The following is a 67,023-nucleotide window of genomic DNA, read 5'->3' as shown; positions in this document are numbered from 1 at the left end:
ATGCGGTTCGTGGAGCTGGCGGCTCGTCTTTATCCGAAAACGTTTTTAAGCTATCTGAAGATGTCGCCATCTGTGTTCGGCTTGCTGTGCAATCTTTGCGCGCCTTATATTCCACGAAAAACATCAGGTGGAATACAATTGTCCACACATGAACAATTAGCAGCTACTTTGCGTTATCTAATAACCGGGCGAACGGTACCGGACTTGGAGACGTCCACATTCATTGAAGGACGCATGCTGCACCAAGTTATCGCCAGCTGCTGCAAAGCAATCCAAACGGCCCTAATGGACAAATTTCTGCGCGTAAGTGCTCATTTCGAGTCTGTTGTATTGCATGCCAAATTTATTAATGCACACATTTTTCAGTTCCCAAAAACTCAACAAGAATGGGACACAATTGCAGCGAAGTTTGAAGAAAAGTGGGACTTTCCATGCTGCGTGGGAGTCATCGATGGAATACACGTAGCAGTGGCTGGCCGGAAAGGAGAAGAGAAGATGCTGGAGAACTATAAAAAATTTCGTAGTATTGTTTGGCTGGCATTAGTGAATGCAGACTGTGAAGTTCTGTTTTCAAATGTCGGTGCTCCAGGTCGGATGGCGGACGGTCGGGTCTATCGATCCAGTAGTTTGGAAACTGCTGTGAAACGAATGCCACCCGTTAACGTGCCAGGACCAGAGGGAATTTCTAAGTATGTTCTTGTTGGAGACAAAGCATTCCAAGGATCAGAACAAATGCTGGTCCCATTTCAAGTTGAGGACACACCAGAACGGCGTATGTTTAACAAGAGGCTTTCTCGGGCGCGGCAAGTGGTGGAGCGTACGTTCGGCCAAATCACCAACCGATTCCGAATTATAAAAATGAGCGACAAAAATTTAACAGCAGAAAAAAAAATTCCCATTGTAACAACTTGTGTTGTTTTACATAACTTTTAAATTGCGGCCAGTAAATGAAATTTCCGCGCAGACCGATTAACAGAATTTATCCATAATATTTCAACTCTAGAAGACGTTAATTTTCTCGATGATGAGCGCCCCATTATCACCGAAGATGAGCGCCTACAACGAGGCGAAAGAGTTAGAGAATTATTCGTTAAACATTTTCAATCCAACGTAGTTTCTTTTCAATAAGTTCAGTATAAAGTAACAGTAACTTCAAGCTCTAATTCCTATAACTAATACTCCATTGCCATTTTATGATTTGCAATCTGCGGTATCTGGTGTCTTGACTTCCATCACTTGTCGAAGGCTTGTTGATGAACATTCGCTGCTCTGGTGTCTTTCTTCCTTTAATCAGAGTACCATGTATTTCGTTAGGGTTAGGTTAGTTAGGACTCGTTTCAATCAAATTACTGATAGGGCATAGTTAGTCAGGGATGCGACACAAGATGAAGTGTAGGAGATGCTTGATTATGGCTACTTAGGCAGGGATAGTGTACCATGCATTTCGTTAGGGATAGGTTAGTTAGGAGATTCGAGCTGTTTTTGTTTTTTAAGAGTTTCACATACTATGTGATACTATTTGGGTATACCACCATTTTTTCCTTGGTAAGGTGGATAAAACATACGGAGATAGGCATAGTAAAAATGTACCACCACCGTGGTCAGGGGCAGGCGACTCAACATTATGATGAGGGTATATTTCGCCAGGGTTAGTATCAGGATCTATTAAGACAACTATCTTCAACAGAATCACCAGTAGCTGTTGCGTGGCTAACCGAGGAGCCACACGTGAAGCTTTTTACACCGAACGAACGTTTTTTCGAGCGGCTGGAGCTTACCGTGTGTCAGCAATGCCTCTCGCTCTAATGATAGATTTCTCTTTCCTTCCTTCGGTTCACGTTCGGTGCTCAGAATTCGAGCGAACGTTCGCTAGCGCACAGAAAAAGTCGAGCGAATTTTTTGGGCATTCTTCCCCTTCCATGTACGGGTAAAAAAAACAGACCAACTGTTATAAATATGGTATACAGCGATTGCCGCAAAAAGCTCGGGCCAAAAAATTCGTTATACGCGTTCGTTCGCTTACGTGTGGCTCCTCGGTAATAGCTTAGTTAGGACAGGATACATGCGAGGTTGGTGGTGTAAGGGACAGCTTTTTGCCGAGTTTTTTAGGGAGTAGTGAAGGATGCTCTTTTGGCCCCTTCGAGTCTGTTCTTAGGAACCGCCCGCCTTTTTGGGCGCCCACGGAGTGCGTCAAATGCATTTTTCTTGGCTTTAACAAAAAAAAATCATACTAGCTGTCGTAGAATACATACTACAATCGTGTTTGCTAACTAGTTCGGGTACCGGGGAAAAAAAACAAGCTATCCTAACTGTTGAACTTTGAACGAAATACACCAGCGTGTTATCCTTTATGGCTGATACACAAACGACTGACACTGAGCCGAGCGTTCGCCGTGCTTTTATTCAGATGGTCAAAGTTCATACATATAGAGGTGCACCCTTGTCACCATCGCGGTTTGACATTTCTCCTGTCATTTGACGCTTCTATGAACAGTACATTCATGCCAACATACATATGTCAACACTCCTCCTCATGAATCTAATGTTCATTCCGTTACTAACTTGCTAATACCGAGTCCTATCGAGAGTTCTTTAATCTTTTGTGCCCCTAGTGGTTTGGTTAATATGTCGGCTAGCATTGCTTCAGAAGCACAATACTTTAATTCGATAACTTTCGTGTTACAAAGATCTCTAGTATAATGATATTTCATATCTATGTGCTTTGACTTTCTCTTTTCATGACCTGACAAAGTAAATTCAATGCACGCACGATTATCTTCGTTAATAATGGTTGCTTCTCTTTGTTTTACATCCATTTCCTCCAATAGCCTACGCAACCAAACCGCTTGCTGTCCTGCCTCAGATAGAGCTACGTATTCGGCTTCCATTGTGGACATCGAAACGCAAGTCTGTTTTCTACTCGACCAACTGACTGTGCCTCCTCCTAAGCGGTATAGGTATCCGCTACAAGATTTTCTGTCACTGGTATCTCCAGCCCAGTCAGCGTCGCTATATCCTACAAGCACAAGTTTTTCATTCTGGCTTCCTAATTTCAACGCATTGTCGATTGTAAATAGTAAATAACGCACTACTCTTTTCGCTTCCAACCAATCGGATTCTGTAGGGTTGCTTACATATCTGCTTAATATGTTCGTAGCTACTGCTATATCCGGGCGTGTATGTGTTGCTAAATAAAGTAGACTTCCTACAAGCCTTTGGTAATCATCATTGTTTTTCATACCCTCACTCTTCAGCCTATTATTGAAATGATCTGGATCCATAGGGTACTTGGAAACCTTTGCTTGATCCAAACCGAAACGTTTTGCAACTGTTCGTATGAAACTATCTTGTATCAAGCTATAAAATCCGTCCTTATTTTTGATCACTCGCATCCCCAGAAACCAATTTATGTCTCCTAAGGATGAGACTTGTAGTGTTTTACTGATAATTTTAACCACGCTCTCGATTAATTCTTCACTACTTCCTGCGATGATCATGTCGTCTACATATATTAACAAATAGAGTATATCATGCTTACGTTCCATCTTGAAGAGACATGTGTCCGCTTTACATTGTTTGAATCCGTTCTGTTCAAGTATTCCCAATATTGTTTGGTACCAGACCCTTGCGGCCTGTTTTAGTCCATACATGCTCTTGTTCAGGCGACACACTAAACCTTCCTTGCCTTTCTTTGAGTATCCCTGTGGTTGTCGCATATAAATGGTTTCATCTAACACACCGTACAAATACGCAGTCTTGACGTCTAGATGTTTAACGTAAAACTTCTTGTGCCCTGCTATTGTCAACAAGAGTCTTAATGTGCACTGATTTGCTACAGGTGCAGTAACTTCTTCGTAATCAAATCCTTTCCTTTGCCCGAAACCTTGCGCTACAAGTCTTGCCTTATATCGATCAACATTTCCATTCGCGTCCAACTTTTTCTTAAAAACCCATTTACATCCGATAATGTTGCTGTTCTCGGGTGGATACGTTAGCTCCCACGTGTTGTTGGCTTCCAGGGATCGGAACTCATCTTCGATAGCCTCCATCCACCTGTCCTTTTCCACGGATGTTATGGCTTCGTTGTACGACGCTGGCTCATCCACACTTGTTCTTACCAAACCTAAAAAATAGTCGGTAAATTTAGCTGGTGGTTTACCTCTTGTCGATCGCTGTGTTAATGGATCGGCAACCGGCTGGTCTAGGTCTTCTGAGCCCGATGAGTAATGCTCGTTTTCTTCCGCTGTATCAAAATTCTCCTCCTGCACGTTGATCGGGTTGCTTTCTTCATCGACATCATCATGTTTGTATCGATCAGGATCAACGTCGAGTATAATTTCATCAACAGGAACACTTTCACCTTGCTCGCACGATGCTTCGTTGAATACGACGTCACGACTAATCACAATGCGGTCCGTGCTAGTATCTACAAGCCTGTATGCCTTTTCTTGGATGGAATATCCGACGAATCTTAGTTGCTTTGCCTTGGGTTCCATTTTTCCACGCTTTTCTTTAGGTATTTGAACCCATGCTTCGCATCCAAACACTTTGAAATGGTTGTAGGATGGCTTTCTACCGAACCATTTTTCAAAAGGTGACATTCCGATTATTTTCGATGGTAGTCGATTCTGGGTATATGCTGCAGTAAGTACTGCTTCTCCCCAATATTTACTTTCTAAACGTGCATCTTGTAACATACACAATGCCATTTCTTGAAGTGATCTGTTTTTCCTCTCAGCGACGCCATTTTGCTGAGGCGAGTATGGCACTGTTAGTTGACTCATAATACCTTGCTCTTTGAAGAACTTTTGCAGCGCCTTTCCGGTGTACTCACCACCATTGTCTGATCGTATGGCCTTGGGTGTTTTCCCGAATTGTGTCTTGCAGAAGGCCACGAAATTCTGAATAATTTCACTAGCATCTGACTTCTGTCGCATAAGGTAAACGAACGCCATTCTCGAATGATCATCTATAAATGTGATGAAGTAACGGTGACCACTCGGTGTGTGAGGAAACGGACCACACACGTCCGTGTGAACAATGTCCAGCTTGTTTTCACTTCTTTTGTTTGTTCTTCTGTATGGGGATCGGGCCATCTTCCCTTCTATACAACTCGTGCAGACATTTGTCATGTTCAGTTCTTCCAACTTCGCCCTATCGCCGAATAATGTCTTTATTACTTGTGGGTCTCGATGACCAAGCCGTCTATGCCATAAATGTAGACAATGATTTGGTGATGTTCTACTCACCAACGCATTTTCGCCGATGATACACAGGTGATAAAGACTTCCGAGTTTATTTGCCACAGCTATAACTCGCCTTCCTTGTTCGATAAGACAATGATTTTCTTCGAAAATTACTCGCATGCCCTTCTTCACTAGGCAGCTCACCGATATTAAGCCACTTTCCAGTGTGGGCACATAAAGTACATCGCTAACTTTTATGGCCAATTGTTCGCCATCTTTTGTCACGCATACTAGGGTTCCTGACCCAACACCTTCAATTTTCGCCTTGCTTCCATCGGCCAGTGTGACACTACTTTCCGCACAATTCACTTTAATTTCAAAGAATGTTGGATCATTCGTCATATGCCGCGACGCACCACTGTCTATATACCAGTTTCCTGGTAGGCCTTTGCTTGCAGTCCAAGCCACCGGTCCTTCGTCACTCACCGTCACTTTCGCGGAATTGTGTTTTGCTTCCTGCATTGTTCTGTTAAGCAAACGACAGTTTCTTTTCATGTGGCCGGCTTTGCCACAATGAAAGCACACTACACTTGGTTTGTTCCTGTTCACTTTGTTCTTCGTCGTCACTTGAAACACTTTGCCTTCTGCCGAACTTGTTCCCGAACGTTCACGTCGTTTTTCTCCTTCGGCTAGAAGTTTGCTCTTCACCAACTCTAGGGATAAATTATTGGTGGAAATCTGTTCCAATGCGGTAGTTAACGGATCGTATGATTCCGGTAACGAACATAGCAACATCGCTATTTGCCATTTTCTGGGTATTGGCTCTCCTAAATCAGCGATTTGTTGGACCAAGTTAGAGAACGTTTGTAAATGATTCTCTATGTCCCCGCCTTCTGCTAATTCTAAGCGCGTCAGCCGCTTTAGCAGGTACACTTCTGATCCCGCTTCATGGTACCCTTTTATGGCATCCCACGCGTCTTTTGCAGACGTTGCGTCACGCACTAGCCCAACTTGGCTATCGTCGACACACAGCCCAATCGTTGCACGTGCTCTCGAATCTTTCTGCTTCCATACCGGCGTCTCTGGTTCCGGCTTTGCTTCGCCAATTGTGCACCAATGCTCATCACGCTCGAGGAGCATTTGCATTTTAAACTTCCACGTTTGGTAGTTTTGATTGGTCAACTTAGGCACCATAAACCGTTGCGTATCCGCCATTTCACCTGGGCCCATAACCTGTTGAACTTTGAACGAAATACACCAGCGTGTTATCCTTTATGGCTGATACACAAACGACTGACACTGAGCCGAGCGTTCGCCGTGCTTTTATTCAGATGGTCAAAGTTCATACATATAGAGGTGCACCCTTGTCACCATCGCGGTTTGACATTTCTCCTGTCATTTGACGCTTCTATGAACAGTACATTCATGCCAACATACATATGTCAACACTAACACCATGTTCATGATTGAATTGTACCCAAAATAGATGGATCCTCTTTTGCGTAAAAGTATACCAGTTACTGCCGCATGCTACCCGCAAAGTCCTTCCTACCTACACGCTCCTCATAGTCGTACTGTGTTTTTCAACTGCCATCGCTGCCATGCCGGTAAGTATGATACAGAAATAATTAAGGATTAGCTTACTGTTCTAATTGCACTGTTCTTCAATACATTGTTTTTACTTACATGGTCGCCTAGATGATCTTTCATATCATCTATTTGATGAATCTATGGGCCCGAAAATGCTCGCCGGAGGCTGCCGCATGTCATCGTTCTTTAGATGTTAACTGCCATTGCTGCCAGGCCTGTAAGTATAGAAAAAAATGCATATCAGCCTAATGTTCCGATTGTTCATCCTTTTCATTTATGGGGTTACATGTACAAATCGGTGGAAAGAATCAAAAACTTATTTACAAATGTGTTATTTCAGCAGAAAATACCTTGAAGGTATCTGTATCTAATTCCCATTCAAATGTTTATTTCTTTAAATAAGAATCGAGGTAAAATATTTGTTGTATCAAGTTGTTTGCCTTCAAAAGACCTTTCATTTGAGGTGTATGTTGCTGAAATTGACCTAGACACTAAAAAGTTATTAGCAATTTGGCTATTTCAGTTATTATTTCAAGCTGTGACCAAATTTTTGAAGCTTGTTTGCGCGCTGCAGCTTTATGCTAGTGGTGGGTAAACCAAATCCCCAAATCCGAATCCCAATCCAAGAAACAGTCGGTCCAAGCACTCGGATAATGGACATTCTACTGTATTTCTTCGTAAAAAATAGGTTCTAGGAATTTTTCTAGAGCTAAACTTGCAAATCGGGCAAAAAACTCAATCTATGTCCAATGGACATTCTACCCAGCGTTCGATTTGAGTAAATTTAAATCAATTACATTGTCTCTAGATCGACTAATTATGTGACTAATTCGACTCAAATAATTGTGAGTCGATTCAAACAGTTTAGGATCAAGTCAGAATCGAATCAAATCGAGTCCCAAACAAATCAAAACAGATTCGAGTCCTTAACAAATCAAATCAGATTCGAATCCCAAACAAATCAAAACAGATTCGAATCCCAAACAAATCAAATCTGATTCGAGTCCCAATCGAATCAAATCTTTAGAATCCGTCAAAAGGGATTCGAATCTTCGAATCTTCCGAGTCCCGATTCTGCCAACACTAGCTGTCACATTCATTTGGTTTCACATTTTCAACGAAACCGGGACGATTTCACTCTTTGTTTACCAAGTTTGTAAGTGCATTTATCTAATTTCTGGCTTCTATTCATGTTACGTATGATTAACACAACTATTCCGTTATAGAAGGTGAACAACATACACCGGTAGAACCAACTAAGCAGAAGTGCTCCAACGCCTGACGAGTTGGAAAAACATTTGCAGTTGACAGCGCTTGTTAAATTGCACAGTCATCTTGCGCTGGTGTTCGAAACTCGCACACCCTTGGAAGCAGCGTAGTCACCGTTTGTGTTTCGGATTGTGTACATCGGTAAACGAAAAGCTAATTCCATACGGCAGCCATGGTTGAAACACTGGAGGACAGTTCCATCTGGGACGAATCGGAGGCACCGCTGGGCGAGGAGGTACTGCGGATGCCCACGGAGGAGCTGATCAACCGTACCCGGCTGATGGACAATGAGATAAAAATTATGAAAAGTGAGGTCGTCCGCAACAATCATGAGCTGCAGACACAGAACGAGAAGATTAAGGATAACACGGCGAAGATAAAGGTGAACAAAACGCTGCCCTACCTGGTGTCGAACGTCATCGAGCTGCTGGACGTGGATCCGCAGGAGGAGGAAGACGATGGTGCGGTGATGGTGCTCGATACGCAGCGGAAGGGCAAATGTGCCGTCATTAAGACGTCCACCCGGCAGACGTACTTCCTGCCCGTGATTGGGCTCGTCGATTCCGAAACGCTGAAGCCCGGAGATCTCGTCGGAGTGAACAAAGACTCGTACCTAATCCTCGACACCCTGCCGGCCGAGTATGATGCGCGCGTGAAGGCAATGGAGGTGGACGAGCGACCGACGGAGCAGTATTCCGACATCGGTGGTTTGGACAAGCAGATCCAGGAGCTGATTGAAGCGGTCGTGCTGCCGATGACGCACAAGGACAAATTCAAGAACCTCGGTATCCATCCGCCCAAAGGTGTCCTGCTGTACGGACCTCCCGGAACGGGAAAAACACTGCTCGCTCGTGCCTGTGCGGCCCAAACTAAGTCCACCTTCCTGAAGCTGGCCGGACCGCAGCTCGTGCAGATGTTCATCGGCGATGGCGCTAAGCTGGTGCGGGATGCGTTTGCGCTGGCGAAGGAAAAATCGCCCGCCATTATCTTCATCGACGAGCTGGACGCTATCGGTACAAAGCGATTCGACTCGGAAAAGGCCGGTGATCGTGAGGTGCAGCGGACAATGTTGGAACTTCTCAACCAACTCGACGGATTCAGTTCCACTGCCGACATCAAAGTGATTGCGGCGACCAACCGAGTGGACATTCTCGATCCGGCACTGCTGCGCTCGGGTCGCCTGGATCGGAAGATCGAGTTCCCGCACCCGAACGAGGAGGCCCGTGCTCGTATCATGCAAATTCACTCCCGCCGGATGAACGTTAGCCCGGACGTAAACTTTGAGGAGCTGGCTCGCTCGACCGATGACTTCAACGGCGCACAGTGTAAGGCGGTCTGCGTCGAGGCGGGTATGATTGCCCTCCGCCGCTCGGCTGCCTCCGTCACGCACGAGGACTTTATGGATGCAATCATGGAGGTGCAATCGAAAAAGAAGGCCAATCTGAACTACTTCGCTTAGTCGGCGGTTCGCACCACAAGGGTCAGAGGGTATATTTTCGGCGTTTTTGAGCGGATGGGACTGATCAATACGTTAAAGATTCTAAGTAGCACAGGAGAACATGCCACCTGTTTCTATAAATAATAATAAAAAAAATGCAAACCGAATGGATTAATAAATAAAATAGCCTCTTTCTATTTATTTGTCTCGCATGTCATGGGGTTTTGAAAAGCATTCGTTCTAACAGCATTTGTCGGTCCTAACGTGGGGCATTCCGTTTTATCGCCGATAGTCACCGACGTCCACCGACGCTTCAGGGGATCTGTTTGCGTTCACCGCTCCATCCAGTAATGTTGAGTGTTCAGTGTTTGCTCGATCCGGAGACAGTATGTCCGGCATGCGAATGGCCGCACCCGGAGGAAGCGGAACCGGATGGTGTGGTTGATGATGATGATGATGATGATGGTGCGGTATGTGCGGTTGCTGCTGATTGTGCGGTTGCTGTTGTTGCGATGCTGTGGCCATATGCAACGCGGGAAACTGTGGGCTGAACGGTGTCAGTAGTCCGTTGACGGCAGCAAATGTTCTGTGAAGCGCAAGAGAAATCCATTCAAAATAACCATCCACAATTGAACCCGTTGCGTCCTTCAGTTCCCGTCTCACCTGTACTGTTGATCGATCTGAGCCTTCTCAATGCGTTTGTCCTTTGCGCGGCGATTCTGGAACCAGATTTTGATTTGTGTTTCGGACAGCTTCAAAACTTCCGCCAGCTCGAATCGTCTGCCGCGCGAGATGTACTCGTTCCGGTGGAACTCCACCTCCAGCCGCAACGTCTGTTCGCTGCTAAAAGTCGTACGTTGGCGCCTGGGTCGTCCTTCCTTTTTGCGGCGTCTTGCCACTTTTAGGAAAAAAAAAAACAGAAATTTTAATGGAACGTTAGTGTGATTAAATGAATAATGGACATGTGTTTTAAATAGATGCACAACCCAAAACTTAAATTCAAAATTCATGTGAGAATTTCCATCCCTTGTAGGACGAACCTTTACTGCGGTAAAATCTTTATTTCCGTAATGTTTATTACAACCCCCGTAAATGGTTCGCGGTATACAATCCGCTCGAAAACATCCTCGATGGTAATGATGATGAAGATGACCACGGTCGAGCTGAATGGTACAATCTTAAGAAACAACTTCCACCCCGTTGCACCAAATCTTAGCCAATCTATTCGACCCTTCACTTGCCGGCGCCTGTCCACACCGCCCCCGCCATGGAGATTATCGAAACGATCGTGGGAGAATCGTAATGATGGTGAAATATGAATTTTATTTGTATTGTGTTTTTCGGTCTGGAAAAGGGAACGGATGGCTCGACGGAGAGCAGGTTAAGTTGGGGAGTGTGTTGCCAGGATGATTTTCTTTTCACTCAAAACAGCCTGTTGATTAGCTTGCCAGCTACTATGGAAGGTTTCCAACGCCGGAGGAAGATTTCTTTAGAAAAGAGATATTTCTGATTACCAAAAAGGATGAGGAAAAGGAAATGGAAAATGGCTCCTTTCGTATGTTTGTTTTATCTTGAAGAAATGACCGACGAATAAAGACATTCAAGTGGAAATCGTTGGCCAAGCCATAATATAAATCCACATTTTCATTGTTATCACAAACATTTCTCACTCAGCTTATTTCTCAACTGATTTTCACTCAGTCGGTTAATTTGTTCGTTTAAAGACTCTAAATTTTTTCTTCTGCATCCATGGGCAGTAGTTTCAGCGACAATACACTAGTCTGGTTTTGTGACCTTATCAGATTTTTCTTTCCTTTTAAAGTTACCACATGATTGATCATCATTTCCACACGTTTCCATTGGATCTTAAGTAGTGTTTATTTGTTTGGTACACTTTGTGCAAACTGCTTAATTAAAAAAAAAAGTTGGCAAATAGTTTTCCTAAAAATTAAAACTTCTAAAATACAACCAATTAAGATAAATTTTTCCTTTACCGGTTAATTTGAACCGTTGGTTGATACTTTTGCGCAAGAAAATTGTATTTTCTTTTCGAGTTCCTTGTGTAGCAAAATATTATTTGAATAAACAAAGCTGAAAAGTACCAGAAAAATGGTTGTTAGTTAAATTTGGTATTTGTATAAATGAAATAAAATTAATGCCATGTTTAGTAACATGATAAAAAAACAGGACCAAAAAAAAATACCCAACCATATTTCAACATGTACTTTTTAAACCATCCTCTGAAAAAAAAACAACAAATATTCGTAATCCGTTGTTCAGTCCGCCTATTATTTGTCCATAAAGTCCCTTTCCCTTTCCGGTCCCAATATTCCCATCCGAAACGGTGCGTGACTGGATTGACTGGACAACACGTTAAAACTATCCGTTTGCGATGGGTGGAAAAAAAAACATCCCTAAACATCATTTTCCGTAACCACAGAGATTCCCCTTTCCACCGGTGGAAAGGGTCCCTCGCGCGGCGCAGTGAAAAACGGATCCCGGCCAATAACAATCATCGGTACGTTGCGATTCATGTTTAGGAAGGCGTAAAAATTATCATCTGTTGTTCGGGGACGATTTTTCACACTCAATCTCGGGGCCCGCACGGGCGGCACAACCATGCCGCCCCGGCGTACGATGATGATAATTCCCGCAATCACAAAACACCCACACCATCCGAACGCCGGCGGTTTGTCCGGCGTGGTGGAACAAGTGGAAAACAGACCGAAACCGTGCGCTGATATTCGAGTGGCGAAGGCTTAGGATTGCAGGAACGACTATTGTTCGCCGGAAACGATGCGGAAACGTACCTCCGGAAGCGTACAACAACCATCGCTGGGGGGAGGAAATTTCCCGATCGGTGACGGGGCCGACGTGTGCGGCATGTTTTTCCCAGCACCATCGCACGCGCGCGGTTCTGTAGATATAATATTTATTTGTGCCCGGGAAAGTCCACGGGCGAAGATAATCTGTCGCAGTTGTGACTCCGGTGTCTCACGGCTGAGTGGAAAAGCGGAGGGAGGAAAGCGGTTTGGAAAAGATACTCCTGCAGGTGGACGGCGATGCGGGAAATGAAAACTAACTTTTCCTTTCCCTAGGAAAAAAAACATCCCCGTGGTAGAATTCATCGTTTGTGGCTCCGAGACGGTTTCTTGTTTTTCACTTTGTTCTGTGTCTGCGGTTTGTCCCTTCACACGCCGAGGCGTTGGTGCGGAAAAAAGTATCCTAACTCTCATCACTCCCTGGCCATATGGTTGGCCCACGAGTTGATACTTTTGCGAGGGGAGAAAACGGTGGAGCGTCTGTTTGTCTGTCGCATCCGCGTTCCGGTATGGAAAACTCCCGTGTGGAAAACGGGACAATAGTACCGGGAAAACAGCAGCCAAATTGTAGGAGGAGTCTATGGGGACTCGTAGGACCTTCAGGAAGGGGAGGCCTGGAAATTTTCCCACTGCGCAAGCATGTATGTGAATTTACTTCCATTGTTGGCCATAGAACGGTTGTGGTAATTTGTTTACTGCCGACGACATATTTCACGGACCGATACGATTTTCTTTAGTGATAAAAGAAACAATAGAGCCGGTGGGAAAATCCATCCATGATATGTCGGGTAAGAGTGGTTTGGTTTGACGGATTTCTACTAGCTTATGAATTATCCTCTTTATTTTATTTTTTTTAGAAGAGACAGCAACAAACATATAAACAATAACCATTAAGTTTCTTAAATTCGGTTCAAAATAAGATCAAATACATCCTAAAATAATTTTGTAATTCAAGTTATGAAACAATAGAGCCGGTCGGAAAATCCATCCGAAATGGGTAAGAGTGGTTTGGTTTGGCGGATTTTTACTAGCCTATGAATTATTTTTTTTGAAATTTTTTAGAAGAGTTTTACAGCAACATACATAATTATAATCATTAAGTTTCTTAAATTCGGTTCAAAATAAGATCAGATATAGACTCAAACAAGTTTTTGATTCAAGTTATAACAAGTTTCGGTTCAAGTTATAACAAAATTAATAGAAATGATTTAACGAACAAAGAAAGGCCTTAAATTATAATGAAAATAAAATAGAACAGAGTAGTTTTAACACATACGAACACACACTTTTGATATTCCTTAAATTATTGCTTAGGTATTTTTAGTTATTTTTAATCTTTAATGAACATGAGCAAACATTAATTAACTGATTCAAATATTTATCCACATTCAAGTTCAAATGGTAAAAGGTCAAAACAGCTCCTGGTAGAGTGTTATTATGTTACCATAACATACAATAATTTGTTAAACAACTGTGTTTCAAAAGAAAATTTCAAAATTCAATTTCCCATTTCATTCAGCTCAGCTTTGCACAAATTTGTTTCGCTGGCCGCTCCAAAAAAAAAAAAAAACGAGCTTAACACGTGGATTTCTTAGCTACTCCTTTCCTATCAACTCCGTGACATATTACAAGGTGTCGGATGAACCGAAATAGCTATCCGTTTCCTGTCGCACGGATTTCCGATAGCCGTTGGATTTGTCCGGACAGACAATCCTTGAGGATTGCAAAATTCTCATACTGCACATGCTTCCCTGAGTGCTTCCGAAGGTGTGCGATTGAGGTAAAATCAGTTTTGTGTAACCTGAGATGGAATGGGATACCAGGAGCCTTTGATGATCCTCTTCCTCCGACCGATTGATCGTGAAGAGTGTCCAAGAATGATCGATGCGCCCACAAACGCATAAACGAAGCCTGTCCGAAGGGGAGGAGGTCAGCGGTTACTTTGTGGTAGCGAATTAGCTTCGTTTTTGCCATGTAAGGTTTCTGTCCACCGCTCCTTTGGTCGACCGCAGGCCAAGGCTCATTGACTTCTTAGACTCTAGGGAAGACAGTTCATCACCTTTTCGAAGCGGCGGGAAAGTGAGAAGCAGAAGGAACTCTACTCACAGGCAGAAAAAAGGGGTCGTTCGGTCCGTTTTGTGTAATCTTTTAATAAGCCATAAAAATTACGGTACCCCACACTGTTACGCCGTCTAAATGCACCGCTGGGTTTTGCACTTGTTTCCTTGTAACGGACACAGACGGTCCACAAACCATATGTTTCGGAAGCTCTCAATTTCTGTCGAGAAGGGGAGAAAAGAAAGGAAGTGATTCCTGTACGGCTTGCGATGCTTGCGTAGGCTGCGGTAGAAGCGATTAGTCCCGAGACCAGGATATGTCTGGAATTTGGTTACTTATCCTCCAGTGCCAGAAGGGAGATCTTTCGTGTAAAATGGAAGGTGATTGAAATGTGATCGCATCGTATCGATGTGAAATCTGTTTGCGCAAACAGATCCCTTGAATGGGAGTGCAATTTGTGCAGTTTAAGAAGGAAGTCCGATCAGTTGACGTTGCATTGGGGAGGTCAATATCGATCGGTCTCACGGCTTAAAAACGCTTTTAATATGGATTTGCAAAATCCGGAGCCGCTTGCATATGTCGTTATTGAAAAATGTGTACAAACTTTTAAATGGAATCTAAAAGAACTTGTTTTTCACATAAATCTGACGTCAAAGTTTCTTCCTGCAAATTTATTAATGCAATAGGATTGTTTTATAATCACAGAAAGTATGCCATAGAGCGGCTGTTTTGTTACTACGATGTTGGTATGGTTTAGCAAAAATTTAATAAAATAAAACAAAGTTGTGTAATTATTATTAGACATTTTTTCCATACATTAATTGCAATTGATAAGAATCCTCATGCATAGTTTTCTAATTTCCTCTGATTTGCGATTGAGCTTTCTCGTAAGGTACGAAGAATACTTAAAGGTACGTAAGGTACGAAAAATTCTTTAAAAAAACACATAGTTAAACATCAATATCATGTTTGGTGCTTTTTCCTGATTTTTGATTTTCACTAATCAAATAACATTTACAATCGAAATTACTAACGGCTTTAATACATTCAATTGTGTTTTAAATTGGATTTGACTATGTGTTGGACATTCTGTGCAACATACATTATTTATATTTACCACATAATTCTAAAGTTTAAAGATAAATAAATGAACAAAACTTAGAGGAAAATCTGAAATAAATTTTATACTAGATTCAAGTTGTATATCACAAACTTTTAAAATGCCGTTAGCCACACTATTTCGTGTAGAAACTCTATTATTGTTAAAAACGCAAAAAAGAAACTCAAATTTCAAATTTACGCATTCAGTTATGAATTAATCCTTGAAAGTAAATCGAATAAAAAAATCGTCTCTCAACGCTCAATATGCACTCTCAAATTGTTTTCCGTTTTACAACTGTTTCTATAAGCTACATAAACAATCGTAACGGGACTTACAAAATGCGGACAATCCCGCCGGTAGTTGTGTGCCCTCGTGAGGAACACCAAAAAACGGCCGAAACGATGCCGCCCCGTAGCTGCCGGTGGTGGAGAAGAAGGACGAAACGGCCATCCCCTGCTGTTGCAAGTTGGCCGTAGGCTGGTGTGGCTCCTGGTTTATCTGCGGAGCCCCACCAAGAAATCCATACTGTGTTCCACTAACCGAGGTCTCCTGATAGCGCGTGTCATAGCGAGGATCACGGCACTGAGGCGAAACACTAGCATCACGCGACGAATCCTCCTCGATGTCCAACGCCGGCGACGATCGTAGGCTGGAATTGATGGAACTGTTCACCGACACTGATCGCTGGGAATCACTGGAATGGATTTGGTCGGTTTGGACGGTGCACGCTTCATTTGGGATCAGATCGCCGGAAGGAGACACGAGGGTCTCCCCACTAACATCCTTCTTGGCCTCGAGGTGGCCGTAAAGGCGTTCAAAAAACTTCCTTGGCGAAAGTGGACGGCTCGCTATCGGTGGAGGCGGTTCGGTGGTCTCGGTAACGGCAATCGTCGAGGTACACGACACGGAATCACGAGAGTACGGTACCAGGCGCACGGTAGAAATGGGTCCGTTTTCCGACAACATACTAACGGGCGGTTCTGGCACGTCACGAAAACTACTGGACGAGATGAGTCCAACTGACACGCTTGTTCCGCGAACTAATGCATACTGGCGCCCGAGCAGACGAGACCGAAGGTTTTATGCTTCCAAGCCGCACTGAACCAGTTGGATCCTTGCGACGAGAAAGCCTGGAAAGTTTGAACCTTCAATATGTTTTACCAACGACTGTTAAAAAAAATCTTCTTGGCAAGGATAACATTGTTGCGAGAAGCGCTTTTCTATTAAGTTAAATTCTAAGAAAATAGTAATCAACAGTTTAGCGGCAACATCAAATTTATTAGTTTTAAAAATCCTAAGGATCTAAGGAGAGAGAGAGATAGAGAGAGCGAGAAAGACCGGTAGAGTTCCGTTGGTTCGCCATTTTATTACGCAAGGCGTGGTTTGTTACACAGGCGTTCTGCGCACATTCAAGATTATTGTTTGCATTGAGCTGAGTTTACGGAACGACAAATATAAAATTGTAAAAATGTAGTAAATGAAACGATTACAAATTCCGCTAAGAATTTTTTTGAAAATTGAACGTTCTACGTTTTAATCTGATTTCTGCAGATCTGATACCAGTAAAACTGGTGTAAGAGCCTAATTTGTTCTTGCATTAATGGCAATTGAGGCATTATTGAAAATTGTGTGAAAAGTAATTCGCGAATGAATAAGAAATACGCATTTTGCACTTTTTACAAAATGTTTCCCAGGTTTGTTGATTTGTCCTACAAAACACTGTAAAGGCATGACAGTTCGTTTTAGCCATCAGTTGAAAAGAGGTTGCTCCATTTAGACACTTAAAAGCCCAAGAGCTTTTATAAAACATAAAGATCGGACTGGAAAATTCAATAAAATTTTGTTACTATTATGGAGCATTATCTATTCAAATACTTTTCCTTTTCCATCTCAAATCACCAGACAAGATGTGAAACGACAACTTCCCACCTGTAAATGTGCGTCTCCTTGGGAGCTTTTTGCCTCTTCGCTCGAGTAAACAAACTTTCGAGAGCAATCGGAAAACAAACTGTTTTCGATGTCAGTTCACTGTCACCTCTCCAGCTGGTATGTGTTGTTGTTCGGTGTTCGGCTTTTCCGATACTTGCGCTTCTCTTCCTGGTGCTTGAAGAATGGTTTAGTTTGTATTCCCAATTCCCGTCCGAGGTTTCGATTCGTGCAAATCGTGTGTTTAATTCGTTCGTCCCCGCTTCCCCCCTTGGCACTGCAATAGATGGTGCACATTGCGTCGGATGCAAATCAAAGTAGGCCGCGCGCTACAATGTTTACTCGGTGGCATCTTCGACGGAACCGGATCGATTGAAGGGGGAAGAAAATAAAACGACAAGAACAAAACGTGGGAAGCGAGACGTGCATCGATTGCGTCGTCAAAACAGTCTCCGTCTTGGGGGAAAAACATTGCTGCCGCACGATGGCCGATGCGGACTGGAAGCGGCGGGTCGGTATCGATATTAACTTCAGCTCCGACGAAGACGACGACACCAGCGATGGGGCCGATACGGTTTGCGGGTAAGTGTATCTTCTACATGATAATGTTATTTTCAAGCTCTCGCGCCACCACAGTTTTCCCTTCGCAGCAACCTCTGCCCGTTCGCGTACTGTGCGCGTATGAAAACATACGGCAAGTCGTTTGCGAACGCCAAGGTGTCGCCTGGTGGGTCGAATTTACAGAGATAATTGTTGAACAAACAATTTCTGACGCGCCCACCGCACCACCGTGCGCGCAACGGTGGTAGAAAATCACGCCAGTGGAATGTGAATTGAATTAAAATGTAGCTTAAAGGGTAGAACAGAGCCGCGCTTCGTAGAATTTAGCGCTACAGTTAGCATAATTAACCAGTAATCGGATCCTATATCAGTAGCCCCAGCCCGACCACCCTCTGGGGGGCCAGCAACTTGCGTGCGGACAATGGTCTACTTTAAAAAAAATCCATGTTGGTCAGCAACCTTCATGGAATCGTACGGCCACGGTGTGTTAGTGTCGTGTGTTGCATCGTGTGGAAATTATTTACGCCGGCAATTAGCGGATTCTTGAACGGGGGAAAAATCGGATTCGAAAATTAGTGTCATCCTAGTCGCGACCGGGTGTGCTGTGCTATGGGCTCGGGAAGCTAATTGACCGTCAGGTGTGTGTATTTGTTATCAAACGAAGGGTCAGTGACAATATCCATCGAGTCGGCTGCCCCGTCCAGGTCTCGCTATCAGCCATTGGCCAATCCACCCTCAGGAAACCCTCACCGGGATGCACCCATCAACAACATGCCAATCGCAATCTGTTCCGCGATTCATTGTCAAAAAAAAAAAACGGATGTGGGGAGGAGGGGAAGTTACTAGTATAGTATCGTGTGTTGTATAACTAATGATAAGAGTCACCGGGATGGACTCGGGGCTGGTATTTATACTAAGTGTATTATGTACTCTTCCCTTTGGTGTGCGGTACAGATTAACTTGCGAACACGTGTCGATGGGTGGCGTTTAGTTGCGGAAAACCAGATGTAGAACTTTCTTTTTGCTCAGTTCTCCGGTAAATGGTGGGGAGTTATTCAAACGATATGTCTTATGTACGCTTCGCGAGAAGCGAACAAAAAATCAAGGCCGCTGCCAATAGTTTTTCCACTCCAGTTAGATAAGAGTGATTGACGCTTTGACCAAATGTCCAGACCAAACGAAGCCATATCATGCGTGCATCGCTAGTTATATACATAATTGAACACGAAAGCACTATCAGCGCTAAAAGAACCGTGCATTCCCGGTAGTGACGTCATAAGTTCTCATGCATCTGACGACGAAGTGCTGATGCCTCTCCGTTGATAAGAAAACCCGGTGTACAGGGGTTTTTTTTCCTCGGTGTGAGTTATTTATTTTACCACTCCGGCGGACCGGAAGATAAAATGGTACCGAAAATTGATACGAATTAGTCACAGTGTTTAGACAAGGTCAAGGTATTTCTGTTTTCCTTAAACCGGCAAAGTAATACAATTATTCATCATTCTGTTTGGCTGGAAGAAAGTAAACTCTTCCCCGAAACACTTTTGATTTTGCTGCGGGAAAATACGAATTTAGCATAGATAACATAGGGTCAGCCTTCTCCTCCCCTTGGCAGACGTAAAGGTTATCCTTTGCGCTTACAAGGAAGGAGGTAAAATACGGTTTTGCTCGGTCGAAGAGGTTGGCAAAAACGGCGGTTCCGTTTCCTCCTTCTCATCTTCCTCTCGATTAATTTTTGTTGTTGTTGCTCGTAAAATACAATGGAGAGCCGTGCGAGAGAAGCAGCTAACACCGCCGGGGAACCGGTGTTCCGGAGTGGGCAGCACTCCGCCGTGTTGTGCGATGATAAGATAAGAAACGTCTTCAATCGGTACGGATCGGGTCGGGTTTGAGAGCGTTTTAGTTCAATTCCGTACCCCGTTGCAATTGGGGTTGGTTGTCCAGCTTAGGAATACAGTTAGAAAAGGACAACAATTTATTTCAGTCGGTCAATTTAGTGACACTAAAATCCTCGTACACTCTTTATTGCAGCAGCAGTATCCATAACGACGGTATCCCACTGCAGTTCCGCGGCGACGATTGCACGGACTCGGCCGAATCGCAGGAGCTCGAGGAGGCGCTTCGCGCATCGTCCATCGACGAGGTGCTGAGTCAGTGGGACCAGTATGGGAGTACGCCGCCCCGGACACGAATAAAGATTAAAAATCGAAGCAGCAAGCAAAGGATGTAAGTACACGCGTCACAAAAGTATGGGAGCGCGGTATCGAAGTAGGCTTCCCTTCCACGTGTCCGCGTATGCAAAAAGGTTGAAGACCGTCGCGTGTCGCGTTTCAATGGGGAGAGGGTTTCTCGTAATTTTCCTCCCCATCTTCTCTAAGTAACCAGTGCTGCCAGTGCTACCGGAAACCGTTTTCCACTCGCGAAAAGACGCGACGTCGAAGATGAGTTTTTAAAGATGACTCTGTACAAGTAGAGCGAAAAAAGTCGTTGAATATGGATTCCTGTATAGGGCTGATTAGATAAAATCCGCTGGGTTATTGCCATTGCCATCTTTCCTGGCGATAACAAAGCAGTTTGTCAATTGATAAGGAGAGGTGTTGAGATTATTTAAGTTAAGAAGATTTGGCGTGTAGGCCGTAGTCAAAACATATGTCATGAGTAGCTTGTTTTGATTCTTTTACTTTTTGAAAGTTTAAAAATATGATCGAAGCAGCCGATAGAGATGTGTTTGTAGTAAGTCAGATTTTTGTTTGATCCCATTATAAAAAGAAGCTTGTGTAAGGAATGTTTTCAACTGCATCAAAATAAGATAAGTCATCTCACCTGGTTCCCGTTTGATTATTCCACCCCGTAGGGAAGGAGGCGTAAAGCTACGAACCGGTGGCCGGTTGCCACGGCCGCGTGCCGACCGTCGGAACACCGTGGACTGTGCACTGTTGAACCAGATGATAATGGAACCGGCCAACAGCGAGGAGAAGGTGCGCAGTGATAAACGCTCCACGCAGCTGCTCCGGGAATCGGAACGCGAGATTAAAATGGCCGCCGCCGCCACGATCGTTCCGATGCGTTCGTCCGCTAACTTCGGAACGCAACCGACGAGTGGGCAAATTCTAACCGGAGCGCAGCAGACAATGTCCGGTCACTTTGTGCTGGAAGAACGAGCGGACAGTATGCCCATCTCGTTGGTGAACACTACGGCTGGAGCTGGGGGTGGTGCACCACCGACCCTGATCGAATCGTGCAATCGTTTCATGAGCGTCACATCTCGGCCAGTCGGTTGTCGGATTTCCGCTCCACCATCGTCGTATCGTGATTGTATTTTCTCCAATCAACCGGTCATCGGAGGAGGGACCGCGGTTGGTGAAAGTTCGATACCGCAGAATCGGATCAAATTTCACGAAACGTTCTCCGATCTTATCAAGCTGGGCAGCTTGGATAAGGAGCGAGCTGCGCGTTCGGGCGTATTATCCACGGAGGAGCGTCTCTGGCAGACGCATGTGAACGATCTGATCTGGCTTGAGTTGCAGGCATGGCATGCGGATCGCTCGATCGAGCAACAGGATCGACTGTTGTGTCAAGCGCGTCAGGAAATCGGCGACCTGCTGGATGAGATCATGCACTTCCGCTTTCACCGGGCGTCGGTTTCGCGGGCCATGAGCGAGGTGAGCACAACGACCGCCGACAGTGGTCTCGGTACGTCCAGCGCGACCACGGCCGGTACCGGTGAAACGAACCGGTTCTGCTTCGGCTGCCTTTCGATGTACTGCAAAGACTGCCTCGAGGTGCAGTCGGCCGCACTGAAGCAGGTCGAGGACTTGCTGCTGCGTCTCGAGTCGAAAGAGTGCCTTTTCCCTTCCTCCAGGGCGATGGGTCTGGCGTTTCCCGTGTACCAGAGTGAATCGTTCGTGAACCGGGTCAAGGCCATGTGTTTGTGGTACAACATGACCCGTCAGCACCGGATGACGCTGGTGATACTTGGGAAGCTGCTAGTGCGCCTGCAGGGCCCATCGAAGAAAGAATCAACCATCCGGTGGCCCATCATGGAGCAGAATGCGGAAAGTTCGTCCTCATCGTCGGTACACGATGAGGCCAGTAGCACCGTGGAAGGAGCTCAGGACAGTAGCGTCAACGGTGCGGCTACCACTTCATCTATTGGTTCGACCGAATCGAACGCTGGAGGTGGCTGTTCGAAGCGAGTTCAATTCGCCGAGAATGGTTGTGGTAGTGCAACAGATGGTGGAAGTACCTCCGAGAGCGTGAACAGCGATGAGACGGATTTTTCGGATCTTTCGTACAAGCGGCAGCATACGTTCCCCGGCGATACGGAGTACGGACGTTATATGAACAATTTGAATTTTTACAACGTTCAGACATTGTCCGAGCTAACGCTACAAACGCCGCAAAGTATGGGCAATACGTTGTACAGGTAAGGAAGTCGTTTATGTTGTAAATACCATCTTTTGGAGTTGCATAATTCAGATCCAGATTCTTGAATCTGAATGGTTCTTTGCGTTTTAGAGATTCATGAATCTTTCGATCTCTAACTCATCGTAAACTTGCTTTTTTTTGTTCTTGTTTTAGAAAGTACATCGAAAACGTACTCAAAACCCGTGGTTTGGGCAAGTCGCTAACGTTTCTCCATCGGCTACACAATGTGGTCCTACGGAAGGCACAGCTGACACTGGAAAAGCCTGGACGGCGACAGGAAGAAGAAAGCCTGTTCGACGAAGAGGACGCACCGTGCATTGAGCCTCCGCTCGAGCGTGAACATGAGCTCGAACTACGAAGTTTTGGCGCCTGGAGCGTTGAGGCGAAAGAGCTGAACCTTCCCTCGTACGTGTCCGCCTTCCTGTTTCTCTCGCTTATTCCGCTGGAGGTGATACACGAGTTCTTGAAGATGCGGCTCGAAACGCGCCCCACACAACCGAATCCACTCAGCCTAGAGCAGCACATCAAGGAGCTGAAGGAAGGCCTTACGCTGGCCATGATACACCGGGAGCGCTTCCAGAAGCACGTCAACACGGCCTTGTTCGAGCGCGAGCTGGAGCTCGATAAGTACATGCACCAGATGGAACTGTTCGACGAGACGGTGCGTAAGATTTTCGAGCTTTACCTCGATCTGGGCGAACAGTGGATCCTCGACACGGTCCCGGAGAGCCACCAGAAGGCGGCGCTCGATGAGGAGTGGCGCTTCACGAAGCTCATCAGCCCGATGATCCCGCACCAGCATGGGCCGGCGGCGAAGCGATACTGTAGCATTGTCGAGCGGATTCTCGAGCGAACCGGCAGTGGGATGATGCACCAGCTGAAAGAGCTGCTTGAGAAGAGTCAGAGCATTGAGCAGACGAACGAGAAGAAGTGGCAGTTCTTTGCTCTCTGCCGGGAGACGCAGCGCATGTTTACGTCGTCGCGCGAGAAGGCACTGAAAACGATGGCGTTTGCGAAGACGCTGTTCCGGGATCTGGAGCATGCGGACTTTCACCGGGACCACTGTGAGGAGGACTCCGAGGGGGAAGGTGCGTACGAGGCGGACGATCTCGAGCTGGAGGAGGGTGTGGTGCTGCGTGGAGGAAGTAGCTACCGTCGGCGCTGTTCTCGGCCCGGCGCATCAAGCAGTCCCGTCTGTGCGGAAGTGGTGGAATGTTTGCAGATGCTAAAGCGGAATGCACTACTCCTGCGTAACAAGCTGGCGGCCGTTATCGAGGAGCTGCAATTGCTCTGTTCCGACGCAAATCTGGAGGAGTACGATGATGCGGATCGTATTCAGGCTCTAACGCGGGTGCGCGAAATTCTCCACCAGGGCTACAAGTTCGGCTTCGAGTATCACAAGGACGTGGCTCGACTGTACGAAACGAAGCTGGACAACTGTCGTGACTGCGAGTCGGAGCTGATGCTCGCGAAGGCGATCATACAGTTTGCGAAACTGTGGATGAACTTTGTCATGGAAAGGTGTGAACGGGGGCGTGGCTTGCGACCCCGATGGGCAAACCAGGGACTGGAGTTTCTTATTGCGGCCTGTGATCCGCTCTGCACGAGCCACCTAACCGATGGGGAGTTTGAGGATTTGAAGCTGAAGATGGACGCGTGCATTTCACATGTGATCGGAAACATCCGCGAGCCGGAGCGTATCCGGAAGTCACCGCGTTCCCGCAAATCGTCCCCATCGCCATCGGCAGCGGCGGTAGCGGCGGCCGTGGCAGCTACAGCAACGGCCAGTTCGGTGGCGGGTAATGCGGCCGCAATGACGGGACGCGCATCGATTCCGATGATACACCTGCCGGGAAAGATGTATCAAAATCAGCTCAGCTTGCGAGAGGACGGTGTAATGCTACGGGCGCACAGTCCCACCATCGACCCAAGTGATATGTTCCGCAAGCAGACGTCGTACGATAGCGTGAACGAAGTGAAACTGCGTGTTCCGGCGGCCGCCAGCTCGACCATGTCGGTGGATGGTTCCGTGCACGGTACTCGTCCACTACGACAGCTTCGTGTCCGGGATGCAGTGAACACGTTGGACTGCAAGCTTGACGATCGGCTGCGCGACAGAAACCTCATCGGTTACGTGAAGGAGATTAGTTACTGCAGTAAAACGTTCAACCGGGCACGAAGCGTCAACTTTAGCTGGCACCGGGGTATCAAGATTGGGCAGGGCCGGTTCGGGAAGGTGTACACGGCGGTCAACAACTCGACCGGGGAGCTGTTGGCTATGAAGGAAATCGCCATCCAGCCCGGAGAGACGGCCGCCATCCGCAAGGTGGCGGAAGAGTTGAAGATATTCGAGGGCATTAGCCATCGGCATCTGGTGAAGTATTATGGAGTCGAGGTGCATCGAGTAAGTATATAAATGTTCGAGCCGATACTTGAATATTATATTAATTGTTGACGAATATGTTTTGTTAATATTGTTTTTCAGGAAGAGTTGATAATCTTCATGGAACTTTGTCCGGAGGGTACCCTGGAGAGTTTGGTCGAGCTGAACGGAGGCCTGCCGGAGGCGCAAACTCGCCGTTACACACACCAGCTGCTTTCGGCAGTGGCCGAGCTGCACCGCAACGGTGTCGTGCACCGGGACATCAAGACGGCCAACATTTTCCTACATAAGGACGGTAACTGCCTGAAGCTGGGTGATTTTGGGTCCGCCGTAAAGATCCAGAAGCACACCACGATGGCCGGCGAACTGAGGGGTTACGTGGGAACGCAAGGTAGGTCGTTTTTACAGGGTTACTTCCACTGGCACAGTTGGATTGATTGAATTTATTTCCCTACCTCCTCCTCTAGCTTACATGGCACCGGAAGTGTTCACGAGAACCAACAGCGAAGGTCATGGGCGAGCGGCGGACATTTGGTCCGTTGGCTGCGTCGTGTTGGAAATGTGCTCGGGAAGGGTAAGAAAGCCACCTAGGGGAACTGCAGTAACCGATCGTCATAATTTCTGTTTCTTCTCTTTTTTCAGCGTCCATGGCACCAGTTTGATTCCAACTTCCAGATCATGTTCAAGGTGGGCATGGGTGAATCACCCGAGATACCGGAGAATCTCTCCGAAGAGGGCAAGGATTTCGCCGGCATTTGTCTGCAGCACGATCCGAAAGATCGCCAAAAAGCAGACGAACTGCTGCAGCACATCTTCTGCAAGGTGAGTTCTGCTAACGGGAGATTCTTTCATATTGAAACTCGTTTTCAACGCTCCCCTTTTTTCCTCCTTTCAGGTTACATTCTTTGACAGAGAAGCGATCGACGAAAAGTTACTTGGATCATTCCGTCGAAATCTTAAGTCGAGTTCATCGTAGGGGAAGTGAGAGCGAGAAAGAAATAGAACCAGTGAAATGGATGCAAAGAAAAATTCAGGCCAGTGCTTAAAGGTTCGCTGTGGACGAACGGGTGGTTTGTAAAGAGAGTTTATTTCTACATAGTTCTATACCGGTCGTGAGAAACGAAGACAGTATACGCTAAGCGTGATTAGAGCTAGAATACCAGACACATGGAGCATCTACTTCTACTACAACCACCACCAATCCACACACAAAGTACCTACTGCTAGTAGGGCTGTTATCTATCACAGCCCATTTGACGATGTTTTAAATGTTGTGTTTACAGTATACGGGTTATTTAATGCCAACTTAAGTGAGCCACTTATTATCGTGACAACGGGTCGGGTGCCTGTGTCTGTGACTGTTGTGTACCGTACTATTTTAGCATTCTCCGTACTCCTTCCAAGCGGCGTCGGTAGACACTGACCGTTTGTATGATGTACCTTAATACACGTATGTTCATGTGGATGGGTTTTGGTTCTAGATTAATGTATAAGTTATTAAGTAACTCCGAAAGTCCCATTAATTCCGTAACAAATGAGTGCAAAATCATTCTTTCGAAATGTTTAGAAAATATACAGCATTTTACATCTCAGTTAGCAAACCCGACAGTATACGTAGAACATCAAACAATGCTAGCCTACTGTAAAGTATTTGATGTTGAACCATCAAACCTCCAAATGGCAACACAAACGGGTCAAGCAGACAATCAATGATAGTTGTCGCATGGATGTGATGCGATGCAATCTTGCGTACATCGCATTTCGGCCACGGGTCAGTGTACGCGGGGAACCTGGTGTTAGCAACAGCGCAGCCCATCGATCACCGTTGATCGGTGTCGAGTTCCACGCACGCATTGCCCTGTGGCTTGTTAGAGTAAGACGGTTGGGCACGGGAGGGAATGAGCCCAACCGAACTAGCCTTAAGTTGGACGGTGTGATCCAAGGCCCCAATGGACCTTGGAGCGCACCGCCAAATCAGTTAGTTTAGCGCAGTTATATAAAGGAAGTTCTCGTAAAGACGCCCTCCACACGACTCCCTCCGAAACCCGGCCCGCTACAGATGTTTGTAGTAGACATAACCAGTCGAGGGGTGCAGGCCAAAGTAGGGAAAAATCGCTTTCCGGTTGAAAAAAATACTATTGCGAGGATTGTTGTGGTTCGCGCTCGTTTCCGAAAAATGCGAAAAAGCGATCATAGCCTACCTTATCCTGTATCCCTCGACTGGTCGTGTCTACTACAAACATTCAACCGCTAGCTATCATTGCGGTAGATCCTAAAAAGCGACGAATTGTCTACTTGACCCGTTTGTGTTGCCATTTGGAGGTTTGATGGTTCAACATCAAATACTTTACACTAGGCTAGCATTGTTTGATGTTCTACGTACACTGCCGGGTTTGCTAGCTGAGATGTAAAACGCTGTAAACGATTGTTCGTTTTTCAGTAAGGCTTTTGGAAGTATGAATTACTCATTATTTCCTTTTTGATAAAGCTTGGCGAACATAGTAGGCGCCGCAATTATAGCAATCATTGCTATCGCAATTACAGGCAACTTGTAAAGCAGAATACGTTTAGTTACCATACGGTACTCGTAATGCCATTTATCTTTCAATTTAAAACGTTCATATACTGCATGCTGGAAAGATCTTAAATATGAAAAAAAAATATCAACGAACAAATGATAAATTTCTTTCCAACTAATTCTGCGTTAAGTAAGGATACACAATCAGCTTTAGGTACGGGTAGTTGAAAACTTCTATTGGGTTATGCTTTTATTAACTCGGTTAGTCACGACCCTCTACACGCTATCTGTGCCACGTCGTCGACTGTTACATGCTCGAAGCGTGTGATAGCTCCGACAGTTATCGCAAGCAGTGACTGGCACAGTGGCTTGTGATGGCGTCAATGATTTGTTTGCTTGTGTAATTTTTCCGTTAAATAGTTCCGTTTGCTAAGCAAAGCGTTCACTAACGAATATTGGTTTTGTGTATGATGCTTTTCTGCCTCGATTGGCTCGAAACCCCGACCGATTGGTTTGGTTAATCCGTCCGTCCACCAAACTAGGCATGAGTAAGTAACGCGTAATACATCCTGATAAGTGGTTAGGGTTTGCCTGAACACTTTAAACATTTGCCTAGTGGCTAGAAGCGGCACTCGATTGTTGAGTCACAAGTGTAACGGAAACGCGTTAAACTAACAACCTCTAGTATGTAGGCCACGTCGGGCCGCCGTAAGATACATAACACATCATTGTACGATTTTCTTAAACATCCCACTCCACCGGAGTGTCTCGCCCTTCACGCCGTTTCGCCGTACGTCGCAAATACGTTCCTTAATCTCGGGTTGTGGATTCCGTTGAGATTAAACGAATCGATCGTTGCGCCGTCGACGGACGGTAGACTTCTTCGAAAATGTGACTTGTGTAGAGATACACCACTTCAGTGTATGAAGTGGTTCATATAAGGTGGTTTTTCGATATGTAAATGATTTTCTAGCTTTGATATGTACGTTGAGGATTGCCTGGAGTTTTGTTTGTCCTCCACATCAGGCATCGTTTTCCTTCCGGCCACGTTCCGGTTCCTCTTCACAACAAATATCCTCCGTTGAAGTTATGATTACACTACGATATATTATATTGTTTCATGCACACCTGCCTTTGGTTAAGTTTTACACAATTTTTCTTTTGTTTCTCCTTTTGTTGCTAATCCTTCAGTGATATGTCGTGGCAAGCACATCCTCTCTAACACAAATGATTAATCTTTTTCCCCGAGCTCCGGAACCGGATCGTTCAATACGTCCTCTAACGATGGCACACATCCAAAGTGCTACGTCTCTATGCTAGTAACTTTGCTTGTCGGCGATCGACGATTTAACTATTCGTCTACTCCCTTACTGATGAATGGACAAGATATACTGTGCGGGCATATAACTCCACGAGAGCGGCCAGCAAGAATCATCCGAACTCCTACTCACAGTTCTTTGTATCCTTTGCCTTGGCTCCCGAAAGTGGTGCACTATGCGTTTGAATGCTGGTTTAATGCTATGATAAATGCTGATTCTAAATTGCCTTTTTGTATATTACAACTTTATGTACTTTTCATGAATAGGTAGCTTAGCTTCGTTACAGTCCTTAAGTAGATATTGTTTAACAAATTTCTATAATGTATGTTTCATACGTTTTCATTAGCAACTTCAACTCATCGATAGTGTGTGAATTGTAATTATAGCTCAGAGGTATCCATTATACAGCATAACAGCACCAAGAACAATACTAAATGTGGTGGAAAAAGGCAAATTCAACCTAGTTATACTTTCTGTAGGTTGCAGAATAGAGGAGGCCTCTTGTGGAGGCAACAGGTTCTGGATGTAATTGTTTATATTTAACCACTTTGGTATTTCAAATGTCTGTCTATCACTGTTAAGTTATGCCAAATTCTTGTTTTCAACTTCAATACACAGTTATATGCTTTCAACAGAAACACAACAGCAAATACTAAATATTTGATAATTATTCTATAAATCAACTTGTCTTTGGTATAAGATTTTTCAAATCAATGCTTTGCATGCAAAAGCTAAATAGATATTCATTTTTAACAACAATAACACCATCAACAGAGAAATGGGGAGCCAACGTTACAGCTTTTTGTATTACATGAGCTATTACAAATTCGAACTAAATGGCAACCTCCAAAAGTCTACCCCCAAATATAACTTTCTTCCCTCCCTGTTGTAGAAAGATGATCGATAAAGATATTGCTGTTACACGATCAGTTTGAACTAATTGTTAATATTGGGCGAACAGTGGAAGGATCTTATAATACCGTGATGAACTCCCACTTTTCGCCGCCATAATGTTAACAAAAAAACGTAACAGAGGGTGTACAACAACCCAATTCCTGTTCTCGGTTCTACATTAGACTTAGCTTAGTATTAGTTCACTCTCCAGCGCTACTGGTTTAACATCTCTGATATGTATACGGTTGCATTTGGTTGCAGTTTTCCTTACCGACTAATGATATGTATCCGTTTCTTTGGTTGTCCCGATCGGACGCACGATCTTCGCAGGGGTTTGGTTTTGGGTTTTCCTCGGCGGGATCGGGAACGATACGCAGACTGTTCGATAAAACTGATATGTTTCGATACTTGATATGTTTAGTGTTTTTTTTTCTCCTTCCTTAACTGTCGTCTCTTCGATAGGTGCCTTTGTGCCTTCGACTCTATGCAAGACATGCTAAGAATTATTTTCTGATTTGTTGAACCATTTTTAAGCTTGTTGGTTTTGCGTACGCTTGTTCTCTTTCGTTTAAGGCCACCGGAGATAAAAAGAAAAAGATTATAGAGTGTGCCTCTTCTTGCCGTGCTGGATGTGCAGATTCTTTAATTTGTTGGTTCCTGTGAAAAAGAGGAGAAAGCATTTAGGACAGCAAGTCCCGCATGGCATCGAGTGAATCCTGCAGCGAGCGGGCAAACCGGGACGCGCTCGTCTTGTCCGACGTGAAGAAGGCCGATATGCAGAAGATGATCTCGTTCGGGTGCGGATTGTACGACGCTCCGTAGCCGTGCGGCGTCACCGGACCGTAGCCCATGAAGCTGTTCGTCGTGCAGGCCACCTTGAAAGGGAGAAATGCGTGTGGAAGAAAGTTAACTTGGTATCCACCAAAATGGAGGTCACGGTAAGTCGGAAGACATCAAAATAGCTGCATCTGAAATCGTTTTAAATTAGGGTGGAACTAATGGGTTGCATTCATCGGTGCATTCGTGTGCCGGTGCCGTTGAGGTGCGTCCTTTTCCCTTATGGTGCATTCGGTTGCTTCTTAACAAATGTGGTGCTGATGTTGTGCCAGAGAGTGCCAGGGTACAGAATAAGTGATAGAAACACATAGAACACAGACATGGCCGATGGGGCCACCTTGTGAGCCTCCGCAAACCCCCTATACCTGGCTGGTGGAAAGAAGGAAACAGTTAGCAATTTTATAGCACTCGTCGGTGAACAGCTCGTGCATGGTGCCTTCCCGTTCGCGGCACGCTTCCCGCAGCCCGAGCAGATGTATGTCGATCCCGTAGCCGAGAATGTTCTGTACCATCACCTCCGTCTGGCGGGCGGCGGCACACCGGAACAGCTCCCGCAGGTGGTCCCTCTGGTGACGATAAGAAATGGTTGAGATCGAAAGAGGTCGATCGAATTAGTCTCTCGTGTGATTTGGGTTTTCCGTAGACGAAGCATTTGTTCGGCTTTGAAACACTTTCGAAGGCGCGCTTCATCCTTGTTTTACTGGGATGAACTGGGGGTGGAGGGGAAGGTTTTGGGGACAAGGAGAAAGCAGAATAGTAGATAGTCCTCCGGGGTGTGCCGTGTGTGTGTTTGTCTAGCAGCGAAAAGGGAAGGTGGGACAGCGAATAGTTGCATTGGCCTTTTTACATACACTGTAAATACTGAAAGTTACTTTTTTAACGTCCACTCCGGCGGCCTCGGCGCTGTAGTCGTCCTCCTTGTCGCTCTCGAGCGTCACGTTGGGACCCTCGCCCTGGCACATCGCTTTGGCCCACTCGAGTGCCTCCATGCTGGCCGACCGGATGCAGTCGACGCGCCCGAGCAGGAAACGCCTCGTGGATGCACTTTCGTACGTGCTCACCAGGTGACCGTACAGCCTTTGGTAAGGGAGTAGGAAGAGTAGGTAGGAGTGTTAGAATGAAAATCCTGATCCCTAAAGTCGGAAGTATGTGGACCTACTTGTAGTACGCCAGCTGAAGGGCCAATTGGATGAACACATCCGGACTGACCTGGCAGGCCTTGATGAAGTTCTTTCCGTACGGTTTGTAGCGATACACGTAGAAATCGAGATCCTCGATGCGTCTAGAAAGTTTGAGGCAAAATTAAAGGCATGAAATGTTGTGGATAGTTCTAAGGATCTCCAGAGTAGAACTATCGGGAATGGCAAGATAGCTAAATCAACTAGAAGTTATTCATTACTTCGACAAGGGTTCAACGAATGAGAACTTTTGCCTTGGTTCTTGGTTATATTACCATCTATCCTTAACCAACTGGTATTCCTTAGTTTTGCAAATGCTTGCTGTTCTAATGTTACCTGTCGATGGATCGAGCCGCCTCCCGCAGACGCATCTCAATCTCTGGCCGCACAACCCACTCCAACCGCTCCGGTGGAGGCAGATGGGACGATTGCGGCATCGCCAGCTGCTCCTCAGCTCCGTCCCGTGCTGCCGGTCCTTCGTCGATCTTCTTCAGGATACCCTCGAGCAGCTGAACCACGGCGATACCCTCCGAGGGCGAGTGTTCGTAGCATAAGCCCCAGGTACCATCGCTGCAGATGATCAGCTGCATTGTCTTATCGAACCAGCGGTTGGCAGTGTTGCACCCGCTGCCCCCACCATGTACCATCTCGTGTGCCATGTTGCTTTCGTCGCGCCCGCCGGCGTAGTGTGCCCCGGCCGGCGATCCGTTGAAGCCGCGCGCGTTGTACGTCAGCGGGAGTGGCTCGTCGACGCAGACTACCACCAGGGCCGTCTCGATCAGCTCGATGTTACGTGCGTTGGACTCGTCCATCAGAAGCATCTCGCGGTCGGCAGCCCATTGGGGACGTGGTTCGGTCGTCAGGATGCCCACGGACGAATCTAACTCCGGCAAACAAGGCGCCTCGTTGAGCACGTGCAGCAACTGCGCCGTCAGCTCTTGTTCGTTCAGCCGTCCACGATCACCCGCCTTTACTGGTAGGCAGTACATCTATGTGGAAAGTTGAAAGTACGTTGTATATACCTTGTGTGGTAGTTAAGACCCAGAGGTGCTTACGTGCTTCCGGCAGCAAACGATCACATGTGCATCAGGCTGCTCACCGGACGGCGGCAGGTACTGGCTATCGCGGGGATCTCCCGGACGTCGACACGACCCAAGGAGCCGATAGTACTGCGCCATACACAGCGGTTGTCCCTTCTCGCGCGATGTCGCTCGCTCCTGCTTTAACGCACCGCTGGAAATTCGAGAAGGTTGTACGTTTACGCTACCATAGGAAGGACTTGTCATTCCCGTTACCTTTCCAGCATCTCCTTGTGGTCCATCAGCTGATCGATGAGCTGGGCTGCGAACTGGGCCAGATCGTGCACGGTGGTGAACCGGCGCGGTGGCATCACCATGCCCGGGTTGGAGTTGATCGGCAGTGGCAGCGGATTGTCCATGTACATGTCGTTCAGCCAGTAGTGGTACGCCCAGTTGTCCTCGGCGTCCCGCTTCTGCTGCAGATGGTCCTGCAGTGCCGGTCCGATGGTTGCGCTGAACTGTCTAATGATCGCCCGGGTGCGCTCGAGCTGCTGCGGAGTTACGATCGGCTGCAGGATCCGAAGATACTCCGTCGTCGTCTGCTCCAGCGTGGGCAAGGGTACCTTGGGCAGCATCTGGAACGGAAAGTGGCGCAAAGCGAGTGAGTACCGATTGTGGATGTGCATGGAAGGATTGTTTCTCAATAGAATAAATGGTTTTCCTGTCTGGAATAATACCAAATCCAGCTTCCAAGGATTCTGCGCTTACCTGGGGGAATCCAAACTCGTCCGTAGCCTCGGCGGTCGAGAGCCATTTCTTTGGCAACTGCAGAATGGAATCTTTCCATCCTGGAGTGAGGTGGATGTGGATGAGTAGGCGACGATGGCACACGACGAACGAACCGGATGAATTTCATGAGTTGATGGTAGTAGGCGCAGGCAATGGACGGATTTATGGAAATAGAGATTGGTCATTAAAGTTAGCGAGAAAGTTGACAAGGATTGAACATTCCAGACTGAAATATACTTAAAGTGACCATTGGAATCGCATATAACAAAGCTTTGATAAACGTTATCCTTGAATGCTATGTTCTTCTGTTCTAAACCTGCTGCAATCCCAGTAGGTTTCGTCAACAAGAAAAGTTTAATCACAAACTAAATTAAAGCCCGACGGAAGAAACATAAATGGGAAAAGTCATACAGATGCAATCAAAATGTCATCAAACTTTCCACTGCAATCGCCTCCTCCGCTTCAGTTCGGGCCCACACGGAATGATGCAGCTCGCAGCGGGACTGTTTCGATTGCAGCGGATATCCCGTCCATTGTGCGTGGAATCGAATCTCCCCTTCCGTGGGGGAGTGCGTCCCGCGGGCTCCGGTCGCAGCAGGACGAAACAGGTCCCGCTGGGAGCATCACGCTGACGGCCGAAACAACGTTGCAGGTGACATCAGCCTGAAATTGTTTGCTTTGTGAAGCACAACTGGGGTGGCGGGCATTTATTTTCCTGTTTTGTCCCCTTTGCTCGCCTTTCCGCACAGGGAATCGTTGTAAGCCGGGAAGGGGAGGATGCTGTAATAAGCGTTTTTGCCTGATTCTGTTTTTTTTCCTCCTGTCTGGTAACGCGCCTTACCAACGGCGGGGATTTAGCAGCCGCTTTGAAGGGGGTTTGGTCCCGCTGCGAAACGTCGCGCCATGGCGGTTGTGTCTATTGCCCGCCTGGTATAAAAGGAGGCCATATTCGTGGTTACCTGCAGGGATGCGACGGTGCATGAAGCATTGTGTGAAAAACCCGGAAAAATCACAACAATAACTGTATTTCACACCTTGATCTTTTTGTATTTTGGTGCTTTCTTTGATTATTCTCCTGAATTCTTTATAATAATTCTTTTGCTTTATTGTACTATGTTGCTTTTTGAAAATGGTTTATCTTCAGTGTCAATTGCCAGATTAATTTAATTCTGTATCGCAAACTTGTACAATTTTTTAATTTATTTGAAAATTTAAATTTCTTAAACTATTTCAATTTGACACACAAGCTGGTTTCCGTTTTTGAAAACTTCCCCACGACTAACTGCACCGGAACGATTAATGAAACAAAATCCGGTTGATCTAAAGTTAGTGTGAAGTGTTTCCGTTCAACAGCTTCAACTTTCTTGCTACCTCGTGCCATAACCCTGCTGTGGTAAGGGTTTTAGATATTTTATATCCGGTTTTTTCTCCATTTTGCCCTGCTTTCAAAAACTTTCTCTTCACCAGCAGCATCCTCTGCAACGGCCAGGATCGTTTGAAACTGCAGTCAGTGTCAGTCTTCCTCAGTTGTGGTGAGATTGAGGGTGATTGAATTTTTCCTCGTCACAGGACGGTATTTTTTCCACCGCTGGGGGGTGTATTTTCATCTCATGTTCATCTTTGGCCTCCCTCCCACCATGTGTGTGAGTGTGTCTTCCGAATGGATTTTGTGGAGAAAACACTGCAAAAGTTTCCACCAGCCGAACGAATGGACGTGTCGGAAGCCATTTAAACCCGGTTTCGTCGCACGTGAAAATTCTTTGTCCTTGGCGTGGCTTTCAGCGTAACGCGTGTACTATCAGCTTTAATCTAATCCTGCCCTCTGCGCCCCTAGCGAAATGGAGAGCCCCCTTGAAAGTGCTCGCGGCCAAAGCGGGTCGAGTTCTTTGTGTGAAGTAGGAAACCGGCTGCAGCTTCGGTTCGCCCTCGAGGAGAAAATCAATGGTGCTTGAGCAAGAATGGGCAAGCAAAACCTCAAAAGAATAGGCCGGAACTGAAGCCGGAAGGTATCAAGTTCTTTTTTCTTTTTTTCTGTATTTACAATTTCCTCGAATCGCATGCCATCCATCCCGGCAGGATTTATTGCAGGTCCGGTCGGTCTTTTGTCCGCTTCCACGAGCGGTTCGGAAAATTGCTTCTCACTGATCCACCCCGACGGACTGCTGGGTGCTCTGTTGTCCAATTGACCAATTTCTTCAAAATTGGGAAGGGCACAAGAAAAGGAGTTTGTTTGAGTTGGTATTTTTTCCTTCTCCTTTTGCCTGGATTGCGTTTCGATTTGTTCAACGAAGTAAAAGAATTGTTGTCATTTCAGACCAAGGCACGATCCGGGTGGGACAGGAAAGATGTGTAACGGAAAATTAGTACGATCGATTTACTTTCGCACGACAAAGAAAATAAAACTGCACCATTTGGTGCATTCTATTTTCCGAAAACCGTTCATGCGGATAAGTTAATTGGCCGATGGTTTCATTACATAATAAAAAGCGATCTGTTGTGTATCGCTGTTTACATATTTTTTATTTGTTGTATTATTCGGAAAAATTGTAAATTTTATTTGGGATTTATTTTTTTCTAGTAAACCACAGTTCTTCGCGTTGATGAATCACTTCAACATTCTTTTTGTTTAGCAAACTAGCGATGCATGTTATTTACTTACTTTCGGTAAATTTGAAATTCGATAACATTTTCGTAAGGTTGCCATGGCAAAGAAGTTTATGGCTCTATCGATACCATCTTCGTTCAAATGAATTCCCATCACGTCCGCCTCAACCAAGAACCGTAACGAATGATGTGGGACGTCATGTAGGTACATTCGCGCAAACTCGCGTCCTCCCGACGGTCCTTTTTTCCTCTCCACCTCCGGTACCCCCGACACGTGTCCCGGCAGGTACCGAATTAAACCATCCGAGTAACCCGAGACGGAACGATTTCTTCTTCGTTTTGCTTCCCTAAGCGCCCTTCTTTTAAATGGAGTACACCAAATTTGATTGAACACGGCCTCCTACGAGCCAGCTTCACCCGTAAATACAGGTGGATGCTATTTTTGGCAACACTTGGCAAAAGAATGATCTTAACGAATAAATTATTAAAACTACCATTAGTAGCTACCTTTTTTCGCAAAATATGGTACAAATTTAAATTATCTTTCGTTTTATTTTTTATTAATGGAAAACTCACGAAGATGAGCGAACCTTCCTAGAGGGGTAATCATGAAAAGATAACCTTTGTGCGTCACGCTTACCGGTGCGTCGTTAAAAGGAGCAGTTAAAAGGGCGCCGTCGTACGCCTTTAGATTTTCTCGGTTTTCATTTCGTCGGTGGGGTGAATACACTTTTCCATCCCTCGCGTTCAGCTCGTTTCAATGCGCTCCTCCTGAGACACTGCCCTTGATGTAGCTGCCTGTTCCGTGCCGTTGATAAAGCCAACGACGATGGCTGCCGGCAGAAACACGACGCTTTTCCAGCAAATTTCCTTCCCTCGACCTTGTTTTGCTTGTTTTCCCGTGTTGTGCGGTGTCGGTTTTGTTTTCGTGTCTTGTTGGCCATTATTTTCGTTAACTCGTTTCGCGAACCTCAGCCTGACGGGGAAAAACCGTGAGGTTTGTAGAAATCGATCGGTCGGTGTTGAAGAATTTGAAAACAAACCTCGAGGAAGAACTCGTTTGGGTCAATATGTATTTTGAAAAATACGACCAATGACGATGTTGTTCAATTATGTGTATGTTTTCTTGAAGTTGTTACCTCCTTACACAGGAAAGGGAAAGTTTGATTGAGGTTTTTGCTGATGTTTTATGTTCCCACGAATGTTGATTGTTTTAATGTGCACCGTTTGGAAGCACGCTCAACTTTTACGCGGTTTCGCTGAACACGAGAATACGTATGGAGGTTTGATAATGAAAAAGTTTTCTTGTAAACACTGAGGTCGCTTGAAGCAAACAAAAGTTAGTTCTCAGTTAAACATTCTCGTCCTCTTGAAAGATAATACTGAAGTAAAAAGTTTAAAACAGGACCTTCGGAAAAGTTGTAAAGTAACTTTTATCCTATATCCAACAAATAGGCTTCTTTTTTCTTACTTTGTGATTGTGAGGTATTCTTCCGCGGCACCATTTCGGGGAATTTCTCAGGAAAAGAATTTCCAGCAGCTTCATAATGGATAAACATCCCTAAAGGTTACTTAGCGGATGGCGCGGGATGGTTTCTTCTACCGAAAAGGCAGCTAGGAAAATGAAGCAATTGCTAGTTTCCCGTTTTCCGGCCGACGGTGTGAAACTGGGGAAACTTTTCCCTGCCGTGAAGTCACATTGAGTTGTACGTTGGAATGGCAAAGCAAGACGAAAGTTACCTTGCACCCGTTTGGCGTCTGTTGCCTCCGAAGTTGATCCCTATTTTTTTCCTGCAATGATTTTCCCGAGCGTAAATGAAAGACGTGCACGGAGCGAAGTAAGGATTCCATTAGAGTTAATTAAGATATTGTTGCCAGCATTTTGCCTTTCGTTGGCTACAAAAAGGGAAGATTTCGGGTTGCTTCCCCGCGCACACATTACGCCATTCAAGGCGTGCACATACTTTTACACGTACACGTGTTCATCAGCCAGCATCTTCATTTGATTCCATAGCCTCCTTGGCTGTGTCGATCGACTTTAGCTTCAGTTTCCGACCAATATTACCGCTGGGGTTTGGCTTAGGGAACGGCTTTTCCTGTGGCCGGAAGGCCGCCCAAACCGGACACATTTCCGTGCTGCAGTATTTTTCTTCTTCTTGCTCCCTGCCCGGTGGAAACGGGTAGATGTAAATTATTGATTTTTCGCGATGCTGGCGGGCTTTGATCAAGACGAACGAGACGCGCCCGGTTCCGTACCGAATGGATTCGGAAAGGGATCTTTTGATGTTTCACCTTTCGTTTCAGCTCATTTCAGCGTTGCAAATGGCATGAATGTAATGAGCCGCTGCTCGACAGGCTTTCCGGGCTCCGGCTCCCTTTTGTTGCCACCGACAGACCTTGTTTGATCGTTAATCAAACTGGTGGCGTTCGTTGGCTGTTGGTTGGTCAAGGGGAAGTGTTGTGATAAAATTGATTGTTTCACTTTGTGGTTTTACCGGGGAATGGTGCTGTTAACTCATTTACGCCGAAGATAATTAGCTAAGAACATTGTAATGAACCATAGCTCGACTCTGAGAACCCATTAGGGATTGCCATTAGGTATTAACTATTCGGTAAGAACATTTCTTTTCACGGTGCATAAAACAAGCCCTTTTCAGCTACAAGTATTATTAAAGCTGCTAGCTTTACGACCGTCTTCTAAAAACTACAAAGAAAGACTATTTTTTCCGAAAAGTCTCCGTTTTTAAGTTTTAAATTTTCAACGAATATTTTGCTAACCTTTTTGCCAAGGGTACAGCTGGGGTAAATTGAAAAGAACAACTCAATTTGCCGTGTCCAATTAAAAATCACGCATGGCGGTGGATCCAATTAGTTGATGCAAGCCTATTAAAACCCCCTCTCCGTAGCCACCGTTAGCTTGAAAAACTCGAGACACTCCACCGAAACACCAACGCTCCCTTTATCCAGGAGTGCATCCTAATGGCGTTGGAACCGAGCCGTGTGTAATGTAATTCAATTTACGCATGTACAGTCCGTCCCCGAGGCACAGGATGATGAAGAAGCTCTAGAGATGATACCTGTCGAGGATAACTTACATGTGAACATGATGAAAACGGGGATAGCGATATCAGATAGTCTGTAATAAATATGAGCTACTTTAAAGAAGAAGATCGGAGCAAGTCCTGCGGTTTGTAACTTTATGTATTTCCCGTAATTGTTGCTCTTTAAAGACCCAATTAGAAGGATGTAATGCACACACGTAGTAATAAAGGTGTATGTGTAGCTACTCTTAAATCAAGCCATTTGAAACAATTTAAACGACAGATAAAATAGCTCTGCAGAATTGGAACTGTTTGCTGTATTTATGAATTGTCGTGAACAACTTGTATTATTGTACCAAATTTATTTCACTAAGAAGCTAAGCTGTTTGTAAAGACAAGAAAAACTAAGCATATAAAATAAATAGATTTAAAGTAAATTTTTAACTCGTTCAGGCAATATTTTCAAAATAAAATTCTTAATGACACAGTATCAATATGACAACAAAATCACAATCACAATTTGAAAATGAAGTAAAATAATGTATTTCCAATTTCATCTATACCGTGTGTAATACGTGTGTAACCATATAAACTTCTTGTTGTAATAATAAATCTACTTAATGCCTTTTCTCTTCTTATATAGAAAAGTCTCACACACCCTTAAAATTAATGAATGTGACCACGACTCAACCTTTTGGCAGCCTTTCCGGGATAAAACCCACCTCACCGTAATTATCTGGTTGAACATGGATTGCCCGTCAAAGTTGCGCCAAGGTTATGTTTTATTATCCGTGTCAGATTTATATTTAGCCATCTGAAGCAATTGTTAGCACAAATGCCACGAAGGCCCACTTGATTCTCTCCTTGGCATGGGCCAACGACATAACTAGAACATCGGCCTATCGGTGTCGGTCCAACACCACCCCACCCAACACTGGCAGGAAAACAAGGAAATTCGTCTCGCGTTAGCAAGCTCCTTATCGTCCGGGTGTTCACGTGTCGCCGACAACTTTTCTATTGTGCTCTGTATTGTGTTCGGAAGAAAAAAGAAAACAGAAAAGACCGGGGAACACTGCTAATGGCGTGACACAATCGGATTTGTTCCATCCTCTTAAAGGGGTTAAGTATCCGCCCGTCGGTGCAGTTGTTTGGTTGGAGGAAAGCATTCGAATCGAATCGGCTACCGGAAAAAGGGCGTCCAGATGCCTTGCGCTGCGGAGAGAGGGCATTTTCCACGGAGCCAGAGGAAAATGCGCCCGGTGGCACGTGCCACCAATTGTACCGATATGCAAACGCAAATGATCGATCGAGCTGGAATGGTCCGAAATTACCAGCCATAATTTGGTTTGGGACGGAAGGCGAAAAGGTCGACGCGGTAACGTTGTCGGTGGAAATGCCAGGCGGCTCTAATTAAACTCCAATTTATAATTATTTATCTTTATTTAGCTGTCCTTTCCCTTGATGTTTGGGGGAGCGAAAAGTCCTTTTTTTCCCATATACTAGCAACCGTTCGGGGTTTCCCAATTTATTCTTTGCCATCGTCGGGCGGAAAAAGGCATAACCTGGATCTCTAGACCATCGCCATCGGCTTGTGTTTGCTCGGATACCATGTTTGTCTCGCTTTCCATGCGGTTCAGCGTATTTTCCACGCAGGGTAACCGCTGTTAGCTTTCCCGGCGCGTTGGGGGAAAAATAATGTTTATGAAATGTTGTTTTCACGAGAAGCTGCAGGCCTTTACGACTGAGGAGGTACGACTGAGCATCACAGATGGGGGAATTTTCCATGACCGGTTCGGCTTTTCGCCAACAAAAGGATTCAGCAGGTTAATTAGCTGCTGTTTCCGGATGGAAAACTGAAATCTCACCATTTCTGCACCCGACAGACCAGGAATAAAGTTTTGCTGTGAAGTTCCGTGGAAACCTTTGTTGAAGCGCCGATGAGATCGTTAATGACTTCATAATGCAGGCACATTATTTGACGAACTTGCTTGCTTGCATAAAATTCTTTCTAAATGTAAATAAGAATTAAATAAAAACTTGCAGTATGCATCCAAGCGTGAGGGAAATAACAACCGACATGATGTGCATTTTTTCATTTCGAACTAAATATGTTTATTTCAGTTTATTACCTTCATCGTGTTACATTTTTATTCCCACCAACATACTCACCCTTCCCATTCGATTCGTTCGTTCGAGGGTTTTTTTCTTATATTCTTCTACTTTTCCACTACCCTGCCCCATCGTGACGTCTTCTTTGCTCATGTTGCACATGTAAACCATTCCAGTTTTGTAATCGATTTAACCATTAAAATACAACTATTACCATTAGAAGGATTTCATTTGTGGGTTTTGTATGCTTTTTTTTGGTTTTGTTTTGTTCGGTTTGTTATTACCTTGTTAGTTTGACTGATATCTCTAATCGTTAAGGTTCGGTAAAATGTTTGATGTGTTTTTTGAAACGGATTTGCTCTGATATGTTTTTGTTTTTAGTGTGCACTTGTTGTTACCCCTTCTTTTGTTGTATGCTAGTTCGCAATAGGCGTGTTGTTTGTTTTTATTTGATAATTTTTTCACGTCTTCTCGTTTCGTTTTGACTCTGTTCCGCGTCATACATAGTGTTTGTTTTACTTCAGTTTTGTTTAATGTGATGCAAACACAAGATCTACATTTTTCGCTGGTGGATGTGCCGGTTAGTAGGGAGCGAATATTTTCATTTGACCTGTGTTACTACGTGTCAAGCAAACGCAAACCATTGGACGCTTTTTGTCGCTTCAAAGAAAAAACCGGTATCGTTTTCTGCTCAGCTTTCTTGCTGGATTCTTTCTTCGGTCCTAATGATAATGTCCTCCATATGCTAGCTTTAAACGTTAGTTACCTTCTATGTATGTTCTGGGTTGTCCATTCCAACGCCTCGGCCCCTTCCATGGTAGTGGTGTATATATATATTTATTTATTTGTTTATAGGTAATATTTTGTATATATATGCCATTGGTTTCACACGTCTGCCAGTGTCTCTCACTTTGATAATGTTATACGTTTGCTTACAGTCGATAATTGCTAAACTTGGGAGCGAGCGAATGGTGGGTCGATACAGTGTCCGATATTTACTCATTGGTTTCTGCTCATTTGGGTTTGGTTGATCTACCTGTGTACAAACTATACTTTAAAACAAAAATTCAGTAACATTACTCTCAAGCTTACCGAAATCAACTAAACACAACATGTGAGTTCTTGTATTTGCCTCGTTTTTTTAGCGAAAATAACGGAATGTGTCTACTAGTTAGAACGCAACGGGCTTGTCATAGATTAAACGCGCTATCGATTATTTAACTTTTAACTAGGGATGCGATTAAGAGAACTCCCAACGAAAGCTCCGTCCGCAGTCCCTTAATGCCGGTTTTCGTACTTGAATGTATAACATTGAAAGGAATTCTTTTCGTCCTCTTCCGAGCCTTTGGTTGAGAACTTTCTTGTTTCTATACATAATGTTTCTTGTTTTGTAAATTGTATCTTATTATGTTTTATTTTACGAGTATTTTCGCATTATCCTAGATAAACGATAATGTCGAACCTGAAGCACTAGTAGGGCACAAAAAATCTTCTGTTTGTTCTTTTGCTATACACGTTGCTGTTGCGGTTAGAAGATGAATATTACACATAACCCGGCGCATATATCCGTACTTAAACGGTTAATGACCCATCGTTGTACACCGATTCGAATGTTGGGTTGGATCCGTCACGCTTATATACCACGCGAATAGCTTTTAATGAGAATTAACTAACCTTTTCACGAATGTCACTGGCCAAAACAATTTGTTTTAAAAACATTAACTAATGGTTTTGTAATACTGTCGGCTAAATGGCTTACATTTCTGATGCTGATTGAAAGGAAATACTTAACATTTTTAAACAAGAACCAATGGAGGTTGGTTGCTTTTGAAATAAACATTCGTTTGATTTTTAATTTCGCACATAGCAACAAAACGAAAACGATTTCGCAAAAGACAACACTAAGACTGCTCCCAAAGACAGTTTAAGGTCGACTTATGCCGTAATGGTCGATCGAGTGGCTCGAACTCGAAGATCAGCGACTGTTCGCTCGAGTGTATTAACTAGAATTTTGCATACTAACAAGTGTCGTTTTTTGGTGATAATATTTTTTTTTTGCAACTACAAACTACAGTTTAATGCCTGGGGGTACATGGGGTTGAGTCAAGTCGGGTGCTTTCCTTTTTCCCTTTCCTGGTTTCCTCATCTAATGCTTCTCTCTTTGGTTGCTTACTGCCTGCGTAAAGTTATTTTTAATACTTTTCCGTCCTGCTTGAATGAGACGATGAATTGTGTAAGTTTTGTTGCTTTATTATTCTATAGTAGTATATAGCTTCACGTTTCTTGTTCGGTAATAGTTACACATTCAACAATGGAGATTTTTTAGCCGCTACACACTTTCTTCATCGGCAATAGGAGTTTGTTTTAACGATAATTTTCAAAGAACATTTAAGCCTCTTTTCTCCATTATGTTTTTATTCCAAGAATTCGGTTTGTCGTTGCTAAATAGAATTTAGAAAGCTGTTTTTACTCACTTTCCTACAACTGTAGCATGGGGTTTTAGTTTGCTAATGTGTTTAAAACTAGAAGTTTCTTGTAGTAGAGTTCTTTGGAAATAAAGATAACGGCTCTAATTGGATTGGAATTTAAAGCCAATAAAGTCCACCCGGGTTGACACGTGGAAACAAGCGGTTGAGTTAAATTTTGTATGTCTAGTAGGTAGCTAGGCACAGTGTAGTTGTAAAGTTTTAATCGTGTTGATTTGCTTACAACACGTCGTTATTTCATTTTCCAATTGTTCAAATGAATGAAAAATAACGTGGAGTTTTCATTCGTCACCCCCGGATTTATTGCTTGTTTGCTCGTTCAACACTTCCAACTTATTGCCTGTCTGCCTAAATACACGCTTTCTATTCAACCCATTCTAGTGCAACAGTTAAAATTTGAATTTTCCATCTATCTATAGTGATTAATTTTTTTCTTTTATCTTACGGCCGGAAACGTCTCGTTCGATGCACGGACACGTTCGTAGCCGATTACGGATAGAGCAGGAGTGTAGGGTGAAGAGTTCGTGTGTGTTTTTGTTCGATTTAGAGCATCAATAAATAGCGTATATATTTATATAGCGATAGGTCGCGAAGAGAAGGCGTTTACAGTAGCTATAGTCGTCGATACACGATGCAAGTTAGTGAAGACAGTTTGTAACATTTTTGTGCGTTTTTAAACTGTTTTGTTAGTATAGGGGTTGCTTTACATACAGTGGAATAGGAAGAGAGTAGGTAATAAGAGAAAGAGTGAAGAGATGGTTTGGACATTTTTTTCTGCGTGAAACGAAAACTCGATTCCGCGACGTTTCCGGGACGTTTCCGGTACTTCTTGATCTTGAAACGCCACCGTCCCTTTTTGTGTTTGGTGCCTACACTTAAATTCGGTGAACATTCTACTACGCGATAACAAAAATTGAAATTTGCTTGCTTTCCTTTGTTATCCTGTTTGGATTCTTTTTAGTTGTTTTATCATCCTCATTCTTTCCTTTCGCTACTATTATACATGGCTCATGGGTTTGCATTTCTGTCACAGCGTCATGCGCAGCGTTTGTACAAAGGCTGGTTGTCCTCCATCGAAGAAATGTATGCAGTACGCTGAAAAGGCTTGCTGTTCCTTAATCTTTTGATAGGGAAATTAAAACATTTTTACTCCTGGATGGAAACCAGCTCTAAGAAAAACATCCGGGAAAACACCGTGACGGTCAGTGCATTACACCCCCCATGGGAAGCCTTATCTTCGGTTTTTCTAGCCCCACTCACATACAGTCTCTCTCTCACATACACACGCGCACACATGCACACACGCACACACATACATACATCCTCCGCGGTGTGGAGTCGCGATGCTGCTACTGTCGCGTTGCTACAGTGACCGCTTCGCCCACCGCGGCCCACTTGATGTTGACTTAAAAAACTAGCATTAATTGTGTTGATTAGTGTGAGTCCCAGTGTGCATGTTTCCGTGATGCCTATGCAGCAACACCCCGGAAGCAGTACTGGTGTAATATATACAAAATAAATTAGATTCCTCTCCGACCGGATCTCGCTCGTCTAGGTAATACTTTGCATAATGCTCTTCTAGGCTGTTCACGAGCTTCTTGTGTTTTTGATTAATAAACAACAGGCTGGAGGGGGATGCTTTAAATGAGACAAATTTAACACAAACTTGCTGCAGAAGCTAACTCCTCACAAGTCGTCTGAAGAATTTTAATTCCACAGTTCCTCGTGAAAGTACGAAATTCTTTTTTTTAACTTAAAAACAACCTCACTAAACCTATTGGAAATGATAGAACATCTCTTGGGTACTTTGTTGCATACGCTCCAGTCTTACAGGATAAAGTTTATCGTTTAAGGTTAGGACTCGACGACTCGAGTCTCTTTCTCTCTCTCTGTCTGTATCGCTGATGCTGGATATGCCTTAGCTCCTTGTTCAATACTGGGCTCGGATCCCTTAGTCGTGTGATATGATTGTGATGTAGGTAAAACAGTAAATAGCTATATATCGCATCTATCTTCGCAGACGTAAAGCGTGAAAGTACGTGTATAATACATCCAAAATCTAATCGACTTCGTTAAAAGGTGCGCCGAGGTTGTTATACCTCCATACATACACATCCACTGCAGTATTGACTGCGGCCCCTGTCGTTTGTGAGAGAAAGAACGATAGCGATCGTGTATATGAATCTGGGATAAGTTAGTACATCTGTTAGTACATAATAAAGGCAGCCCCTCCGTGACGGCACGTGTTGTGCTGCTGGGCATTAATTTAAAGTATAAATAATCGCTATGATTACGATAGAAAGACTCTTCGGTCCATTTTTATGTTACAAAGCAGTTCAGGAGCGAGGGAAGTTTGCTACTTAACCCCCATTGATGAGCTCCGAAAACTGTGCACTATTTTAATTGATACCATTAGAGACTTTTGGGTCAGAGAACGTGAAGCGCCTTCGAGATGCGTTCGGTCTTCTCGATTGAAGTCCTACTTGGATTCCCTCGGCGCATCATTGTTTCTGACCAACGTAACGCAACGCAGTGTTGTTCTGATGTGTGTTTTGTGAATACTTGCAACACGATATACGAGCGAACTAAAATGTACAATATAAGGAAATTGGGAGCGGCGTGTAGAAATACTGCTTCTTATGGCTAAATCGTAAGAACTAGTTATATAATGTACTCTATATGATGATGATATTTCACCACGTGCGTCTACGTCCCCAGGAAGGTACGACCCCTCCGTAAGAGAGGTGTTCCCTGTTTCAACGGATCGGACGCATGCCTGGGGAGCTGCGTGTGGACAGCCTACGCCTACTTAGGGATATATAACTCCTCCACAATATAATATCACTTTTTGGTAAATTCAGGCGAGCACGGGGCTCTGATATGTATCGTTACCTTGGTTGTGTCTTATGTTAGTGAGAATGGTTTTGAAACGAAAAAGTTTTTGCGTAAACAACTAAAACCGTGTCCCCACCGGTTTCGGGCATCGCAGTTCGTCACCAACCTGCGTCGGGGAGATGCATCCGTCGTCCCGCACCCGAATAGAACGGATACGCTTGGTTTGATATGTCTACGATATTGATGCGGGACGAACAAAGTCCTCCCGGGTGACGTAAGTGTGCGCCGAGCTGAACGCCCGAGTTCCAGACAAGGGGACAACTTGCTCTAATCCTAGGTTCCTTAACTCTACACCGTCAGTCCTCCAGCGGCCAGCGTCGTTTTTTGTCCCGGAAGGTGGACAGTTGATAGTGTCCACGACACTTACTTAGCTTATCTTACCTTACCCACTAGCACGATCTCCGTCACCGAAGCAAAACACAACAACAAGCGAGCTGCCAAGGTTCTCCGCCTGGAGGACACTCTAGTGACAGCTCGCTTCAGCCACATACCGTATGCAATACACTAAGATATGGTTCATCGCAGTGATTGACTTAAAAGCCTTGTCGGAAAGGATTCGAGATCCTTGGCTGCGATGGCGCAGGCTGTTGCTGCTGCTGTTGCTGCCCCGACGACTCTCCGTGGCGGAATGGATTAGCCACCGGTGGAGGTTGCTGAGGAAGATGTCGTGGCCCTTGTTGCTGCTGTTGCTGCTGCTGATAGGCACCACCACCCTGTTCCTGATATCCAGGTTGATAGTTTTGATATCCACCCTGTTGCTGCTGATAGCTGCCATTCTGCGAGTAGCCTTGATCGATGTTGGTTTCCTGCTGATAGCTACCCTCGTCGGTCTGGCGGCCATACTCTAGGTGGTTCTTGTACTCCTCGCCGACGACCTGCTGGTCGTGCATGGTGTACGTCTGATACTCTTTCGTCGGTGGATCACCCATCAAAATGTTGGCCTCGTTCTCGAAGTGCTTGAAGTCGTAGATGTTGCGCAAGTAGTATAACACCGGCGCGTACAGCAGGTTCGAGAAGGCGATCAGGAAGTTGAGTGCGGTGAACCCAATCGCCTCGACGACGCCTCCGGCAATGATCGGCCCAACGGCATATGCCATCGAGTAGGAGATGTCGGCGATGGCGTAAATACTACCATACACAGACACGTACCGGATGTCCACCAGGTAACCGAGCGTTGGTAGAAGCGCGGTGTCGATCAGCGCAATGCCGAAGCAAATGCCGCAGATAGGGATCATGAGCATGATGTAGGACGAGCTGAAGGGGATGATGAAGCAGCAGAGACCTTCGAGGGCAAGTCCACCGGCCGCCATCACCCACTGCTTCTCCGGGTACTGGCGGGCCATCTTGACCGTGATGACGACACCGAGAACGTGTGGGAAGAACGCCGGTAACCACACCATACCGATCTTCCAGTTGTCGGTAGTGAGGTTGTCCTCCATCCAGAGTGAGATCGTCGGTTCAAGGAACGCCAGTGCGACGTTGGACATCATCAGCGCACCAGCGCACACAGCGATGTACGGATCCATGAGCAGGCGCCAGATGGGAACGGACGGTGGTTTCACTTCATGCCGTTCGGCCAACGTTTCCTTGATCGGTTTCATCACCAGTAGCAACATGAAACCGTCCATAAGGGAAATCAATGCCAGGATAACGAACGGGACCTCCTTGCCGGCGAACTGGTACAGCGCCCCGCCGAACGGTGGCGCCACCAGGCAGCCGAAGCTGATAAACGCCAACGCAATGCCGAGTGCCTTGGTACGCTCCGCTTCCTCGGTGAAACGATCAGCGATCATAGCCAGCCCGGAAGTATCGGCGAATGCTGATCCGACACCCTGCAGAGATCGGGCGAAGAAGAGCATGCTGTAGCTTCGACCGCACGCGAACACCATGGTCGAAAGGAACATGATGATCAGTCCAACCATCATCGGGAGATCATAGCCGATTCGATCGATCAGCGCACCTGAGAACGGGTTCACCATCAGCTGCACGATCGCCTTCGACGCGAACAGGATACCGGTGGCCGTATCCTGGCCGTGATGGGCGTGTGTGTGTGGTGTGAAGACTGTCGTTGGTGCGCTAGTGTTGTACGGCTCCTCCGGACCCCAGGTGCCTATGTATCGTAGGTAATCCGGAATGATCGGCACGATCACCATGTACAGCATGTTGTCTAGCAGGAGCGCGATGGAGACGATCACCAGGATCAGTTTTCGCTGTGACTGCGGTTCCTTCACCTTCGTCCAGAAGATCTCCTTCACCTCGCTTGGCTCGAGGTTGATCACGGGTAGTGGCGCCATCTTGTATTGCGTCGATTTCTAGCGCTCTTCACAAGATCGACACTTCGATGACTGCGTTGAGTCTTTGTGTGTGAGTGTGTCTATGTTTGATGCCTTTTATGCCCTGCTTTACTAGGCTGTGGTCGCTGTGGTGACCTTCCTTCCTTTCGGTGGCAATTCTTCTCTAAACACTGTGGGGCATTGCTGCATTCAGGTGCAGGCGATAGGCATGTCGTGTGTGCACTAGATCCCGATCAGGTCAGATCGATGGAATCGTTTTGCTTACAGAAACTCATACGCACACGGACAGACACAAGCCTGACACACCGGGAAGGCTATGGACACAACAAGGGGGGCCTACACGACAGGATCGATGACGTTTACGACCGGTGGCGTCCAAGATGGCGGCAACCTTGAGAACACAGAAACAATATTTTAGTCGGTTTGTTTTGTTGGGGGATTCTGCTCGTGTTTGGTTGTTTGCTTGTTGGACGGGAGTTAATCGGTGTGGCGGTGTTGGAGGTGTGCAGCGGGAAATTGGATACCACAAACAAAACAACGTAGAAAAACGTAAACCTCGTAAATAAAAGAAAAGAAGAAAGCAGTAAAAGTCGCCTTCGTTTGAAAATATAACTATACGCTTTGGAAACGAATCAAGTACACGAATGCTTGTTCAAACCCGAGTTTAGGATTTAAATCGTCAAAGAATCAATGTAAACAACGCAATGAGACATTGATCGGTTTTGTGTTGGCCTCCTGAAGGCCGTTCGGCGGCCATTTATTCTAGTGCGTTTGTGTGGTGCTGTAATTCGTCATTACTCGTTTCCGTCCGGTCTCACAGAGATTTTTCCTGCCCGCGTAGTTGACGCCATCTGTTTATATTGTGCTGTGTACCGCGTTGAGGTATTCGACCGGAATGTTGTTTCTGTGCTTCTCAAGGATGCGCCATGCGAAGAGGAAGTCTTGCGGAAGTCTAGATCCCCAGCCTGCCCTGTTCCACATGCCCCTAGCCCAAATCAGCCATTGCTGCACTCAGTCTGCGAGTTCGATATTGGTTATGGATTTCCGTTTTTCCACGACTCTATCTCTCGCTAATGGATCGACGCTAATGAAATTACTTCTAGCTCAGCGTTCGATCGAGTCCCGAGTTCATGACCGGGGTTTCCCCGGTTGACGGTCAGCTTTGGGCTGAGAACTCGTGTAATGAGAAAATGGGGGGCTTTTGGGTTTAATGTTGTTGGTTTCTAGTAAGCGATGGTAATGATTCGTCAATCATCCCATTAGAGCGCGCGCGTGTGGCGTTACTTCCTCCCTCCAGCCCACTTCCCTCCCATTCAAAGCCCCAAAACCGTTGGATCTTTGATCGGTTCGCGTCATCGACCGCGTAACCTCAATCGATCGAATCGATATGCTGCCGATGGTAAAGCGCATGTAAATTAAGATCGGGACCAAGCACATACAAAACCGGAAACATGGAAACGCATCAGAAACAATAAACATGAGCGTGATGATAAAATGAAAAGTTTATGAAACATATAAACTGTAACAGAAAACACCTGGAAAGGAGCATCTAAGGTTGGAGATTTAATTAAGGGAAATTAAAATGAGTATATTTTAGACACTTTTCAGGGCAATCCAATCTACCAATTAACAGAAAAGTAAGCTGGTCCATTTGACACTCTGTTTTTGAATTAATAAATGCACCTCATCTTTTTAACAGACAAGTTTATAGAATGTAACAATTCGGCGACAAACTGAAACAATTAAAGACAGAGCACTAAAGAAGTTGTTAAAATGCTGCCAAGATTTTGGAAAAGATCTTCTAACGCGTGGCTTTTCCTCCCTTCGAAGGGCACAAAAATAAACCCATCATCAAAATAAAGATCGAACCTTGCGGTCCAAACGCAAGCCTAGAGAACGAGTTACCCTAATTGAGCCTTCTCGAATCGTTCCGTTCGATCGCCGGACCATCTCGTGGTCAAGGACTCACGCCGTGTCCTTCGCCAATCAACCGGTCGTTTCGAGAACCCTTCTCCCTAACCCGAGCCAACCACCAAACCCGGGACACGATTAGCTTCGTTAGGAGGCAGACGACTTCGTGGTGGGTTTTCCTCCCGAGTTGTGTGTATGTTGTGCCAAATAATTGATTACCATCAAACGTCGTCTCAATCACGGAATCTAATTTGAAATTTCCCCTCATTATTCATTATCGTTTGCAAATCGGGGTGATTGGATGGCGTGGAGACGAGAAAAAGAGGCCGCCCAGGAAGGAAGGAAAGAAACAGAAATGGAAACCCGATTCGATCGACTCCGCAACCGGCCGTCAGCGTCAGCGTAATGTAATGCAAGCAAAGCCTATCATTGTTTCCGGGTTGGCTTTTGTGTGATTTTTTTGTTGCTGTTGTGTCGCTTCCTTCTGCTCCGGGGGTTGGAAAATGATGGGGGAAAATGGCTCGGCAGGGACAACTTCATCCGGTTTCTTTTTTTTTTGTATGTTATTGCTGGGGGAAAAAGGCAAACGTTAGCAGTGGGAGGAGGGTAGCACATCTATTTCCGGCAGCTTCCTGCGTCTTCTGTCCGGGGAAGAAGTAACAAAGTACAACGAAGGACGACCTGTTTCCTCTATTGACAAAACACACATAATGACTTTATGCCTTACTCGGTGTGCGTGTTGGTGTGTACCTATCCGCACATTTTCCACCCCTATTGTGTTCGCTTCCGTTTCGCTCAATTCCCCGTTGGGACAAGTGCCCGAAACCGGTGCGTATTTGCGAAAGGCAACCAGCTTACAGTACCGGCATCATCTCCTGCCACTGTTTACCGGGTTTTCTTGCCGGCAGGTCGGTTTTGTGCACGTTTTCCACCCGCGTTCTACGGTCGTTAAGGGATGATGGCAGCTTTGTGCCCGGGATCAGACCGTCAAGGGGCAGATAAAAACGAAAACCTTGTCGCGCGCGCAACACTTTGGGGAATTTTCAACATCTGGTCCTACGCCGTCTCGCCAAAAAGCATAAATAAATAAATAACCACTCCATTCAGATAAGTTTTGCAAAAACCGGTTCGCTGTAATTCCTTTAAAAAACTGTGAATTTAAACATCCCAGGAGGCTTGGCGCATTTAAAAATAAAAACTGAATGAGAATTCTGCCATAAATAGAACGGATAAAATTGTCCAACGTACCAAACGGGGTGAGCATCTACTCTCTTCCAATTTACGATGCTGCCAAGGATAGCTGGCAATCAATCTGGGTCAAATTCTTGGCATGTTTCCTAAGGAACCAGTGTCACGTCGGTTCCGAAACCCCGAAGCCGTCCTTGCATTAGGTATCTGCCACGAAATGCGAAGAATGTGGAATGTGGGATGTTTTATTCATAGACCCCTGTGTATGTGACTAATAATAAACTCAGAATATCAACCCTCCTATCGCAACAAACCGCACGAACCGGAGGGTGACGGCTGGTATCTCCAGCACCATCGGACCAGAAACGCTACCCATCCGTGTATCCTCCCCTAATATCTTTATCGAGCGAGCCGTTTTTCCTCGCGAAGAAAACCCTCGTCCCGATCGCACTGGGCGATTGTTCGAAGGGAAGCTCATTAAATCATTTGCCATGTAACCATCATTGGCAACACGTTTTGGGCGACCGTTGCTGGATGCGCTAATAAACGGTCGGACAAGGCGAACCGACAGCTAATCCTGACCATTTCGGTCTTGTCCTTGGCTGGTGTTCGGATCGATATCGATCGAGGAATTAGTGGCTACCGCAGCAAAACGGTTCCGATTGGACAGTTTGCGGTCGGATTACGGCAGGGCTCGCGGCAAAAGGACGCAAGGTTCATGTTTCCTTACGTGTAACATTGTGCAAACACGAGACTCCGAACGCTGGGAAGTGAGAAGTGTGGGTGGTGTGATTAATTGGAAATTTCCGCACCTAATACCGAACCGAGAAAAGAAAAATGAATGTTCCTTACAACGGGCAGTAATTATTTAGTCCAAAGAAATAAAGAACAACCGGAACTGAAGGAACTGACATATTGGAAAGCAACCTGAACCGGTCACTAATCAGCTCATGGTTGTAGGGTATCCTAGCCCTAGTCCCTAGCTGTTCCTGTGGTTCGCAAATTTTTTCGTCACCTCGCCAAACCTGATACGTGACTAAGTCGTCAGACCCCGTAAGGTCATTAGGAACTGTTGAACAATTGCTACAAGTGGCGTATTATAGGCGTCTATTGTAATCCTTCCCTTTTTTGCGCGACTCTAGTTACATCCCTTCAAAACACCGTTCAATACTGGGTGAACTTCAGTGTTGTCCCGGTACTAAAACCCTCCCCCGATGAGCTGCTCAACTACCAGTTCAGGAGTTCAATTTCAACAACCTGCCTTTTTATTTTTAATGCTGTAATCCCAACACGGTCGAGCGAGTCATTCATCAGACCTTCTGCGAGAAAAAAGGGGGTAAGGTTTAAGTGCGTCTGGTGGCCGGTTACCAACAAGCTCCAGTTCTCCCGCAGGGGATGGTCTAGTCTTTGATCTGTGACGCACCTTCGTTGCAGTCTACTCCGCCGTACGGCTTGAAGAGACTTGGAGGATGGATGGTACTTGAAATGTTTTATTGTGCTCTCGTATTGCTCCCGTTGCTTCCGGACCAGCCTCCGATATGGACGACAGCTATGACGACGAGCATGAAGCATGAGCGCGTTGACGACGGTTGACAAACAAAACTGACAACCCCCGGCGACATCCCTGGAACGCACGCAGGGCGCACGGAAGGCTCAAGTGGAGTGATTCTAGTGAAAATATTTGCTCAGAATTAAATCCACGCTGGCTGGAGCGGGAGGCCGTTGGTAACCGGTCGTTGTCGTACGCCCCGTCGCAGGTCGAGTTTCGGGTGGTGGTTTAATCCAATTGAAAATAGACAGTCGGCAGTAGGACGTGACCCTCCGGTATTCGAAACGCGACGCACTGTATGCGAATGGTACAACACGGGAGATTGGAAAGGTGCGCCAGCACTCCGATAAACTACCAGAGATTCCTGGGCGAGAACCAACGGCGGACGGATCGATACGCAGCTACGCGTTCTCCGTGCCCCGAAGGAGGCGGTAACGCTGGACCCAATTAGGATAATGAGGTGGTACGGCAACGCTTTGCTACGTTCCACACAAAAAAGGGACAGCGTGCTGTGTTGCCGGCGTGTGGCAACTTTAAGAATTCCCTGGCAAGAGTACCTGAATTCAATTTAAGTATAGATTGATCCTTGGTTAAAGTTCTTTTCTCAAATTGAAAATTCTTTTCTCTAATTTTTAGTAGAGTTACCATTAAACCCTTCCAATAATTTATAATAGATTGCCAGGCAAAATAAAAACACTCATACAAAAATATGTTTAAATTCATTGATTTCCAGTAGAGTGGTAATTTATATTCCTGGTCATCAATTACTCTTTGAATCGAGATTCATGGAGATTACTTATAAAACATTCATTTGTTTTGGTTGGTGGACCCATGTAAATAAAAGAGTCATGAAAGTTCATTAAAGTTTCATCAATATTCATTAAAGTTTCCAAATATTAATGTTTTGATATTCAAGTCTTCAAAGATTAGCAAGTTGTGTTGGTTTGGGAATTTGGAAAGCCTTGGGGTAATGATTCATGTGAATGAATCTTCTACCAAAAGGTTTATAAGAGACAACCATCATCGAATCCGAAATTAATGTTCAAATGAATCATTATTATTATTTAAACCAAAACACTGAGCCCACGGGGAAGTACAGTCGTTTAAAGTGTAATAGGCAAGTGGCAAGCATTTGGTACTGGTTTCCGTATTTTCCAAAAAGGTATTAATCTTGAAGGAGCCCTCCTTCAAAATGGTAGTTTTGTTATCCGACCTTCGTCGTAAAAGTCAAGATGCTTTTGAAAAATTGATCACAGTGGTTGAAGAAACATACCTCATCGACAAGCGCAGCCTTAGGGTAATAAAATGCAACGAATGATAGTGCAGCATGTAATAAACTGGCCGATACTTTCTTCCTTAGCTCGAATTCTGCCACGAATAACAATTTTCTTAATGTAATGGCAGTGAGCAAACCGAACCTGAGCCTGGTGAGAGTGTATACTGATAGAAAAATCGATTTTTCCTACCATGCCATTCCCTTCCCGGTACCACGCCCGTGCCAACAAGGTGTGTGCTAGACGTGCAGAAAAACTGTGGAACCCCAAGAAAATACCCTCCGGCGTGCAGGCACTACCGAGCCGCAGTGACCTCGTAAATCTTTTTTTGTTTCCTTTCCCGCTACGCCCAGGATAATTCGGTCTCCGGTGAAAGGACTCATTCCCGGGCCGTGCACCGGTCCGACTACTGCCTGAAAGACTCGCTGCTATCGTGTAAAAGAACACCAACCAACCGCCCCGTCGTGGGCCGAACCGGTGGTAGTCAGCAGTTTTTCTTCGGTGTTTTCCACCACCCGTTTTTCTATCGCTCGGTCGAAGGGCGCGGGCATAAATGAGTACTTTCTTGTGTGTTGCGTGCCGGGACGTCATTAAGCAAAGGCCCGAAACGAAAAACTAACCACACGGAACGTCAGTAAAACCCTCGGTTTTCTGTTTTCACAAGCGCACCACTTGTGCGTCGGTTTTTTTTTTCTCGTGAAATACGAAAGGAATAATTTCACTGCTCCACACACTCGAGTGCCTAATGGGCGTATGAGTGAGGAAAAACGATGACGCCGGCGGTGCACCGTCGGACGTCATTAGTCGAACGCATGAGTGAGGTTAAGTGCAGTTCAGAATGAGTCGTCAATAGTCGCCGAAGGAGGCGAAGGAAAGGAAAGGTTTCGCAACTAAGGACTCACAAATTACCTCGAATGAGTGTGGAAAAAGTTTGAGCATTTTGTTTGCCGATTCGGAAAAACTTTTTAGCCGCCATAATCATAGTTGTTCTGTGCCATTCTATCCAGGGGCTTTTAGAATTTGCTTACCCACTTTAAACTAGAAAAATTCTTGGAAACATCTCCCGAGGTAACAAATCTCTGTCAAGTGGGAATCTACTTTGCACTTTCCACTTTCCGCACTCACGGACCAGATATTGGATGTGATCATTTAACGTGCTCGTTTTTTGAAATTGAATTTGAACGAAAAATCACTAAACGAGTCCTCGTCACGACCGCCCACCAAACATACACGACCAGCTCGAGAAGGAAACCGGTTTGAAGGCTCCCGGTGTTGGGCACATTTTCCACATGGAAAGAGAACCGACGTGTAAGAAAAATCGATTGCTAACCTCATTCGAAGAACGGAGAACCGAAGGAACAGGCAGCCCAGGTTGTTGGTGAATGATTTCGCGGGAAGCAGTCCGAAGAAAAGCAAGCAGGACACACGAAAGGAAAATCCAACCTCCGGCACAAGCGTCCCGCCGGAGGGTTCTTTTCCCTTCGAATTACCCCCTTGCACCCCGGTTGGCTTCGAGTTTGCTAAGAACTTTTTTCCTTCCTCCACCGAAGGTAAGGGGAAGTTATGGTTGTGAATTATTTAACAACATTCGTGTGAATATTTTATGAGCAAAACATAAGGTAAATACGGGGAAAATAAGCCGCCGAAAAGGGCCCAGCGATGGATGTGCTACCCTCGAGCGGAGGGTAAAAGATGAACGCTGGGGGAACATGGGAGTGCGTAGGAGTGGTTGGAAGGACAGGAGAGCCGGAGGATCCTTGTCCGGAGGGAATGAAGATTTTTCCACCAAACGGAAAAATCAACCCTCGTTGTTGGTAGCTCGTTTGTCGTCGTGGTCGGGGGTTTGTTGCTTTATTTTCTCACTCACTCTCCCTTTTTGCTATCCATCTCTCTTTTTCCCTCTGCATATCTCTCCCTCTTACACACACACACTTTCGGGTCCTCGATCAACGGCCGTACAGCATAATCCCCCCGGGGGTACGTTTTCCAATTCAAGTGCGCACGGAATGTATAAAACTGTAATACAATTTCCATCTGCAATTGTGACTGACACGGCGCACTCACTCAGGCAGACGGAATGGTACCGGTGATGTTTTGCGGGAGTGAAAATGTAGCAGACAGAGAACCCCTGGAACGGGCCCGATTATGTCCGCCGGAAAAACCTGGCCCGAAGACGGGAATCGCACACGGGCGTGAGCGAACGGAACGCGATGGGGTTCGTTTCTAATTTTCCACTTTTTTGTGTGTATTCCCGTCAGTTCTATTGCCAGGGAAATTTTCAAGCAACCGTGTTACATTAGGTTGGACAGCGACAAACAGCTCCTGGGAAATGGTGAGTGCCGGGAGGTCAGGTGCTTGAAGTGGCGCGGTTAAGGGTATGCTTTGAAAAATTGACGAAATGTTGTTTTCGTTGAAAAACGATCAGATTGACTTTTTGCAGAATATTTAATTGAGAGCTGGTTAGATTTTCATCTCAAATACTTTTTTAAGAATGATTTTAACAAATTCTCCTATATTCTCTACGTTATAAAGAAACTGTTCTCGATGTAAAAAAGAAAGGGCTTAAAGGACAATGTTAATCAGATTCAAATTTTAATGATGCTGCTCTAACACGGCCTCGAGGGTCATTTCATTTTTCATTAAACATATTCGCGGATGAAGTATTGCGTCATTAGTATTTGAAGCGTAAATAAGACGCTAACGATGGAACTGCTGCAGGGAACCTCTCTGAAATACAATTTAAAATTTCATTCACTGTTTTTCCGGACTTTTATTTCACTCCGGTAAAATAAATGGAGTGCCCTGCTGGCCTTCGGTGTCCGGTGCCAGTAATACAATCGCATTCATTTAGCCTTTTCCCATGCCCACACTGGAGATACATTTTCACAAGGTTTTTTCCTCCCGTTTTCGCAAGGCAGAAAACGTAGCACGATAGCGTGAATAATTTTACACACCACGTTACACTCGTCCAGTGTTACGAAAAGGTGGACCATCCCTGTCAATTTTGTCGCATCCCGGCGTATCCTTATCCATTATCGCCTCCATTGTCACCCGAACCGCTAGCGGAGAGGTGGAGTGAATTATGATTTTTATTGCCATTTTCCGTGGCACACGACGACAGGCTACTGCTGCTGGGAAGGCTCGATGCTGCAACATCAAACCGAGGATGCTCTTAGAGCTAAATCCATTTTCCCCGAAACGATCGTTTTGCTCCCCGTGCGCTATCGAGATGATTTTTCCTCCGCTCCATTATCGAGCGGGTGTCATCTGGTACGCTTTCCACGCTTCCCAGCCACGGTAGAAAACCGCAGACAAACCAAGCGAAACACACACACACACACCGTGAGGATGGAAGCAGTTGGACAAACTTGTAAAACAACCCTAGTTGTTTAGATAAGACATCCGGTTGATACAATCATAAGTGCACCCCAAAAGCGGATGGGAAGCGTAAGCCAGCATCCATCTTGCTCGGTTGCCTGTTTTGCGGGGGAAAATCCTCAGCCGCTTTCCGTAACGATACCAATGGGAGCTCGGCGAAGGTTTTCGTTGACATCGCAGTAGACCTTTGCCCAGCCTTCCTTGATTGCTTTCATTTCGCTTTCGGGTTGTCTGTTGTGTCTCTATTCCCGGCCTTCATGAACCTACAACCGGGCTTGTGGAAAAGCGACCTCGACTGTCTCGCTGTGGGTGTGATAAACGCAAGACGAATTGTGATGTCAAAACAAAGTATAATAAAGGAATTATAATGATGAAATATCGTATCGCACACCTCCCCACCACCCAGAAGATTGTTGGGATGGGTGCAGTTAAGTGTCGAGCCCCTGGCAACGTTTCGGCGTCTTTTGGTAGGCGCATTTTTCGAACCTTCACCCCACTGGCCTGGCTCATCTCCGGCACGGAAAATGAGTTTTCGAACCGAGGGTGAGTATGGACTTTTTTCGTCCTTTAGTAGGGATTTAAAATAACAACACCGATAAAATGTAGGGAATGATCTGAAAGAGGAAGGAATGGGAGAGGAGGGGAGGGATTTTATACACTCTCCCCACCTTCACACAGAATTTTCCAAGCCAGCTCTCGAACGATGCCCAATTTAAGCCAACGCCATCCGAGGACCAACAGGCGATTGTCCCTAATCATTGTCACACCGGGGAAAACTCTGCCCGAGTTTCCAGCTTTTCCAGCATGGCCAAAGTTTCTCGTACCGCCAGATGATGCCGCTACACGAACTTTGATCCCGCCAGCTTAGGGAATGTGGTTACGTTGGGTTTTCCAATTTTCAACGCCGCGTTATCCCGCGCCGGGGGAACGAAAGGAACGAAAGGCAATTTCGTGTCGTCTGGTTTGTTTCGTTGAAGTAGTTTTATTTGATGTGTTTTACTTCTTTAATCCGTTACAAGTGGCGTGTTGTTTGGAGAATCATTTTACGCCAAACACCAAATGGAAAGGCCCCTTTTTTTCTTTGGTTTTAGGTTAAAACAGTACGAAAATTTTGATCGTCTGCGCGAATTAGTTTTGAGACAGGAGATAAAGAGGTGATTCGTTCAATGCTTTCGATAACTTGTTGCACAACTAAGAGCTGTTACAACCGTGCTGCCATAGGTTTAATCTTTTCAATTTATGTTTGGAGACAGATGTAGTTTATGGAAGTTAGTTTTTTTTTAAATATGTTATATTAGATTAGTTATATTTTAGGGTTTCTGCTTGGGTTTCAATCGAATACATAAGTTTTATTGAATTGTATGAAGTATGTCGTACTGAATGTTTTACTAGTGTCTAGATATGCCTTTGTGTTTGTCTTGGAGACTTAGCTTATACACTTATTATATGAATGATTTATGAACTATTTTATCCATTCATTCATCCTAGTTCGTAGCATTTAATTATTTTCAATTTCACGGAATTTATGTATGAAAATGTGCTATTGTAATATATTTCAAAAACTTTCTATGAAATTAGTAACCACTCTGAAAGAAAGCTCGAACAATATACCATTATAATTTTGGAAAATGGTTTCGTTACGTAATCGTTTCCGAGTTTCTGCCTCATTCAGAACTCGCACGCGGTGAAATTCTCATCCATTTTTCGTGCAACGAAAGGTTCGCTAGGTGTTTAAGGGAGAATTTTCATCCTGTGAAAAGGGCAGGTGTAAATTTCCACATTTCATCCCTTTTATTCCCCCTCGTGTCCAAAACGGAACGTGATTGTGGTGAACGGCTTTCGGTGGCGAAACACCTCCACCAACATGCACACACACACACACACACATATAGAAGGAATTCTGCTCGCTCAGGATCTCGCTTTCTCTCTTTCTCTCTGGCTCTTCCCAGTTAAGAACATACCTTTCGGCAGGACCCGCGTAGGAGTAGGCACAACCACTACAGGTGCAAACCAGCGAGAGCTTTCCACAATGAGAATGAGAACGAGAGCTTTTTGGTGCTATGACCGGAAAAACCTGGTGGCCCGTGCCGGAAAATGCGGAGCACGAAGTATGTGGCCGCCATTTTGCTTTTGCGAACATGGTCCATTTGGTACGGCAGGAAAAGTTAAACGGATCCGGGCAAAGTTTATCATTTTCCATGATCAAAAGGTTGTGACCGAAATTTTCGTCGATTTTCCCGATTTTGGAACAGGCACAATTAGGCACGTTATTAAATGATTTAATTTTACCATCCCCCATTCGCGGAAAATTATTTTCTCAAAGTGAACGAGATAAACTGTTTCCAGCGTCCATTGTTCCAATAAATTCCTTCGTTAGAAAAACCCCTTTTAGTAAAAACGTAAATAGAAAGACTCAGGAGAAGGAGCACTCCTTGGCGATGGTTTAATGGAATTAAAAGCAATTTTCTTCTCCGTCCGTACCGCGAAAAGACAGAACGAGACAGAGGACGGCAATTTTATTAAGAATTCCTCGTGTTTTAGCGTTCCACTTCAAAACGCTTCTCGGCACGAAAGGGTCGGAGTTCAACCGTAATCAAATTATGTAATTGTTTCACATTGTCTCCCATTTAATAGCACGCCTTTGTGGTCAGTTTCACAAACGAAGAGGATGAGCGCGTTCGGTCTGGAGGGATTTGGTGTCCCGTATGATTCGTTAGTCGTCCTTTGAGTGATGATGTTTGAAATAAACGGAAACAGTAACTGAAGAAATGAAAGTAAAAAACATAAGAACGAAGACGATTCTAAGGATCACTGGTGTTATTTGATTTTATGCTGTTATCCTGCCCGAACACTACTTAAAAGGAATGGGAAGGTGGCTATCGGCTAGCAAGTCTCAGCCCTCTGGGATGGTTCGTTTGATTGGATGGCCAAGGACTGGGTGGTGGTCTGGGTGGGGGGGAAAACGTCGCACACCTACCTGTGTCGGGGATGGAAACGCTGTTCAGCCGGTTCGAGAGGAATCCACGGATGTTGGTGACCACCTTCTGGGGTGACCCGGTGGCCCCGAACAGCGAGCTGCCGAGTTTCGAGAGCAGCGCGTTCGATTCACCCGAAGCGGCGGCGCTAGTGTTTTCACCGGAAGCCGCCACTGTCACTGGGGTGGTGCCGGGTGTGTCGGGGTGAAAGGAAGGGTGGGTGGATGCGTGTGGCAGAGGTGCCTTCTTTCTTCCTTTTTTTGCGAATGTGCTAACAACACACCTGTAAAGGCTTTCACTTTCGTTTGGCTTTCGCTACGAAATCACTTCACACCGCTGGAATTTGCTTTTAAAATTTCCCTCTACACCAACACACGCGCACGCACGATCACGCACCCACGCACACCCCCTCCCCGCTTTTCGGCCGTGTGATCCTCGTGAATTAGTTGCGCGATCAATATTCGGCTCCCGTTCTCTTCCCGACCGGCTGCTCGAGCTTAGCGCGGGGTTTTCCAATTCTGCTCCCCCAGGGAACGCCGCGCACACTGCTATTCCTGCACCGGAAACGAGGGTTTGGTGTGGTGGAAGAATTAGGAAAATGAGTATTACATAAAATGGGTCACAAGGGAAAACAACAGTTCAAAGCATGCATGTTCACGAAAGGTATTTCAATCTGTTTTTCCACTGGCCAAATAAGTCACCGAAAGGAATAAAATATAAAGACAGGACAAGATAATAAAACAATTCTCCTCTGAACACACACGCACACACTGTCCGCACAGGTCCTCCAATCACACCACACATTCGTGTAGAATTTCTTTCAACCGATGTGGGAAGAAGAAAATCTAAGCAAAGTGATAACAAAACCAGAACTATACGAAAATAAAAGAAAAACCACCAATCCCTAGCAGAAAAACTTTCGCGATGACACTGGAATTCCTAAGGAGCCCTTGCCAGTGTGTGGAATAAAAAGGGAAAAAAAATCACACACACAACACACAACATAAAATTCTGAACTATTCGGTAAAGGACTGACCACCACCGCGTTCGATCTGGTCCGCAGCGAACGTTAGTACATTCTAGCCCGGTGCGGCCGATTCTTGGGCCGTGGAACCTACGAAAACCCCCAGCCGAGCTGAAATTCACCACACACGCACACTGACGGAAAGTTCGGAGAGCCAGCGCAAAATCGCTCCAGTATCCTTACGGCCGGATTTAAACTCACCACCTTCATGCTCCACAGTGCTGGTGTGTTTCCAACAGGACATCGGATTCACGCTCCGAATGTCGTTGTGTGTGAGCAAGTGATTTTTTTGTGTAGTCCTTTTCCTGCACGTCGTTGCGCATGTCCGGTTATCGCTTTTCACCAGGCGCTGGCGCGCTGATTGGTCCGACCTCCTTTCGACTGACGTCACAATCCCGTATCGACAAACCCATAAATGTGGGTGCCCACATTCCGCCACACCGGTCCGGTTCTACCCCAGAGCCTTAGAAGGACATACAGTTTAGTGTTTGTGTGTGTGCGTGTATGGGTGTGCATGTTTGCTCAACTTGTGTCCATGATTTATCCTTTAACGCTGGAATGAGAACCGAAAGTCGGGACCGACTGAAGGAAACTCCAGAACGCCAATAAATTGCCGACTTTGGATATTCACATTTGGTACTGGTTTAACTTTAGCCCCCTTTGCGACGTAAGAGTTTGTCACGTTTATCACCGCGTGACGTTGGGAGCTTTCGGGTTTCCTCGAGCAATAGTTTGTTTTTTCAGGCATTGGAACACAAAGCATGCAAATGTCACGTCATTCAGAACTGTCGGATCTTAAACATAAAAAATGGAAGCATAACCAAAGTTGTCTCAAGACACGAACGTTGACTCCCGAAGCAATCTTTTCCGATACGATTTACCGCGGTTTAGAGTGTCTGCTACCCCTTTCGGTGGATATCGATCCCGGAGTTAAACATTTCCAATGACTTGGCCATTTTTCTAAGTTATTCAAAACACTTTTTCCAAGGAATGCTGCACTGCTCTCTGCAACCTCCACCCGATTGCTTTGACTATTTGTTAATCGTGCTGTGAAATTCCACGTCGTCCGTTGTAATGGCTTCTAGCGCGCTCTGGTAGGACGACAGTATATGTACATTTGATAGCATGCCGTGCAGTGTTTCTCCTACCAACAGCGATAGACTATAAATCGTTACACGAAATGAAACTTCGTCACAGCGATCGATTTCGATTTATTTCGACCTCCGGTGAAAACCGTAATTTGCGCCAAACCAGCGCGCTGTCATTCCCGACGGACGGAATCGACAGACTGGTAAACCCTAAATTACACTCGTTTCTGCCATGCTTAATTGTTTGCTTGTTGGGTTTGAATTGTTTTCGCTTCCATTTTTCAATTTGATCGACTAGCGGCAACCGCGGCTACCACGTGTTTAATGAGAATTTGTCTAAAAACAAAACACCATTCCATCTAGTTTTGTCCCGAGGAAAAATTTTCCTCGTGGTCGGGAATTCCCATTCGTTCCCATGACATGGAACGAGATGTGTTAATTTTTTTCCAAAACTGTTTCTAGCTTTAAATTGTAAATGATCACATCAAGTAAATGAGCACATCAAGCAAAACTAGTTTAAAAGTAGTAGTTTAAAAAATTGTACCGATTGATTGTAATTTGAAAAAGATTTGAAAATGAAAGGAAATTGAATAAATAAATGTTAAAAACGATTTTTAACAAATCAATCAGTAATGAATCATCAAACCAAATAGATCCATTAGACTATTTGAACAATACATTTGTTTGGAAAAGGTGTAAAACAATAACATCTCCTTCAACCTCATTAGATTGATATTTGTTTTTGAAAGCAAATGTTTACAAGAACATTAAACAATGTTCAACGCCAAACAACTTCGAACAATTGTTTCATTTTATCTGATGAACCAATTTATCTTTATTTGCTTACATGTTACAGGAGTTTATCTCTTCATTTATGCCAAGGTCCAATGTTCCGTTGCTAAGTAAGGAAATAAATAGTGGATGGAAAAACAGTACGGACATTTTCATTTGCTCACGCTCCGCCGGCACATACGGTGACTCGGTGACATTTTTCTATCACCCAAGCCGCGGTGTACCCGTGTGATGGCACTGCAAGTGAAGTGCACTCCAGCCGGTAGCCCTCTTGACGCTGCATCGTTGCATCCGGATGCGGTGATGCAGAAACGGATTCCCCCAGAGAGATCCCTCGAAGCAACCGTGTGTTCAGGAACTGTCACTGTCGGTTGTGCGGTTGGTGTGTTTGTTCCGGCACGGGACACCACAGATAAGGCTGTCTGGATTCATTTGTCAACCAGCATCGGGAGCTTTTATTTCGGAAAAACCACTCCCAGTGGCAATAGATAATTTAGAAAAGTTTCCTAAGAAAGCATCGAAAATGTTTAGGAACTGTGATCCGATCCCTCGAGAGTGCCGGATCCTTCGAGTTTATTTTGGGTACTCGTTCTGTGATAAGTTTCTTATTATTTTTATTTGGTCCATTGCTAAAAACGATCACGTCGTTGGGGCGAAAATTGGCTTCTCGGGGGGAAAATTCTTTCCTGCCTTCATTTATCAATCCCAAGCCGGGCAAACAACGGGAAGACCACGAACGGAAGATATATCTCTACTTTTTTTTCTTACTTACTACTTCTTCTTCTTCTTTTTTCGGTTTTGCTACGTTGAGAATATGATGCTGAAAATGGTATCATTTACCATTTGATTGGTGAACATTCATCAAATATGAAGCTGCACTGTCTTTCCGAATTTTAGTGGTGTTGTTGGGCTAAATTTTCCATATGGCCTCATTGGTAGATTTATGGTCTGCTATTCAAGGTTGCAAAAGCAATGATGATGCATGAAAGGTTGTAATTTTAATAAATATAATGTATACTATAGTGCACGCTTCGGTGAACGGAGCTCTATTGCGACATTGATAATAAAAATAATCTCTACAATTTACGACTTTCATCCGAGAGTCTGAACTCATGAAATATTTCATCATCGTCCCGGGACGTCCCGGGTTTGCGAAATTTCGCACAATATCGTTTCCTTCAGTTTGTTTTATATGTTTTACTTTCACTTTTTCCTTTCATTCTATTTTTAAGCATTCTTTCATGCTTCATCCGAACGACTTCAAATAAGCCGACGGCGATAGATGCTAGCAACAGTTCGCCTTTCCACGCTTCGGGCAGAACATTCCCGCGAGAGGCACGCAGACACGCACCGCACGGTTTTGATGGCGTAACATTATGGCGCTGCTTTTTACTTTTCATCTGTTTCGACACACTCGCACTATCTCTTTTCCCTCGAGTTATGACCTTCACCGAGCCTGGCGAGCAAACGAAGCGAAAAAAAAACAAATAAAACAACGAACAGGAAAAACCCACGGTGATCTGCCAAGCCAAAAACCGAAATAGGCTTATCGGAAATGGACTCCAGCTGGGGAGGAAAATTGTCCGAAACCGTGCCATGTGACCGATAGACGTTCGCAACGTGCTGACACGCATCATCACCACAGGTAAGGTTAGGTAAGGTAAGGCTCTGTCCCCCCCAGGTATACTCCAATTTTCCCGTCCGGGAAAGCGTCTATGCGATCGATTCTTGGCCATGGAACGGAAGTGTGTGGAAATGCGTGTAGAAAAATTCATCACGACATCGTAAAGTGCGTATGTACATCAGGTGTGACCGTTTGTAAGGTTTCCTCGCTTTTGTCGTCGCATCATAGGAAGTTGGTTGTAGACCAAAGAGCAAAATTCTGTTGTCAATGTCGGCCTTTTTATGTTTTTGCGTCACCATTACGTCATACAACATCGAAAAAAGGAAGGAAAAATGATGCCGAAAACGATAAAAAGTTGTTGTGTGCTTTGCTTATCGTGTTGTTGAAGCGCCTGTTTTTGGTGCAACTTCTTATCCACGGAAGATGGACCGCCCCTCTCCTCCTACGATTGAATTGGGGCAACCACCGCAACGGAACAGGAAAGTATTCATCACGCTCGCTCGACGAAAGGCACGTCAAAGGTTGGCCAACCGGGTCCTTTTCCTCCACTCCCAAGCCAGCTCCGAACATTCGAGTCAGAGTTTTCCGGCGGCCAACCAACCAGTGAACCACATTTTTCAACCACCCACACGAAGGATTCCCATCCGGAAGCAGGAGAGTGAGGAGGGGTGTTGGGAGAGTGGGGGGGGGAGGGGGGAGGGGTAGGAAAAACTTTGGTCATAAATTATCCCAGCCGAAAAATGGCGGCGCTCTTTGACCCCAACTCAGCCGTCTTCTGCCCAAACGAGCAAGTGCAGAAGTGTTGGCTGTAAATTTAATTTTCCATCCCGTCGTAAAGCTTTCGGGTGCGTTAGAGTACTAAAAAAAAAACAAACACACACTCACACACTTTCCCCACGGGAGCTCCGAAAATCCTTTCCATCGTCGTAAAGTTGTTTATTATTTTATTTTATTTTCGTTTTCTTTTTCTGCCTTGTCTTCTCACATCGAAAACACTTTTCTTTTCTTCGGTTTCTTTTTCCCGAAGATTCGAATGTTCCGTTCAAGTCGGCCATGATTTTCATTCATGTTCGCATTTCTGTGCCATGCCATGTGTGCTTTTCTTTCAGTCGCACATTTTTCCATACTCTACACCGGGAACGTGTGGTGAATTCTGGTTAGAACGTACGAAACTCACCACGCCACAGGCGGCCGTTTCGTGGAGAGCATCCTTACGCTCTCGCCAGTGGAGGATTTTCTTCTCAAAATGTTATTACTACCATTCATGATCCCATTTGTGTGTGGGTGTCCTGCTGAGGCTTCGTTGGTAGTGGTTGCGTCGAAAAGGAAATATCGTAACGGTAATCTCCTGCGTCCGGTTTCGGAGGGCTCTTACTTATGTAACGGAATTTGAAGGCGCATCGAATCCAATGCTCTCACAAGTCGGTGACTTTTCGTTGACCTCCACGAGGAAAAGCTCTAATCCACCTAGCAA

The 67,023-nt window shown here is 45.3% G+C and overlaps 5 protein-coding genes across 5 annotated transcripts; 2 read left to right on the top strand and 3 right to left on the bottom strand.

Annotated features, from left to right (window-relative positions):
• The first annotated feature begins 8,011 nt into the window (after positions 1-8,011).
• Positions 8,012-9,655, top strand: LOC131289504 (26S proteasome regulatory subunit 6A-B-like). Its single transcript, XM_058318779.1, has one exon. The coding sequence runs from the start codon at positions 8,218-8,220 to the stop codon at positions 9,502-9,504; it is 1,287 nt and encodes a 428-aa protein (XP_058174762.1). The 5' UTR covers positions 8,012-8,217; the 3' UTR covers positions 9,505-9,655.
• A 107-nt stretch (positions 9,656-9,762) lies between these two features.
• LOC131284606 (homeobox protein rough) lies at positions 9,763-16,431 on the bottom strand. Its single transcript, XM_058313469.1, has 3 exons — positions 15,801-16,431; positions 10,147-10,381; positions 9,763-10,069 (listed from the first exon to the last, which is right to left on the bottom strand). The coding sequence occupies exons 1-3, from the start codon at positions 16,429-16,431 to the stop codon at positions 9,763-9,765; spliced, it is 1,173 nt and encodes a 390-aa protein (XP_058169452.1).
• A 1,318-nt stretch (positions 16,432-17,749) lies between these two features.
• On the top strand, positions 17,750-25,760 carry LOC131289730 (mitogen-activated protein kinase kinase kinase 4). The gene is made up of 8 exons (XM_058319035.1): positions 17,750-17,973; positions 19,990-20,178; positions 20,807-22,378; positions 22,534-24,784; positions 24,866-25,154; positions 25,231-25,337; positions 25,406-25,585; positions 25,659-25,760. Exons 1-8 carry the CDS (start codon positions 17,876-17,878, stop codon positions 25,737-25,739), a joined length of 4,767 nt encoding a protein of 1,588 aa, XP_058175018.1. The 5' UTR covers positions 17,750-17,875; the 3' UTR covers positions 25,740-25,760.
• A 4,414-nt stretch (positions 25,761-30,174) lies between these two features.
• On the bottom strand, positions 30,175-33,163 carry LOC131288697 (choline O-acetyltransferase). The gene is made up of 7 exons (XM_058317865.1): positions 32,805-33,163; positions 32,565-32,742; positions 31,846-32,498; positions 31,491-31,613; positions 31,183-31,408; positions 30,697-30,897; positions 30,175-30,369 (listed from the first exon to the last, which is right to left on the bottom strand). Exons 1-7 carry the CDS (start codon positions 33,161-33,163, stop codon positions 30,175-30,177), a joined length of 1,935 nt encoding a protein of 644 aa, XP_058173848.1.
• Positions 33,164-46,985: 13,822 nt separating this feature from the next.
• LOC131288698 (vesicular acetylcholine transporter) lies at positions 46,986-48,746 on the bottom strand. The gene has a single exon (XM_058317866.1). It carries the CDS (start codon positions 48,744-48,746, stop codon positions 46,986-46,988), a length of 1,761 nt encoding a protein of 586 aa, XP_058173849.1.
• Positions 48,747-67,023: the final 18,277 nt, after the last annotated feature.

The sequence above is a fragment of the Anopheles ziemanni genome, chromosome 3, assembly GCF_943734765.1.
Source record: "Anopheles ziemanni chromosome 3, idAnoZiCoDA_A2_x.2, whole genome shotgun sequence".
Lineage (NCBI taxonomy): Eukaryota > Metazoa > Arthropoda > Insecta > Diptera > Culicidae > Anopheles > Anopheles ziemanni.
The sequence above is the reverse complement of the archived record's forward strand: the minus strand, read 5'-3'. Positions and strand labels throughout refer to the sequence as shown.

Excerpts from the sequence above, each read along its gene's own strand:
- LOC131289504 (XM_058318779.1), top strand. The coding sequence starts at position 8,218 with ATGGTTGAAACACTGGAGGACAGTTCCATCTGGGACGAATCGGAGGCA.
- LOC131284606 (XM_058313469.1), bottom strand. The coding sequence starts at position 16,431 with ATGTTGTCGGAAAACGGACCCATTTCTACCGTGCGCCTGGTACCGTAC. Across the intron at positions 10,382-15,800 it reads GGCGGGATTGTCCGCATTTT|TGGCAAGACGCCGCAAAAAG; the intron begins GTAAGTCCCGTT and ends TTTTCCTAAAAG. Across the intron at positions 10,070-10,146 it reads CAGATCGATCAACAGTACAG|AACATTTGCTGCCGTCAACG; the intron begins GTGAGACGGGAA and ends TGCGCTTCACAG.
- LOC131289730 (XM_058319035.1), top strand. The coding sequence starts at position 17,876 with ATGGCCGATGCGGACTGGAAGCGGCGGGTCGGTATCGATATTAACTTC. Across the intron at positions 25,338-25,405 it reads TGGAAATGTGCTCGGGAAGG|CGTCCATGGCACCAGTTTGA; the intron begins GTAAGAAAGCCA and ends CTCTTTTTTCAG. Across the intron at positions 25,586-25,658 it reads TGCAGCACATCTTCTGCAAG|GTTACATTCTTTGACAGAGA; the intron begins GTGAGTTCTGCT and ends TCCTCCTTTCAG.
- LOC131288697 (XM_058317865.1), bottom strand. The coding sequence starts at position 33,163 with ATGCTGCCCAAGGTACCCTTGCCCACGCTGGAGCAGACGACGACGGAG. Across the intron at positions 31,409-31,490 it reads CTTCAGCTGGCGTACTACAA|GCTGTACGGTCACCTGGTGA; the intron begins GTAGGTCCACAT and ends CCCTTACCAAAG. Across the intron at positions 30,898-31,182 it reads TAACTTTCAGTATTTACAGT|AGGGACCACCTGCGGGAGCT; the intron begins GTATGTAAAAAG and ends TATCGTCACCAG.
- LOC131288698 (XM_058317866.1), bottom strand. The coding sequence starts at position 48,746 with ATGGCGCCACTACCCGTGATCAACCTCGAGCCAAGCGAGGTGAAGGAG.